Raw genomic sequence first — 72,089 nt, forward strand, 5'->3', positions numbered from 1 at the left:
CAGTCTATCCAATGTCGGGTGAATTTCTAACTCATCTTTCCCTTGTTTTTGATAGAGAGGTCCTGCTCTCTCTTCAGGTGTGGGCTTTTCATTTTATGACTTAGTTGCAATAGTTCTTGTCCCCGGCTAGAGGTCTTGCTCTTCAAATACCTAACTGATGAAGAAGAGATGAGAGAAAACAGCTGTTAAATCTTTCAGAATTCTGTTCTTTCGCATACTTCAAACAGATTAAGAAAGAAGATCCTAGCAGAGTGACTCAAGGAAATACCCCAAACCATATTTCAAAGACAACAACTACGGTAATATAAAAGAATCAAGTTCAAAACAATTCAGTAACAGGAATTCAAGTTTTTCATTCCAAAACATTCAATAGCAGATGAAATAGATCTGTTTTCACAGCTCCCAAAAACTAATATGCTTTCAAAATTCCCCCTGGATAGACATTCCAGACCTCTGAGGCAGCCTTGGAAAAGATGCTCTTTTGCCCAACTAGTGCATTGCCCTCCTTCTACTGATTAGATTTTTTTAGAGCAGGTCCAACCAAGAAATATTTTCTAAGAGACTTGAGAAACTGCCCTTCTATTGAGCTCCAGCTGAGAGTAATATAAGGCCTTCCATCTTCCAGTTTTGTTAGAAACATTTCTAATCAGCCATTCTTTAGTTATGCACAAGGATTTTTTTTCTTTTTACAACCCTGTGTAATCCCTTAATTCAGTCAGGGAGTCAGGGACACTGGGTGCAGCTGAGCATGTGCCAGCCGGATACCCTTTCTGATGCCTATGTGGAGTTTGCAGAGCAGATATTTTCTCTTTGCACTTCAAACACCATCATCATTCACTTCCCCACATTAATGACTGCCACTTTGCTTTGTAGGAGAAAAAAGATAACATCTTCTAGTGAAACTTTAATTTTTGTGACTTAACAAATAAATGATTTTACAAATAGTCCTAGCTTAACAACTGGCTGCTTAGTCACCACTGAAGTTATGACAATCTCTCCTATACTACTTACATTCCTTTTTCAAAGCTTGAATGGCTACACATATACCCTAAAAATCATGGTCATGTAAACTACAGGGTGCTGCAAATATGAGCTGGTTGCCATGTACCCAAACTGCAATCACAAGGTCATGGCTGGATGTGTGTGTGCATGCGTGCATGCGTTCATGCGTGCATGCGTGTATATGTGTAGGGTATTTAACTTTGTTGTACAAGGTGCAATGACAATAAAGTAAATTAAACTAAACTAAACTAAGCACAGTCACACTTTCAATTAGCAACTGCTTTACTTAATGATTGAGTTACTGGTCTCAACTGAAATTGCTAAACAAGGACTACCTGTACTTGGCCAGTTGCCCCCATGGTGCATCCTTCATCTTAATATCCCCTAATTATTTCAGCTTCATTTCTTAAAATCTCCAGATACTATGATCCTATCCACGCTAGTATTTGATTAAAAGAGCCGAAGCTGCATAAAATTGAAATATCCCACTGCAAAAAAGTTTGTCCTAGTGAACAATTTACACCAAATGTGTGGAAAATGGAAAGTCTCTGGCATTCACAAGCTTGCCATTTTTATATATCTGTTCCTATTTTTATGTAGGCTTTTGCAGGGGTGGGATCTGACCGGTGTAACTACCGATTCGGTGATTTTATGCTGTGCACGCATGTATATCATCGTCAGTTAGCTGCCTGGACAGCTGAGCAGCACTGCGCATGGGTGTGTAGCGGTTGAAAAGGCACTTTTTTCCTGCTTTTTGAACCACAGCTGTGTCACACAAAGCAACTGTGGTTGAAAAAGCGGGAATTACAGGTCAGGTAAGAGCCTGGGCGGGCAGGTGGGCCAAAAGAGCAGCAGACCTAGAACCGATTCTATGCATGCTCTCTGTTTGCTGCTCTTCAGAGCAACCAGTTCTACAGAGGGGGCCAGAACCGGTAGAATCCTACCCCTGGCTTTTTGGCCAGAGGATGATGTTACAATGCCACCTAAAATTTCAGTTTGAGCAATAAGTAGACATGTAGTTGCACAATTAAAACACATACTGGAAGAAGCAAAATCTATTAGGCTATTTGACCATCTTCCCTTTTTAAATACTTTCATGTGGGGACATCAAGAAAAATATATTCTAGACTCTTGCCCAAAAAACATAGCTTTCTGGTTTCATATTTATTGGCCTGCCATAAGATAATGCAATTAAACCTAAGATCCATGGTAGAAAAAGAAACACTGTGTGCTGATTAATTTATTTGGTCTGATTTATTTTATTAATTGTCCTCTAGTATAAGGAATTGCATTCCTTCTAATCATGAACAATATTTATGTCATTGGGGGATTCTAAAGAATGTGTGATGAACTCTGAGATAGAATATTGTAGAGCAATATAATCTGTGTGAAGTGGAAATTTTAAATCAGTCTCTGAACTAGATACCTTAAGAGTAATAAAATATTTTGTGATTGTGTTGCTCTGTTAGCATATTTTTCATTTTCTTCCTGTGCAGAAAATAAATATGAAAATCTGTTCTGCTGCAAAGGAGATTGCAGGTTTTAAGTTGGTTTGTGGATTGGTTAGAAATTACATATCATGAATCCCACCTTCTTTTCATGAAAGCTTAGTTGAACTATCGTTGGTTGTTTAACTTTATAAGTAATATCTACTGCCTGAGATTTTTTTAAAAAATCTCTATTTACAGGGAGCTAAGAAAAATTATAGCTTACCTTCCCCCCCACCCAAATAGTGACACCCAATCTTTCTTGAAATTTTAAATGTTACTTACACGAGATACATACTTAAATTCATATTTTTATTGAACTGAGTTTACGGTGCTTACCCCTTTATTGCTTGAAATTCAGAGCAGGAACAATAAACTAAAAATAACACTACCTAAAGTATAGTAAGTTAAAAGTTAAATAGTTAAAAGTAGTTGCTTTGCTTTTTGTAGGAGTAAAACAGAGACTGTGCCTCTGATAATTCTGTTTTTTTGGTCCCTTTAACCAGGGGTGGGATTTAAATAATTTAACAATTGGTTCTGTGGGCATGGCTTAGTTGGTGGGTGTGGCTTGGTGGTAATGTCATTGGCTGGGCGTGGCCAACTCAATATCATTCACATCGAGGCACGCATCTCCTCGCCTGGCCTCTCATGACTGTGGGGATGCTGCAACAGTCGTAAGTGTGAAAAATGGCCATAAGTCACTTTTTAAAGTGCCATTGTAACTTGGAATGGTCACTCCACACAAGCAAAATACCAGCAAAGGAGGGAAAAAGAACTCTAGAGAAGTTCCTGAGAGAGGAAGTCTGCCAAGAACGTAATAAGGGTGAACGGAGAGGCAGTTTCTGTAAGCAACACCAAAATGTTTCCTTCCTGCCTTCCTTACAGGGTTAGGCCAGTAATTTCTTCTAACAACTGGTTCTCCAAACTGCTTAGAATGTTAACAACCAGTTCTAGTGAATAGGTGAGAACTGGTAGAATCCCACCCCTACCTTTAACTATGAGCATCCCTAGAAGTATGTTGGAGATGACCAGGCTGAGCTCAAAAGTCAAATCATCCAACTAGAGCAGGAGTATCAAAATCAAGGCCCATGGGCCGGATTTGCCCATGGGGTATTTAGATCCGGTCTGTGGGGCTGCCCTGGAAACAGTGAAGAACCAGCCCATGGTGCCTCTGCCAGCAAAAATGGGCCACACATGGCTCCTCTGGGCTCAATTTTTGGCCGGAACAGCCTCCTGCAGCCCTCTGCCAGTGAAAATTGAGCTCAAGAGGTCAGCACATGGCTCTCTGTTTTTGCTGGCAAAGGGCTGCAAGAGGATTCCCCGCAGCCCCACCCCAGCCACTACAGATGCCCCCGTGAGTGATGTTGAGCTGGCCATGCCTTCCCTGACCACATCCACCCAGCTCCCCTAGGTCAAACACAACCCCGATGTGGCCCTCAATTAAATTGAGTTTGACACCCCAGGCCTAGAGTCCCTACTGCCTTGGAAGAGACCCCAGTCCAACCCCCTTGAAGTCTCTTGTTCTTAGTTGTCACCAATTTGTCTTGACCCATTAATAGATCAGATTCTTGTGGACAAGTTCCATGGAATAAACACACTGTGCTTTGAACTCTATTTTGTCTCTTGGTTTCCTGCGCCTGACCAAGTGAGAGTCACTGTATTGGAATGGTTCCACTTCACCTGGAGGAGCAGTTTCAGAGAATAGTACCGGGTGACTGCTTTCATGCTCTCTGGCAGCTATGCTGTAAATTATTTTGTCCCTCATCACTGTTTAATGCCTCGAGAAAGCTGCTGGGAATATTCATCAGAATTTCAGCATAAGTTGTCATCAGAGTACTGAAGACAGTCAGCTGTAGTTCTCCATACAGACAGCTTTTAGACACAGATATGGGACTGAGACTGTATTGGTTGCTTCCTTAGATGACCGATGTCAGGACCATGATCGTGGTAGTTCAGCTGTCCTAGACCATGTAGACTCCTGGGCAGCTTTCAATATCATCAACCATGATATCTTGCTGGACCACCTGCAAAGCTCAGAGATTGGAGACGTCATGTGATGTTTTGCAACATTCTCCCCCTTCACGGAGCTGGGGTGGGCATGGCCTGTGTGTGTGTGACGCATCCAGCCCGTGGGCCGCCAGTTTGACACCAGCTTTCAAATCTAACCTCTCTACCTTGATATTGTTTTAATGAAGGAGTAATTTATTTTATTTTCAATGTAAATAGCAATAGCACTTATACTTATATACCGCTTCACAGTGCTTTTACAGCCCTCTCTAAGCATTACCAGAGGGTTAATATAAGTAGTCCTCAATTTACAACAGTTCATTTAATGACCTTTCAAAGTTACAAAGTTAGCAATAACACTTAGACTTCACAAAACTTTAAAGTCCTCTCTAAGCTGTTTACAGAGTCAGCGAATTTCCCCCAACAATTTGGGTCCTCATTTTACCAACCTCAGAAGGATGGTAGGCTTAGTCAACCTTGAATTTGGTGAGATTCGAACTGACAAATTGCTGGCAGTCAGCAGCCAGCAGAAGTAGCCTGCAGTACTGCATTCTAACTACTGTGCCACCACAGTGCAATGGTTAAATATTTATATTTAATCAATAAATGTTATATGTTTTCACTCAAGTCTGAGTAAAGCAAGAACACTGTAATTTGAATAAGACTACTTGTTTGAGTCACCTAGTCACCAGCTAAAGAAAAACCCTTCAGAGATACATAAAATGTCCACTTGCAGACATGTCTGTTATTACAGTTGTTAAATAGAAAATGTAATAGAAAACCTCATGTACTTATAGTGAAGCTGGAAAACTCAATATAATGTTCTGTCAATTAGAATTCTGATCCCAAAAGATTCTGATCCCAAACATTTTACATCAGTCTTATCCAGTTGGGTGACTACTAGCTGGGAGTTCCTGGAATTGAAGTATTCACATCAGGAGAACACCCAACTGCTTGAAGTTGAAATGTACAACACACAACTACAACACTTGCAAATGAAGTCTGGAGAGATAAGAAAGACTTGAGATGAAAGGGATGTTTTACCCTTTATCCACTATTCAGATTTGGCAGAGACATGTAAGGCAGATAATTTTGCCTTTGTGAGTTCCAAACAGTCTGGAAATAAAGCATGAGGAGAGAGGGAGGCAATTTTACTGCTTAATGGGGAAATGAGAAAGAGGGAGATTTGTGCAATATAATTAGGCAATTTTTGTTTCTGTTTTTCTTTCTATGCTAGTTGCTTCCTCCCAAATAATACTTGTAGTTCATCAGGCATCAACCAAGTGTCACCTTAGCTTGCCCTTCAAGAAAATGGCTCACACAGCACAACAGTTGTGTGGCTTCCATCCTGGCACTATTTAAATGAACCTTTAAAACCTGGCTCTTTACCTTAGATCTTTTTGACCTTAGAACCTAGATCAAATAAAATCCTTTAGTGATGTTTTAGGTTTTTGTGAATGGCCTTTTTTCCCGACTTTCACATTTGGATGGTGTAATTCTTTGTTTTTACTACTATTTTGATTTTGTAAGCTACCCAGAAACATAACAGATTGGGGCAATGTATAAATCCAATTAAAAAACAAGTAAACAATTGTACAAGTTTACTCAAAAGCAAAACAAGACAATAGAACTTAATTGCTAATGCAAAGAAATACAGCTGTTTAAGCACAGTCTAATTAATACAAGGCTCTTCAAACTTAGCAAGTTTAAGACTTGTGGACTTCAACTCCCAGAATTCCTGAGTTAACATGACTGGAAGAGGAATTCTGGGAATTGAAATTCACAAGTCTTAAAGCTGTCAAGTTTGAAGACCCCTGGTCTAATAGTTACCATTCTGTCAGGGGAAGGTCCACTGAAGTTGAATAAACCCACAGAAAGCGGTATTCAAATATTTTGAAAATGCTACTGCTGCTACATTCCTAGCTTGTTATATTTTGCAACACCTTTGCTGGAAATCATAATATTAAAAAAAAAAAACAACTCCAAGAGTTGTTTCACTTGAATATTTATTATCTGGAATGCCGAGTGATCTTTGATAGATCAGGGTGATTACAAGCCTGCAGATTTTATAGCCCCTATAAAGTACTGTGCACAATTTTTGCTCAATTTTATGCTGTTAAACTGAACATTTGGTATCATATGGCACTTTGAGTGCTTTGATTTATGTGAAGACAGGAATTGCTCTAGTAATAAACATTCTAAAGTCTGGCCCTAGCTCTAGTCTACTGTATTTATTTGTGTTATAAACACTTATTGGTAAAGCATTTAAGAATCATCTTAGATTTAACTCATATAATACATTAAAGGCATTAGCTTCAGACAGAACAAGGTCATCTCCAAGGTAAAGGCAGCTGTGATGGAAACTATGGCAAAGGTGGAGGGGTAACTATGTTGAAGTCAATTGATAACAGCAAAAATATTTTAGCTTTTCTGGGCTTTTTCTTAAATTACTATTGCATTGAATTGAAAAGTGATACTAAGATTTTAATATAAAGAGAATGTGTATTTGCACTTATATGAACCAAGAATGCATGCTTTCAAATTGGTCATAAATGGCAACAATGTATTTTATTTCAATATTCTGCAACATTTCAATTTTAAAAGTGCATCTATACAATGGATAGATACAAACAATAATTAGTGGTAATTTCCCTTTTCTTGTAGATAGGGAGAACATATCCTTACAAACTCATTCTACCCAGGATTCTTTAGGAGAAACTATTGCCGTGATAGTGAACCTATGGCACGTGTGCCAGAAATGGCATGCAGAGTCATTTCTGCCGGCACGTGAGCTGTCACCCTAGATCAGGTGTACTGGGCATGTGTACATGCCTCCCGCCAGCCAGCTGATTGTCCGGTATCTGCTGTGTATATGCTGAGGTGGGGGGCACGGGCGTGATGTACATGCATACACAGAGGCGCACGTGGTGCAGGGGTTTGCGTGTTGCATGTGGAGATCATGCACACATGCGCAGGGGGCGGGGGGGTCACACAGAGTGCATGATGGGTGCAGGCACACATGCGCATGTATGCACATGCACTTTCACCACCTAAGGACGAAAAGGTTAGCTATCAGTGAGCTATTGCAACATTATCTCTATATAAACTGCTATATTCACGTTATCATAATTCCTCCCCAGAAGGTGAGATAGAATTAAGACAAACTAACAAAAAAACCCACTTGTTTTGTTTGCACCAAAGATGTTACCAAGCCTGGTAACCAGGAGTGGGATTCTACCAGTTTGCACCTATTCGCTAGAACCGGTTGTTAACATTCTAAGCAGTTCAGAGAACTGGTTGTTAGAAGAAATTACTGGCCTAATCCTGTAAAGGGAGGCAGGAAGGAAATATTCTGGTGTTGCTTACAGAAACTGCCTTTCCATTAACCCTTATTACATTCTTGGCTGGACTAGATTTCCTGTCTCAGAAACTTCTCTGGAGTTTTTTTCCCCTTCTTTGCTGGTACTTTGCTTGTGTGGAGTGACCATTCAAAGTTACAATGGCACTGAAAAAAGTGACTTATGACCATTTTTCACACTTGCACACTGTTGCAGCATCCCCACAGTCATGAGAGGCCAGGCGAGGAGATGCATGCCTCGATGTGAGTGATATTGAGTTGGCCACACCCAGCCAATAACATGACCACCAAGCCACGTCCACCCAGTCACATGCCCACCAAGCAACGCTTACCAATTAAGCCATGCCCACAGAACCGGTTATTAAAAAATTTGAATCCCACCCCTGCTGGTAATGAATATCTGCAAGCAAACAAGCAAGCTCAGAGAATACTTGGTCTTCTTTCTTATTTATAGTACGCTGGGAAAACTAAGATGATTACACCATTTCACAGGTTTGAAATTAGAACTGATGGATTATAATTCTACCATTAATTTCAACATGGAAAGATTATTGGGGATTTCATAAATTGTAAGCCAACATACCAGAGATATACAACATTACAGCAGGCTGCCTTAGGAATATGTATACAGTCAGCAAAGAATTGCAAGGACTTTATTTGCAAATTTTCCTTGCTAAGCTACAATTTGGTAAATCATGATAAGCCAGAATTATCTGGAATCGTGCAACATGTTAAGCTATAGAGAACATTGCTTATAGATCAACAATGGCCATATATGGAAAAATAATATTTGTTAATTGGTTAAAGTAATAAAACATTTGTTAACTATCTTGTTATTAATGTAGTATACCTAACAGGTTAATGATTTGTAAACAGATTTAGTGTTTAGTAATTTAAGATTCTTTTGGCCTGTTTTGCAAAGGGTGGGAAACGAACATTGCCCTATTATCAGCACTCAACTAGGGAGGATACTATGTGTATATGTGTTAGTCTTTTTTCCCCTAAAACATGTTTCCTTTTGAATGTCTTGTTTGTTGTGTTTTTTCTTCTTTTTAAAAATATTTTGATGTTTTGTATTTTAACTTTCTTTGAATAAACCAAATATTATATTAAAAAACCAATGGGCATATTTATACAACTTCACAACCATTGTGTGAACTAGTGCAAAAATCTTTATATTTGAAACTGATGTGATATACTTTTCTTTTATTCTTTCCAACTCAATGGAATATGGGGGGGGAAATTATGTGAAAAGCATCAGAGAATCTGTCAGCACAACAACTCTCTAGAGATGGAACAGAAAAGGACCCAATCTGGTGCGGGAGGGAAATCAGCAAAATAAAGATTTAGTTTGAACAGATCAGATCAGGCCAAGGGGTTGCAGAGAAAATATTTAATAATAAAAATCCCCAATGCATCCTTATAATAAAAGTAGCAGGACAGAGGCTCAGATGATTAATTATTCCTTCATTCTAAACCACGGGTGTCAAACTGGTAGCCTGCGGGTGGGATGCGTCATGCATAGGCCACACTCACCCCAGCTCTGCGAATGGGAAAAACATTCCAGAATGTCACGTGATGCCACGAGTTTGACACGCATGTTCTAAACCCCACTCTCAGTTACATTGGCCCAGAGCAGAGCTAAAATAACGGGGGTGGGGGGGTGGGGGATCCATTCTCTCCCTGTTTTCTCTACTGCATTCTGCTGTATCATAAAAGCAACTTATGCTTCTTGTATAATAGATTCTTGAAAAAGGATGACAGTATGAGAACCTTCTGAACCCTTGAGGATATATTATCAGCACTTAAAAAAATTAGGGGCCACCGTCAATTATGAAGGCTATTTGGTGAAGTTATTGGCCAATGCTAGTTTCCTTGAAAGGTATCTACTGCTCTGTCTTGCTTTTCTGGGCACCTGGGCAAATGAGGTGACCTCAGCTAGCCACAAGGATGGAATGGATAATGACAATGAATTGCATTGTCAGGATACAAAGTCTGCCCTTTCATACTTGCAAGGGACCAAGTGCATTGCAGCAATGTTGTGATGCAAATCCTCTCTCTTGCTTCCTTTCCTAAAATCCATGTATTCGGATGCAGCTGCCCACAATTACAGTAGATAAGAATAGCTTTAGAATTTTTATGGGGTCCTGCAGCTTTCTTATAAAAATAATGTATGCTTGATGCTGGTACTTTACAGCATTTCTTCCACCACCCCTAATTTTTATTTAAAGATTTCTAAAAATCAGTTTGAGTAGGGATCCTGGCAAGCACCAAAATAGAATCTAATGGGTATACTGGCACCCTTACATGCCATAACCAATTGCACTCAAGCCATCCACAGAATGGAATATAATATACAAATCAATTAATAATGCCAACAGTGCATTAACTATAGCTATAATTCCCGAACAAATAGACAGGAAAGACTATTTATCCAGCAAGAGGTTGCTAGTTGAGTATTTTAAATTCAGGTGACTAGATTGGATTATCCAGAGGAGATTTAATATTTTTAATATTATAATATTTCATTTACGCATAAACGTGCAGCAGATCTTTCAGGTTTCTTTTAACCAGTTCACTAGTGGATAGCTCTAGAGTGCCACCATGTGCTAAAATCCTCTAATCAAATGAGCTGCAGCTAACAAAACCGTGTTACATACATCTTGGGAGAAAATATGTTAATTGGAAAAGATGGTACCAGATTTCCTGTTTTTTTTTTAACCTCCATCTACTAAAACATTAGTTATCATTTCTCACAAATAGATGATACAAAGCATAATCTACTAAGACAAAGTCTGAAAATCCCCAACCAAAAAAAGCAAAAGCAAAACAACAAAAAACATTCTTCCCATTAAAAATGGCAGATTATTTATGATCTTTCATGCCTATATAAAGGTTGCACTGAAATTTTTGTTAGCCAATCTGTTGTTTCTCTAACCTTTTCTAATATGCATGTTGAACAAATGCCTTTTAATTAATATTATTTTCTGATTCCTAGATAGCCATAGCAATAGCACTGGACTTATATACTGCTTCACAGTCCTTTACAGCCTTCTCTAAGTGGTTTACAGAGTCAGCATATCTGGGTCCTCATTTTACCAACCTCGGAAGGGTGGAAGGCTGGGTCAACCTTGAACAGGTGAGGATCGAAATCTTGGCAGTGAGTTGAATTAGCCTGCAATCCTGCATTCTAACCCCTGCGCCATCAGGGCTCTGTGTGGCTTATCTATTTCATATAAAAGTGAAATACCACTCATGCATCATCACAAAATCTCCAGAACTGTAAAGCCTACAAACTTGAAATTTCGCACATATATTTCTCTTGGCTTCTAGGTGCTCATTAAGAAAGGATTTTTCAAAATGACCATCAGAACATTAGTATTTAGTATATTATTAACATGCTCTGATGCTAAGGAGTTCTACTCCCCCTCCCCACTTGCAAAACACAAGCAGAGGAGTTTCAGTTTCAGTTTCAGAGCACCAAGCAGCTTTAGTACACAACAATTGAGCTAAGCCATGTCCAGGCTCCTTGCTATCTCCTACTTGCTCACAGAGCAAATACTGCTTCAGTTTCCAAACAGCCCTCAACTCTTTCACACACTGACAGGACGCTATCCAGATGATTACTGATGGATGCTTGTAAGCAGAGGCACAATTTTTTCCCCTTATTTTCCTCCCCCAAAACTAAGCCTGATCACATAGTTTCATAGTGAAGCACGGATACAGAGCTAGTATTATGAGACAATAACATGAAGAAAGGAAACATGTACATTTGTATATAGTATTTATTTGATTTGTCAGTTGCTTACAAGATACAGGTATAATTTTGAATACATGAGATAGCTGCTTATAGGAAAAATAAAAAACAATAGGACAGGGACGGTAGGCACGTTGGTGCACTTATGCATGCGCCCTACATGCCTCTTAGGAAGGGGGTGAGGTCAATAGTAGACAGTCTAAGGTTAATTTGGTTAATTAATAATTAATAATAAATAAATAAATAAGGTTAATTTGGGCAAAATAAAACTAACACACCAGAAAAACAGCAACCACAGAGCTTGACACCCACCCTAATCCAAATAAGAATCAGTTTGGTTTAGTACAGGGGCCTCCAAACTTGGCAACTTGAAAACTTGTACCTGAAATCCCTAAGTCTTAAAGTTGCCAAGTTTGGAGCTTCCTGGTCTAGTAGTTAAGGCACCAGGCAAGAAACTAGAAGAAACTAGAAGACTGTTTTAGGCATGGAAGCCACCTGATAACTTTGGGCCCCTCACTCTCTCAGTCCACATCAGGCTCAAGCAAACGATCCGGTTGGTCAATTTCGGCTGCAAGCAATGGACCAACTTTTGGTTAATCCAGAAAAAAAGGCAACCCAGGACTTTCAGGAAAAATGTTATGAAAATATGTATGATAGATAGATAGATAGATAGATAGATAGATAGATAGATAGATAGATAGATAAACAAATGAATGAATAAATAAACAAACAAATTTGCCTAACTATAATAAAAGTTTATAGAATACCCTTGACTTAGGAAAGACATTAAAACAGGAGGCAGATAGGAACTTCCACCAATAAGTAAAAACCATAAATATTTGCAAAGACAGCATTTTTTCCCCATTTTTCTGTAAAAAAATTTAATTTTGCTCTTGCATTTTAAATAAGCAACGCATCACAAGTCGAGGGAGCCCAATGTTGACCGTCCAAACAGGAATTTTAGATACAGATTAGAAGTACAACAAAGGTCTCCAAACTTGGCACCTGTATAAGATTTGCGGACTTCAACTCCCAGAATTCATGGTGGCTGAGGCATTCTGGGCGTTGAAGTCCACAAGTCTTACAGAAGTCAAGTTCGGAGGTCCCTGATCTACAAGAAATCCCCCCTCCTCCGCCTTTGCGATCATAGCCTCGGGCCACATCGCTTGAAATTTTAAGCCACGCCCATCGCCGGGCCTTCCCTTTCTGCTTACCGTGCCGAGACTCACGTGAGGCGTGGTCACGTCATGTGAAGGGGGATCACGTGATCCCTAGTGTTTTGTTGGCGGCGGCGGCGGGGGTGGGGGTTGTCTAAGATGGCGGCGATGGAGGAAGAGGAACGGGCGTTGCTGGATGAGGAATCGCTGCCCAAAGACCATGGTGACCCTGCGCGCAAGCCCTTGCCGGCGTTGTGCGACCCGCAGCGGCTGGCCCACCGGCTGTTGGTGCTGGCGCTCATGTGCTTCCTGGGCTTCGGTCGGTGATCCTTGTCTTCCTGGTTGAATAGGGGCTGTGCGGAATAAAGTTTCTCCTTAAGTCCTTGTGCGAGGGTGTAAAGAAAGTGTGTCACGGATGCACGCCAGACAGTATTGATTTTGCCGCTCCCTTTTTGCTCTTAAATTATTTCAGGGCAGCGCTAGACGTGGGGCGACTCAAATGGGCTGAGCTGTGCTTTGCCTGCGTGGCTGTTTTCCTTCTTCCTGGAAGGGATCAATGAAGACAGAAAACGAAAGGAGCATAATGGGAGAAAGCAAACTTTAGTCATTGATGAGTTTTGGCTAGGAGGAGAGGGCATTCATGGTTATTTTTTATCAATTGCCATGATTGGAAAGTTGCTATTTGCTGTTGATGCTGGGTTTGGAGGTATTGGCATCACTTGGAAATTAACCAGGTCTCCTTTAGCTTTGATTCTCTTTTTTTTCATCCTGGACAAATGAAGAGGGTGGAGTGATATACATTTAATAAATAAATGAATTTTCTCATTTAGTAGGGGATATTTTAATTTTTTTTGTGGATTCCAAATAACCCGCATAGGTTGTTGACACAAGCATTTTCAGAATGTTTTTTTTACACAAGTTGTCTGCTCTTTTCTTCCGTAGGCAGCTATTTTTGCTATGACAACCCAGCAGCTCTGCAGGCTCAAGTTCAGAGGGTGAGTGAAGAGCAAAATATGTTGAATTTCACTACTTTTTCTGCTTAAATCTTGGGATGCGTTGTTTTTTTCCATTATAGCAAGGAATTTTCATAACTTGTTTATGTTTTAACAACCAGAAATGATTTCAAATAAGCACCAGATAATGAAAACTTATTTAAAATATAATGAAATATAATTGTTCTTCTGAAGAATCAGGATATTAATTGTCCCTAAATGACAGATAGATTATACTAGAGATTGTTGCTGAAAGCAGTTAAGCATCAATTATCAGTAATCACAATGGTCTAAGAATACATACCTTTCCTTCAGGAGAAAAAAAACCAAAAATGCAGGCATTTTCTATTTATTTCATCTTAAAGCATAAGAGGAGTACCTTGTCTGTTCAAAATTAATTATAGCGTATGCCATAAAGCAGTGGTTGCCAACCAGTGGGCCGGGGACCACTGGTGGTCCATGAGAAAATTTTGGTGCTCTGCAGAGGAATGTCACCCCAAAGCACCCCCCAAGCAATTAATGTGGAATGTGAAGGATGTGTGTGTTTATTTTCATGGTCATGATGTGCACTGAAGATGGTGTTTGATTTCGTTGTATGAGGTTCAATGACAATAAAGTAAACTAACTAACTAATCCAAGCTGCGTGGAAATCTCACAAGGCTTGTGTCGCTTGTATTGCGAACAACACTTAGTGAGGGGAGGGGGAAAGGGTGGAGGGGGGAACTTGCCCCATTTGTTCTATGCACGTTGTCTGGACACTGGACTGCTTTCCGCTTCTTTCTTCTGCTTTTGGCGGGCACACAAGGAAAGCAGCAAAAGTCTTTCTTTCTCTCCTCCAAACTCTGCCAGAAATGAGTCTTTGGGACCCTGCAAGTCATCCTGCTTCAAGAGGCTGCGCTGGTGCGACAAGTCTCACAAAGACTCATTTCTGGCGGAGTTTGGGGGAGAGAAAGAAAGACTGCTGCTTTCTTTGCATGAAGCCAAGAGTCTCTCTCTCTCTCTCACCCTGAGAACGGAGCTGGAGCTGGTATCCTGTGATCCCAAATAAAGAATGATCAATCGGTGGGAAAAGGGGGTGGGGAATTTTCCTACAGACCTTTTTGGGGGGGATTTTCCCAGGGCCTCTGGTCCTCAGTATTTAAAATTATGAGTTTGGTGATCACTGAGGTCTGAAAGATTGGCGACCCCTGCCATAAATGACCCGGATTACTAGCCATTAGCATCTTTAATGTGAAGAAAAGAAATGAGGAAATTAAAAGTCAGCTGCAAGGCTATTTATTGTAGTTGTTTTGATGATAAATGCATCATCCTCTGAAGCAGGGAGATAATACAAAGCCAAAGTATGCAAGGTTGACAAAAAATATGGATTGTTTTGTACAAGGACCTGGAATAGAATTATCATTTCTTTGCAGAGCCTGAAGAATCCATGTATAGAACACCTTAGTTCCTACCTGATTACTATCTTTTTTAAGCTATATATTTTTTATTTATGCAACAATATTTGCGTATTTTATTTCTGATACCAGTGTTAATCTTTCCCTGCAGCAAGATAGAAATTTTTAGAGGAATGACCTGATATTGCAATGCCATATTGTGTTGGATGGATTATTCTGTAAGAAAGTTTTAAAATTAAAGCAGTGCTTAAATATTGTGTTCTCTTCTATTTAGGATATGAAAATAAACACAGCTGAATTCATGGCATTGTATGCCTGGTATTCCTGGCCTAATGTGTTTCTATGTTTTTTTGGAGGCTTTTTGATAGACAGAATCTTTGGAATAAGGTAATTATGACCATTTTTTCTTGAAGATAACTGCTAGATCCATTTTATATGTTTTTTTTAAATGGCGGCACGAATATGAGCTGTAGTTCATGTTTCTTTTCCGTATGGTTAGTTGACAAATGTTAGCATTTCCTTAGTTGCCTTATCTGCTAGAGTTCAAAAAATCCATTCATTAAAATTAATATGATGCTTAAAGTGGAGTACTCTATCTGCAAAACTCGTGGTTTTAAAAAGGAAGCAGTTGAGAAATGTTGGATCTTTCTTTTTCCCTCCAGACCATGCCAAAACTTTTCAGGTCCGGGTGATCTGATCTGGGATATATAATCCAAACTGTAAATGGATTGGGGCATGTTAGGAAAAGTCTGAAAGTGGCTTGCCTTGTTGAAAACACCATATCCAGAAGCTCTCAACCCATTTCTGGTTTGGATGGTTACTTCCAGAGACTTAGAAAATCAGAACTGCTTACTGCAAAGGGAACTTTGAATCTTCCAGGCATTTCTGGAAGATTCTGTTCTTGAATTTATGCATTTTGTACATTTTGAATTCCGCAATTGCCTGGAAGTGCAAGCTCTTCTTCCTAATAATTTTGCAAGAACTCACAGCTGAATTGTTCACTATTTGAAAGTGGATTTTTATTAAGGCTCTATCATTCTGTTTACCCCCGATTAGTTGGTTGTCCATGAAGTTTCCAAATCATTACCGTTCCTGTTCTATTGTTTTTTATTTTTCCTATAAGTATCTATCTCATGTATTCAAAATTATACCTGTATCTTGTAAGCGATTATTTGGTTGTCCACGAAGTTTCAGAATTGTAACATAAGATTATATCCAAATACATACATTCATGTTACAGCAGAATCTTGGTTTTCTTGTTTGAATTCTATCAATTTAAATTAACATTTTTCTTTGAGGATATCAAGAAATAGCTTACTGTGTTGCTTATTTCAGTTAGATCCTACAATTATCCTCAACATAAACCAAGAGAGGGCTTATCTAGTCAATTAAATGGGTTTTTGTATCTTTTTTTTTCCTTACTTAATTCCCAGCTGGCCTAATTTTCTATTTTTTTCTCCTTAACAGTCAAATCTTCTATTGCCCTTTTTGGATTTTCATGTGGCTCTCCTTCCCGGGCGGGTTCCCCACCCCCCCAAAAAAATTAATGTGTATGAATATGGTGGGATTCAAATTTTTAACCACTGGTTCAGTGGGTGTGGCTTGGTGGTCATGTGACTGGGTGGAGCAAAGGAGAGAAAAAAACTCCAGAGAAGTTCCTGAGACAGGAAGTCTAGTCCTGCCAAGAATGTAATAAGAGTTAATGGAGAGGCAGTTTCTGTAAGCAACACCAGAATGTTTCCTTCCTGCCTTCCTTACAGGATTAGGCCAGTAATTTCTTCTAACAACCGGTTCTCCGAACTGTTTAGAATGTTAACAACCAGTTCTAGTGAATAGGTTGCGAACTGGTAGAATCCCACCCCTAGTATGAATGGAAGAAAATGGAATATACATTTGACATTTGATCTATTTTTATGATTATTGATTGTACTTTTTTAAGGTAAATAAATGATAGTTTTCAGATAATTACATCCAGAAGAGAGAAAAGATTCTTCAATCTAGTCCATTCACTTCTAAAGGAGAATTTTACCTCATTTCTAGTGTCATTTTGTATGGAGGCAGTTCCCAATTACAATGCTGACTTTAAATTATTCAAACTCCTTTCCAGGTGGGGTACAATAATATTCAGCTGTTTCGTCTGTGTGGGACAAGTAAGTGAAACAGATGGCAATTTTTTTTGAAAAAATATTTTTATTTTTAACAAACAGACGAACAAACATAAAACAACAAATAAAGTCTTCTTTCAATTATACAGTGTGTCAGTTGGTACACAATATCTATAGTCTTTTTCTCTTAGGTTTGAATTTACATTCATATTACATTACTTTCCATGTCATATTATATTATTATTACATCATCATTAGACTTTGATTTCAATTCTGCGTTTTCCTTTAGAACAAATCTTAGTACTTACTAATTATAGTTCATATTATAATTCATTCCAGAATAATCAATTATAACATCATTGCTATTGCATTATGCTTCATTTTTGTACTTTTCTATCTAACCATTGGTAAAATAAATCCCATATCTTAAAAGTACTCTTCTTCTTGTTCTCTAATTGCTAATATTAATCTACTCATTTCTGCACATTCCATTATTTTCTTAATCACCCCCTCCTCTATCGGAATTTTCTAATTTTTCCAATTTTGAGCAAATACAATTCTAGCTGCAGTTAAAACATTAATAATGACATATGTCAATTCTCTGTTGTAACCTTCAGGTAAAATTCCCAATAAGAATATCTTTGGTTTTAGATCTATATGCTGTTTCGTCATTTTTTCCAGCCATGTGTGTATTTTAATCCAGTATCTTTTAGCTTCCATGCATGTCCACCACATATGGTAATATGATCCAGGTGTCTGATGGCATTTCCAACACTTTGCTGATGTATCCTTGAACATCCTTGCTATTCTTGTTGGGGGTAAATGCCACCTGTAAAACATCTTATACAAATTATAAGCTGTCGACATTGTTAGTTTATAGTTTCTAGTCGATGGTTTCTGCCATTTTTCCAGATCTATCCCATATCCATATTTTCCCCCAGGCTATATTGTTTCTTTAATTTATTCTTCTAATTTCACTCCTAGTAAATAACCATATAATTTTTTAATCATCCTCTCCTCAGTACCTGTTAACATTTTATCTAATTCAGTAAATTCTCTATAAAACCCTTCTGTCTTACTGTCTTTATCATATCTAGAATTTATTTGCACATGAATACGAATTCATATTTATCTCTTGTTCATCTAATTCTTGCTCTGATTTGAGTTCACCCTTTTCATTTAAAATTTCACTTTATCTAACTGTGTTCCATTTTAACAACAATTGGATATGCAAATGCCTCTAGTTGATAATCAGATTGGTATTTTCATATAATGTTTCCTTATTTTCTGCCATGTTGACAATAAAGCATCTCGAATATAATGTCTCCTAAAATACCCATGTACTTTGCTTTCCTTATACCATAAAAAGGCATGCCACCCCAATTGTAAATCATGGCCTTCCAGTGTTAACAATCTAGTGTTGCTCAAAACAATTCATTCTTTCGCCATATCAGTGTAACTGCCTGGTAATATAATTCACATGGCAATTTTATGCAGAAAAATAAATTCATAATTTCTCCAAAGCTGTGATATCGTATTAATCAGTTTTATGCAAATACAGAGTTGAAATACATGCCTGTGACATAATTTCTGTAATTAACTGAAAAGAGATTCATCTTCCTCTTACAGGTAATTTTTGCTATGGGTGCAATATGTAATGCTTTTTGGCTGATGGAATTTGGCAGATTTGTATTTGGGTAAGTTTGGATATCGTGTCTAAATATTTGCTGTATTTCATTTAAAAATAGAGAATCCAATGAAGGTTTATGTATTTAAAAATCAGAAATAGTTTGCAAAAAGCTTTACATTATTTCAGTTTTATTTTAAAGTTTTTTACAAATCAGCATGGATTGCAAATGGTATAGTTACAGTGTGGGTTTCTTCATGCGTGTAGCTTCAACTATTCATACTCATGAATGTCTTTCATTTAGGATTGGTGGTGAGTCCTTAGCAGTGGCACAGAATACCTATGCTGTAAGTTGGTTTAAAGGAAAAGAATTAAATCTTGTTTTTGGACTGCAACTCAGCATGGCTAGAATTGTAAGTCTAAACACCCAGTTTTGTTTTTAATTTTTTAATTGCTACATTAAATTATTATTTAATATAATTGTTTCCATGTCTGTATATGAGATGAATCTATCAAGTAATAATTCAGGCGTTTTTAAAAAGGCATTTGATTAGTTGAGAATATTGTTTCATTAAGACTTCTAAATGAAATCAGTTAAGCTGAGGATCAGCAGTAAAACTGATTTTGCACTGTCATCTTTTCTCCTTTCCCCTTACATCTGTTTTTTATTGGGTTATAAGATAAAAAGATACAAACTACAAAAGTAAATAGAAAACGGTGGGAAGGAAGAGGGGGAAGAGAAGTGAGGAAGATAAGAAAAAAAAGAAAAAGAAACATAGACTTCCGACTCTATCTATTGCAGTAAAATAAGGCATTAACATCAAATCACAGCTTTTTGTTTTTTCATAATAATATGAACAAGCCATTTCTATAAAGATCTATCAGTCTAACAGGAAAAGACCAAAATCAAAGTTTCATTCTTTTCTACTTCAAGCACAAAGTTCAGAAGCGGTCTCCATGTGGAAACAAAAGTACATATTCTTTTCTTTAATCAAAGTAGTCAATTTTGCCATTTCAGCCAATTCCATCACTTTCTGCAACCATTCATCCATGTTAGAAATCAAAGTGTCCTTTCATTTTTGTATTAAAATATGAATCATAGTCTATTTTTTTTTGCTTTATCACATGTCCACCTTAGATAATAAAAAGTCCCTCCTTTAATTTTTACACTTCCAACATTCATTTGACGTAAAGTCCCCATTGCCCTTACATGGAGGGAATGTGCTGACATTTGGAGACATCAAATGGTAACTGAAAAGTTAGAGTCTGGTTTTTGCAACGATTTTTTTATACCAGGTATGTGTGTACAATCATTGTGTGCACTTAAAGTAATTCCAAATTGTATACGAAGAACATAAACAGTGGTGCATTGTGCCCTGATTGCTAGCGGAGATAGCTGATGGTGACTGAGATTTATGGGTGATAATCCAAATTACTGTGGGAGGGGGAGCAGGTTACATGTTGATGGCCTAGCGGAATATATATTATGGCTGAGTATTCCAAGCATCTGATCAAAATGGGTGTAATTGTACCTGTTCCACTTGAGGACTATGTTCTAATAAGTGTTTTTTCAAAGATTCCCTAAAAATGTGTGCAGTACACACTGTACTAAGACAGCTACAGTACATTTGGAATTTAGATAAGAGAATAATGAATAAAGATGGGAACCAGAACTAGAACGATAGTTAAAATGTTGGACTAGTAATGGAGTGCCAGGTTCAAGTCTATTCATAGCTTTGATAATATTGACCAGCTATACTTTTTCAGCCCAAATTATTCCACAATGTTATTGTAAAAAAAAAAAATATGTACACAGCCTTAAGTTACTGGAATAAGTGTGGGGCATAATTAGATATGTGCTTTGTAGAGCTTAAAGTGAAAAACGTAGAATATAGAACATTACCTGTTGATTGGAAGGAAAAAAAGATACAGAAACCTTTCTGATTACTATATAGAAGATTCAAATTAAAGGCTATTTACAAATTGTGGGCTTGCTGCTTTTTGATACAGTGAAGGAAAATAAATCAATATAGCTTAATTATTATCTCTTCATAGGGGAGCACTGTGAATATGAATATGATGGGATGGGTGTACTGGAAAGTTCAAGATCTGTTTAGTTCTACAGGCCACACAACTCTGGGCATAGCACTCTTGATAGGTTAGTAAATATTTTTATCGTTTAGAAAAATAATTATTTTTTATTTCAGGAATTAAAAATCTGTTGTTAAACTATCAATTTTCAGTTTTATCAAGCTTGTATTTTATCAGATTGCACTATTTCTTAACCTTGGCTGTTTTTAAAGGTGTATAGACTTCAACTCTCAGAATTCCCCAAGCAGCATGCATTGCAGGAGATACCACTTTCATCAATTAGGGATTTCTATTTTGAAGTCTTAGCGTTTGCCTGAAGGCTTCAAAAGCCTTCACTTTAGCTCCGACATCCCCTCCAGATAACCAACCCACCATCAAAACTAGGCCTGCCCACCCCTAACTACCTCAATTCCAACTACAACTGGCCTTAAATGCAAACTACTCAATGCAAGAAGCCTTGTAAATAAAATACCTGAATTTCTCCTCTTACTAAATAAGGCTAAATTCAACATCATATTTGTCTGTGAAACATGGCTCAACGCATCTCTCCCTGACTCCATTACCACAGTAATAGACGATCATATTTACCGATCAGATTGTGAAATCCGTAGAGGAGGTGGTGTTGCTATCTTCTATAAAAAGTTCCTACACCTAAAAAACATCCAAGTTACCCAGGAGCTTGCTCTTCCTGAGAGATCGTCTGTGAACTGTCCTTAAATATCACATTTCGATTCTTATTATGTTACAGAGCGCCTGATTATGACATTGAACATGAAAACAAGCTAAATTCACTACTAACATGGCAACATCATGCCCACATGCTTTTATCTTTCTTGGTAATTTCAATCTACCTCACATTAACTGGACCCTAATTAATTACTTTGGGGGAGTGCTCTGGGGGTGAGATTTCTCTGCAGCCCACCAAAATTTTATCACGGCCCACCAGACCGCTGCTCTACCTGCTCTACCTGACTCTGGTTTCTTCCCCAAACCACAAAAACTTTAACCTTAGGCTGTCTACTATTGACCTCACCCCTTTCCTAAGAGGTCTGTAGGGGGTGTGCATAAGCGCACCAACGTGCCTTCTGTTCCTGTCCTATTGTTGCTTTTTTTCTTATATGTATTCATTTCATGTATTCATAACTATGTTTGTACTTATACCTGTTATCTTATAATCGCTTGACAAAATAAATAAAATGAAATAAATATTGCCACTATATTGTAACACTTCATATAATAAAAGCAGAACATTATTTAAAAAATTGAGATTAAAAGCTTTGCACATTTAATTTAAATGCAATGTCATTCTGATTTGATATTGATTCAAACCACTTCCTTTGCCCCATTGTTTTTTGTACTCTTTCCCCCAACAAGCCACTTAAGACTTAAGTGTGATTCCTGGTGTGAAAAATTATTTGCCATGCAATTTTGTACCTGGTTCTTCATTTTCAATGCCTCATTTGAAATATTGTGGTGACACAATGCTAATGTTTTTAGCAATTGGTTTGATAAAGCTATTTGTAGATACTTTCTACTTCCCACATTCCTTTATACTATCTATATACTGTACTTTATGCACTTTATATTATAATGTGTAGAATTGTAAACCAATTTTATGTTCATTTATGACATAAATCTTAGTTTGCTTTCTGTTCTATTAACTGCAGGTGGTACCACATGTATCTTTTCACTAGTTTGTGCTTTTATTCTTGCTTACCTGGACAAAAGAGCAGAGAAAATTCTTTGCAAAGAACAAGGGAAAACTGGTATGTTGGTCTCCTTCATTGCCCTCCCTCCTCTAAGTATGCGTAAACTGAGAATAGGAGTCAAGTTTTTGAACTAATGGTTGACTTTGCTCATCTTGGCCATAAAGTGTTGTTTAAGTACCAGACTTCACTCTAGTTGGGAAAGTAAGCAATTTTTCTTCCCTTGCTGTGGAGCTTTTTGCTGATAACATGAAGAATCTGTGGCCTGTTTTCTCCAATGAAATATATGTTCATGAATCTTTCTTATCCTGCAACTGTCATAATTATCTAGTGTGCTCATAATTCTTTGAATTTGACTTTTTACATACCTGTCAAGGGATATATCATATTCTTAATGGTGAAACTAGCACCATTAATGGTGCAACTCAGTTCTGTTAGTTTAACAAATGGAGAGTTAAAACATTTATTTGAAGCCATATCTTACTAGACAGTTTTGCATAGCTAACACTGGCATTTTTTTTTTCTCAAGGTGAAGTGATAAAAATAACTGATGTGAAAGACTTCTCATTGTCATTATGGCTCATATTTTTAATCTGTGTTTGTTATTATGTGGCTGTCTTCCCTTTCATTGGACTTGGAAAGTAAGTGCATATTATCAAGAAATCAGATTTATTTGGCTGTTATACTTTATTATATTTCTATTAGACTTTTAAATATGTTTGTGTGTGTACTTAAATGTGGTTTTTGCTTTTTAAAATGTGTTTTCTTTTAATTAAACATCAGAAAAATTCAAAACAATGTAGGAGACAAAAAGGAAATGCTTTTGACTTTGAACCTAAATTATGACTTTGCTTATGATTTTAGAACATTATGTGAATTGAAGTCAAACACCTGGATCTGATTTGATTTTACTTATCCAAATATTTTCTATATAGATATGCCTGCTTTTTGTCCTTTTTACATTGAATGTAACAGTTGATAGTAGAGATGTAGAAAGATAATGCTCTTACCTAATGTGGATAGCAGTTCAAGTAGTCCTCTACTTATGACTGATTTAAGTTATGACCTTCCGGAGAAAGGGGACTTATAATCATATCTGAAATTCCAGCACCTTTCACTGAGGAACTGCTTCACTTAACGACTGAGTTTCCAGGCCCAATTGTGCTTACTAGACAAGGACTATCTGTAATGTGACTGCTTTTTCCACAGTGTTGCTTATATTTATTATACATTCTATCTAGAGTGATAGGGTGGGACTATGATTCCCTGAGTTCCCACTCACTACTCAACAGTCATATATGCTACACATAGTGCTTCTTTCTCTGGAAGACATCAGTGGATGCTTATATACAATGCAGAATAATTTATTAAAGTCAAGAATGTTTTTATGATTTGTCACTAGTTCACGGTAATGTTAATTTGTTGCTAGATATGCAGTTTAATTACAGCCTAAGCGGATACAGAACTACAAAAGTATCATTGATTTTTTTACAGAGTTTTCTTCATTGAGAAATTCAAATTTTCTTCTCAAGCAGCAAGTTTGATTAACAGGTCAGTGATATTAATTTTAAGTTGTTTCGTTGTTGCATTAACGATTACTTCCCTGAGAGCAGTCTACTTCAAGCTTGTGCCTCCAAAGACACTTTAATGTCATCCTTGAAATAAGATCATGAAAGGAAGTGCAAAATTTCCTTATTATTGTGCTGTATGTTCTAAATTAGTTTTAGACTTAAAAATCTTAGAGTTTTGTGAGTTTACTGATAGTAAATTGCATATCTTAATATATCAAGTCATGAATAGTTCAAAGGTTTCTCAGTGGGAAAAAGGATGGTGAAGGAAAGAAGAATTATTCTGTAATGGGAAAATTGATCTCATTGCTTTGACATGACACTTCTGTTTTCCATTTCAGCATTGTGTATGTTATATCAGCCCCAATGTCCCCTATCTTTGGAATTCTGGTAGATAAAGTTGGAAGAAACATCACATGGGTTATATGTGCAGTGGTGGGAACTCTAACTTCTCACCTTATGTTGGCCTTTACTTTCTGGAATCCTTGGATAGCAATGGTAGGTATTTCATTCAGGCTTATTTTTCCAAAATAAAGCCAAAATATGTCCAGTACTTTGCCCTTAAATGCATCCCTATGCCTTTGGACTCCAAACATAAGAACTGTGGTGGTGCAGTGGTTAGAATGCAGGATTACAGGCCCACTGCCTGGAGTTTTAAAGTTGACTCAGCCATTCATCCTTCCAATCTCGGTAAAATGAGAACCCAGATTTTGGGGGGCAGTAGGATGACTCTAAATTGTTTAGAGAGGGCTGTAAAGCACTATGAAGCAGTATATAAGTCTTAAGTGCTATAAGGCTATGCTAGCTGGATGAATAGGCTTCCAGCAAACCTGGGAGGGCACAGTTTAACAATACTGTTCAAAAATTCCAAACTTCTTCCTCCAAAATTTACAATCCAGGTGCCAAGCTTTCTATAGCATTGGGAAAGCATGGTCTTGCAAATGTTGCTGAACTGTCTGTCAACCCTAGGCAACATCATCAGGATGTGATAATGAGAGTTCTGGTCCCTAAGATCTGGAGGGCTTCAGTTCTCCTATACATGTGATACTGCCAATATAGATAATAGTTGTTAATGATAATGATGTATCTAATGATTTGAGATACTATTGGCTGTTGCATTATTTAGGTCGCCAGCTGCACGTAGTTGCTAGTTAACTGCAAAATAAACGAATAAAGCAGCTTTACAACTTAGTAATAGAATAGAAGAATGACATTTATTAACCCCATACAATTTTGTCCCTCAGGAACTTTGGTTAGCTCATTCTTAATGACTTGTATAAATGCTTTATTGTCACCTTACAGTGTTTGCTTGGAGTTGCTTATTCCTTGCTTGCCTGTGCCTTATGGCCAATGGTTGCTTTTGTTGTACCAGAACACCAGCTGGGAACTGCTTACGGATTGTAAGTAACAGATCTTTGGATCTTGTTGCATATCATTTTCAAACTACTGATCATAACTGTTCTATAGTCCCCTGCTATTTTATTAGTAACTCAGTATTTGACTATTCTAGATGCTTAGCAGATTACTATTTGGTTAACCAAACTGTTTGCCTTTTTTTATGCAAATGTTCCAAAGTAAGGGTGCTTCCGTGCTTGGATACAGCTCTGAGTACTGGACATTCTCTTTGATTAAGATATTCTAGGTCTGATTCAAAATCTGTTTGGCTTTTTTTGTGTTTCATTACTGATTGAAAGTGAATTGCTCTCAACATGACCAGATTGAAGTGTAACAGGCCAAAAATAAATGGATTGTACGCAGACACATCTGACCAATGTGTACACATGTCAGATCTTACTCCAAATCCATTCTTTCTTTCCAGTAGACTGCTAAGAATGGTGCTCATTTCTCCAACATTAAATGTCTGACAAGAGACATGAGTGTTGACGTCAAGGGCAGATGTCTGAATATATATCCCCACATATCCCCCTGTGAAAGGCCTCCTTGACCTTTCACAGCTACCAATACATTGTTGCCTGGGATTGTAAAAGTTGTGTTCATGCAAGCTTCAAAAAATGCTTCAGAAGAAGATTGTTTAGGTCTCATAAGAACACAGCATGTTCAGAAGAAGATTGTTTAGGTCTCATAAGAACACAGCATGTCTCTTCCTTTGATTAAACAGCCTATTTTTGTTGACACTCCTGTGAGTCTGAAAAATGGGACTAGTACTTTAGGAAATTGACTAATGTGTGAGTTTTGAAGCTTTTTTTCTAGGATCTGGAAGAAAACTGAAAACAGATGTATCAGATAGGACCTTCCCTAATTTTCATGAAGATAAAGGGAGGGAGGCGGAAACACAGGCAGATTTGTTAGATTTGTTACGCTAACCTTATAATAAAAATAGAATTCATAATTTTGGTTCACCAGTCACCTCTATAGAAGGGCCAACACGAATCTTGCACATTTCAGTCCACCCACCTCCCTTTATCTTTGTGAGAACTAGGGAGGGTCCTCCCTGAGATATTTTCTACCTCAAGCTTAGATTTCTTTTATCTGACCATTATCTTGGTTGCAGCTCTTCTTTATGTTCTACAAGGTGGTTATTAGAATAGAATAGAATAGAATAGAATAGAATAGAATAGAATAGAATAGAATAGAATAGAATAGAATAGAATAGAATAGAATAGAATAGAATAGAATAGAATTCTTTATTGGCCAAGTGTGATTGGACAATTCTCATTACAGCAGGTGAGACTGTATTTTCTGTGAAGATGTGATTTCTTTCTACTTCAGCCTTCCTTTTAAGTGGTAATTATGTATTGGATCTTAATACACAAATACAATTTTTGTTGGCTAGTAAGATATTTTATATCTTACTAGCCAACAAAAATTTTACAGAAAAAACAGAGGTACCTTTCTAAATTTGCTTTTTTGTGCTGGTTGGAAACTAATTGGGGTTATGGAATGTTCTTTCTGTTTTCCAGCATGCAGTCAATCCAGAATTTGGGTCTTGCGATCATTGCCATTGCTGCTGGGGTGATATTGGATTCCCGAGGATATTTCTTCCTAGAAATTTTCTTCAGTTCTTGTTTGTGCTGTAAGTATAAAGCCCTGTGAAAGGCATATACTGATGCTGTATATAGAGGAATTATACAACATCAATAGTTCGTGAAATAGTTTTAGAAATTGCTTGCAGGACAAATTCCGATTTAATGGATGTTTTTCTCATCCTTCTCATTTGTTCAAATAAAAAGGAAGTCCCCTCCCTTTTTTCTTTAAAATAACTTTATTGCATTTTATAAACTGGAATGAAATGCTCTGAGAAAATGTTGTTACAGAACTCTGTCCTTGTTTTGACAAAGATGTAGTTTTCATGTGATTTTGTACTCCTAGTCTCTGTTAGTCATCATGGAAATTGTCAGTACATCTTCAGAGTTTCACATTGCCTCAGTCTCACATATGGGGAAAAAAAAACTTTCCCTTGTAGAAGCCAGCTGCGACATCAAATATTTACACTTTGGTACTCTTCATGTGAAAATTGTGCATATGCTATTTTTGTTTTGCATATTAAGGCTAATTTTCATGATATATTATTTTCCTTTATGTAATTTCTTATTTTTGCCTTGCAGTGGCCCTTATTGCTGTAGTCGCATTATACTTTGTGAATTTATTCAGAGGTAAATATTTTGCTCTCTTGTTTTGACACTTGCATCTTTGAATCAGCAATGTGCAAAAGTGGTAACTCTATCTTGAAATAATATCACATTCTTTTAGAATAAAATACATCAGCTATTCTTTGCTGATGGTTTGAATATAAAAATGTAAAGATTCTGAATCTTGATAGTTCTGTATTTTCTTTTAAATTACAGATAATATACGACAGTTTTTATCTAATATATTGAAATTGCAATTCTATTAATTTTATTAAAAGTTTAATCAGTTTCACTTCAAAGGTCATTATACAGCTGTGTTTACTTGAAAGAAAGACTACAGTTGAGCCCAATTAATAAACTTCAAAATAGTACTAACTTAGGTTGCATTGGAAATAGACAAATGTTTTTTCTGTTTGATCAGCTTTTGGACCGAAGGAAGTACAGTTTCTTTGAGTGTTGACTTCTTTTGATAAATATAATGTATTCATAGGGGAGGGTGTTGACTATAGCATAGAAGGCAATCCTGTATGGGGCCAAGCCATAAGGGCCTTGATACGTTAAAACACTTTGAATTGTATCCCAAAATTTAATTACAACACGTGGCGGGTATGCAATAAGATGAACAATGCATATGTTCATTATAGCAAGGAATCATAGTTATTGAACCAATTGCAGTTTCTAGTGGTTTTGAAAGGTGGTCCTTTGTGGAATGCACTGCAGTGCCATAAATTTGGTGATGTCTTTTGGAGTCGAAACATAATTTCTGAAATTTATTCTATGAGCCTCACCGTGGAGTTGTTCGTTTTATAAAAAAGTTTCCTAAATTTTTATGCCACTAAAGCTGGCCAACATATACTTGTATTATAATACCTGTTTCTTGAGAATTAAAGACAGTAAAGATTTGTAAAAATAATGTCCTGTTAAATTATATGTATATCTTTTCTATCATAGAAGGAGAACTTAACTGGTCTGCAAAGAGGAGAGAAAAATTGCAGAAGCTAGCCATGGCTGAGTAAGTACATAGTAGTGGTCCTACAATATAAGTGATATTAGAAAAATGCTTGGATTGCAAAAGTTGAAATATGTACTATTTTGATTTAATAGGATCAAAATGTTCACTATATCGTGAGATGAATTTGTAAGCCCGAGAAAATGTATTTTGGCAATTGGTTTGAGCTCTGAGCTTGGCAATTTGGTTGCAAGTGTTTCATCATCATTGGAGGAGACATTGTCAGTGCATTTTGAGTTGTGCTCATCTTTTGGAACACAGGTCTTTAAATACCTTTTTATGAGATGCAGATTAGTCTGAATGTTTGTTCACATATTTCTGAGTCGTGATCTGATTTCGGACTATTTAATTGGCTGGTTGTTGTTGCTGGACTATATAGTTAAGTACTGTGTGATGCAGATTAGGATTAGAGTTGTTTATCTGGGTGCTTGAGTCATGGTCTGGTTTTGGCTTGTTTGATAGTTTGAGTGGCTACATCTTGTTACTGAGATGTGATCTGATTTCTTGGCAGCCGACGGGTTAAAATTTTGTTGCTGCGTAGACAGGTGCCTGTTTGTTTGTTTTAAATTTGGTTAATGATTTGATTAGGGCTTGTCGGAACTCTGACACTACCTGTGGGATTGTGGTTGGTGCACTTTTTCATAGAACAAAACAAAATTATATAACAAAATTATAATCTATAGTTTGCAACCAAATTGCTAAGCTTGGAGCTCAAACCAACAGCCTAACTACCAACTCAAGCTACTCATATTCAAACACATTTCAAAATGTACTCCTTTGCGGTTTTTGAAAAGTAAAAAAAGCTTATCCCTAGCTATACGACTTTGTGGAAGACTCTTGACTTTGGAATCACAATAAATAATATCAACAAGACTCCCTGGTAGTCTTCATATATCCATAAAAATATAATTAAAAAATTTGACAATCCTCTCTGCAACCTTGTAGATTGAATACTCTTTGGAACAGGTTGAACTATTTTTGAGAAGGTGATTAAGGAGGACACCAGCTAACTTTCAGAAGGGGGCACTGTTTCACAGGGTGGAACACACAAAAAATACTAATTTCTATCTTTCTCTCCCTGATTGTTACATGGATAGGACACATAAGTTGTATAGTCGTCTCAAAGGTGCTTTTTCAAGAGGAAGCTGGACTTTCTTTGTTTTTCCTTGAAGACATTTTGCTTCTCATCAAAGAAACTTCTTCGGAACTTCATGGAAGGAAGTTGTTCAAGGAAAAACAAAGTCCAGTTGCCCCTTGAAAAAGCACCTTTGGGATAACCATGACCTGTATGACTAAGAATCTCCATAGACATTAAGCTGTATAGTTATTTGTATTTATAGCAGGTGGTCCTGAGGGTATTTCAGTGATTCTAAGTAGGGCTTTATAAAAACCTATACAGGTAGCTTTTGCATCCCAGGAGGAAAGTAGTTATGTTTTGTACTAATTGCAATTTTCATTTAATACTTGAGGGAAGCAACCCTGTGGAAAGTACATTGCACTGGTTTGTTGTTATCTTTTAGAGGAAATTGTGTATCTTTTCTTCTTTAAATATTAATTGGTCTTTAAATCTTCTTTAATTAGTTAAACATTGGGCTTTTTTCACACAGCAGTAGGAAAGGTGAAGTGCTTAAACACTATAAAAAGTTCATTCCAAATGTGCATCCTTCTAAAGTCAGAATGCTTTCCTAGATTTTGAAGATATAACCTGAGGTTCATTGGAAATACTTTGAGAAGAAAATAGTGGATAATTTAAGCTGCATCATAATGAATGAAAACAGGATTGAATAGGGTTAAAACTATTCTCTAATTGTTGGTAGAAATCTATAAAGAGACTGGCAATGTAAAAGACCAAAGAAATGAATGGGGGTGGATTTGTCTGAGCCCTGACACAGACTTCACATATTATCTGACTTGGTTATTCATAGTCCTGGCTCTACGTACTGTGTAACCCTATAGCAGCCATTTCAGTGGAGAGAAATATATTTCAACATGAAATAGCTATTTTTTTTAATAAATAGTAGAACTATGTTCTGGAGTGTGTGTGTGTTTGTGTAATATATTAATATTATACATATATAAAATAGACATCGTTCTCCTTTGTTGCTGGAGTCAGTTTAAGGATCTGAAATAGAGGAAAAAAGGATTATAAATATAATTGACAATTCAAATGCTGTCAATTCAGACCATTTTTTTATATATTAAATTTTGGAGGCAGCAAAAATTCAGGCTTACTCCAAGACAATGAAATTCAGTCTTGTTCCAAGTCATTTCTTCAGTGGTTAACGGAAGTACTGGTCTGGTACATATAGGTATAGAACTGCAGTTTTGTATCTTTGCATTTTAATCTTTCTTCTGAATGCATGAGAATTTGTGTGGAATTGAGAGCATTGGATTTGCTTGCTTTGCTCCCCAAAAATTATTTGTTGTTTGTTTGTTTGTTTATGCCACCTGACTCCCAATTGAAATGTTTTTAGCTTACATACAGTTTTCTAACCAGTTCCCTAACTTGATGTTCTCTAGATGTTTCAATTAAAACTCCCTATCTTATTCTTCAGTACAGCTGATCATCAAAGAAGGTGGGAATTGCATTTGAAAACCCGCTAGAAGCACTTAATGTCAGATCAAGCCAAGACAATTTTCCCATTTTCTTTTTTCTTTTTAGCCTCTTAAAAATTGAGTTCTTAGTCATGAAGATTTACCCATTTACAAAAAGATTACCTATAGTGTAGGAATACTCAGGTGGAATATGGAACTTAAAGGGCATTCATTAGACAACTCTTTAGGGACCAATGGCAACCTCAGCCTTAATAATAATAGTAAAATCCATATAAGTCTAGAGTATGTGACGCAGAATTATTTTAGTCAGCAGAAATTACTATGTTGTTCTGGCAGTTTTAAGTAAAACCCACCCATCACCCCAAAGGTATTGATACTAGGATTTACCTCAGAAGTGTCCTCTTCTCTTTAACTAAAGCAAGGGGGAGCAAATGCTTAACATCTTTTTTATTTCTTTTTCTTTTGTAAGGGGAAGGATTAGAGCCATAATGAGAAACTGATCAAAAATGGGCAAAACTGTATCACATATATGGTTTGCGAAGTTGTTCTTTAAAGTCATGTTAAGCTTATTTTGGAGATGTGTAGAATAATTTTGGGTGGTTCCATTTCAATGTAGCAGGCAACTGTTAACCGATTTCCAGCAGTTGCGACTGGAGAAAATTGAGAACTGAACCCTCTATTCAGAAGAGCAACCTCTCTGTCTGCTAGTTCTTAATACATAAATATTCAGTCCTGCACCGTGGCATTTTTGAGGGACTTATAAGCGCATAGTTACAATAACATGTTTGCTACAATATGTTTTGCAGAAAAGAAATCTGAATAGGAAATTCCTTCCAGAACTGGGCAGCACTTGATCAACAACAATCCCGTTGAAGAGTATTCTAGTACATATACATGTTCAGGTGATAGACCTCAAGTTGCACTCAAAAGTAGTTCACTCAGGAAAACACAGTTACATATGCTGAACATACAGCGTGTCAAACATCTCTCTTTATCGAGGCATCCGGACTGCAAGCAGAGCAGAATTTTTGTATATATGTATACTCCACATCATTGAAGAGACTTACTCCGTTTGAAGTGAAGTCTGCTCCTTCAGCTCACTGAAGTTAATTGGCATGTGAACAGTGATACCTACCATTCTGTTTTGTATAAGGGTGGTTTGTCTGCGAGCTAATGATGTCTTGGTACACGGCAGCTTGTGTTCTGAAAGGATTGTGTTTGTTACAAAATGTAATGATTCTCATTGCAAACCGTGACTTTGTAATATTGTATGTCTTACAGGATCAAAAGAATGTAAATGAAATCCTAGTGTTATGATTTTTTAAAAATATATATCATTGAACAACATCATCCTACTGATTAAAAGCCATGTTAGTTTTAAAAAAGGGCAGCTACTACTTCTCTAAAAGTTGCTGTTTTTATTATTATTATTATTTTGCATTATATCTGTTTCCTGGTGATTTTTTTTTGATTACACGCAGAGATTAAATGTTGTTGACCATGTTGAAACTTGCACTTTGCACTTACAATTTGACCTTTAATAATAAATATTGGACAAGAGGGTATTTGACTTTACTGTCTGTTAACATGTTTGACTTGCTCTCCCCTTCCTTTAGCTAACAGTACATCCATACATTGATGTAAGAATAACATTCACTGAAGATCTAACACACTCATCTTTCTATGTGTTTATTGATAACATTCCCTTTGTTTTTGCAGAGCAAAAAGACGGGAAAAAATCAGACGTCAGAATGAAGATGATTTAGCCAAATTACAACCCAAGAGTGACTTTAGTTTGAGGAATAGGTATCTCTGCAGATTAGGTGCTCAGGTACTGATAACCAAAATAATTTATTTTAAAAATGTTGCAATAAGTGCTGCTCCAGAAAGGACTTTTCTTGCCAAATTAGCACTATCTGAAGACCATTTTTTATTGTTTATAACTTGCATGCAAAATAGTCAACATATCACCCTATCATAAAAAAAAAAAAACCTTCCAACTTTCATGAAGTTCCTTGGGGAAAATAATCCAGTTGGCCAAAATGGTAGAGCTACTTCAACTGTATTTTGAAAATCAGGATTGAGTAGAGAGAGATTCTATCTTATCTGTCTATCTTGCCATCTTATCTATCTAATCTATTTGTCTTATCTACCTGCCTACCTACCTGCCTACCTATGAGTTTTGATAAGGCCACCAATTCCATGAAGATTCTGGATGGCCAAACATTTAAAAATCAGAGGACTGTCTGAACTAAAACACTCCCCAACATGAAAGACTTGATAGGGGCTCCAGACACCCTGATCTCAGGCCTGGAATTAACTTAATCCCAGTGACTAACTTTGGCCCATCTAGGTTGTTTTCTTGGCAACAGTTTAGTAATATTTTGTCACTATTTTCTTCAAATATATTTTTTGAACTTTTTCTGCACTCGTAATCATAGTGAAAATTTGACCATCCACTAAAGATTAATATGCATGCAAAATGTGTTTTTATTGAAATAGTAGTCTAATGTCTTGGTGACATGACATCTAAAGAAAAATATGCTACTTTTATCTTCTACCAAATATAAGAATAATGTTAAGAGAAAACCAAACATAAAAAGGCATTTTACTTTATTTCTGTATACTGTAGTAGGCAAACAGTGCCTTTCAGATTTGCTAGCTACAGTCCCCAGGAGCCTTATCAGAAACATCTAATATATAAGCAGATAATTAGAACATCAAATTTCAGGGAAAATGATGCTAAGTACTTATGGGCCTGTTTGCACATGCAAGTCAACTTCATGCTGAAATTATGGATGTCTTAACCTGACCACTGCTGTTTAATTTGAAAATAATTGCTGATGAGATATCTTGCTCTTTTTTCAGCTGCCAGCCAACTGTGTTTGCCACTTATCTGCACTGGCACACAGAAGTGTGTTGAAATAGCAGAATTGTGTCATGACATGGACAAACAAAATAAGAAATTGTATCAACACAAGACCTCACTCTTCTGTAACAGAGATCAACATATAGAATAACACTATTTAGTAGTTTTCTGGAAATGTTAATAATAGCTGATGTTTTGGAAGACTTTAAAGAGCCTACATTGAACTCTGCTATAGTGGATAGCTAGGGATTTTTAAAAATGATATTCATGGATTTTTATCTGACTGCTGCTTGGCTTAGAATCCACATCTGTTTGTAACATTAAGTTTAAAAGGTAATTCTCATTTGGTGTACAATTATGCAGTATAACTGCATTCCAGATGTACACTGTGCTTGTCTATCCATGCCTCAGAATAACTACACTTTATCTCTGTGTTGGACATTTTATTTGTGTTCTACGTTTCTTTCACTCTAAGAAAGGGAAGTAATAGATATTAACGAAATAGACTGTTTCTATGAAATGCATAGCTTTTATTTTACAGCTTTTTTCACTACAATGAGCATGGTTGAACATAAACATTTAAGATGATACTGCATAAATATTTCAGGCGATAGATTACCTTTAAAGCTCTTATAAAAATACAAATTAACTAAAAGAGCATTAAGGTTAGGTATTTTTATTTTTTTGCACATAGATGCATTACAGAAAATTTCCTGTGGAAATAGTTAATTATTTTTAGTATATTTTCTTAACAAATTGTGGAAAATATGCAGAAGAGAATTGGATAATTAAAATTAACAATTCACTGCAATAATAACATTGATTTTTGTAGCTGTAAGGGTTAACAATCAGCACATTCTCAGGGAAATAAGGTCTAGATGATAGTCAAGATTGAAGTTGTGCCCCTGTTGAATGTACACTGATGTTGCATACACAATGGGGTTGTGCTGGTTTTCAATTCCACGGATTGCCTTTTTTATTTTTTTATGCTTATCCCTAGCAGATACCACTGGTTATAGTTCACTTGGAAATCAACCTTGGTGTTCAAGTTTTACACTGCTACAATAGCAGATCCTTTAGTATGAAATTTGTCTTAGTCATGTAGATCTGGAACTGGACTTGTTTATCAGTTTTCTGATGCTTCTCATAAGTCCTCACCATGGTTGCCATTGTTTTAAGATTATTAGTATGTTGAGTTTGACAGAAAAAGAATCTTGTAATCTAGTTGGATAACACACCAAATGTATGTGTGATTTATGAGAAATATCAATTTATTTTGGCCATATTAAATACCTGTGCTACTTTTGGTAGATAGGAAAAATACCAATAATGTATGTTTGTGTTGCAACTATTATTCACATCTTGCCCTAAATACATTTCCTTTATCTTGAAGCCTTCTGCAGTGCAAATAATAGTTTGCATGGCTGATAATTAAGCTTGAATTTAGGAAACTGCATTTTAATTGATACTTTGTTTGGCCAAGAGTGATTATACACACAAGGAATTTGTCTCTGGTGCATTTAAAAATTTCTTCACAGCTTTTATCATTACAGGTACTTTTTACTCTTCTGTCTGTATTACACTATAAAAGATTGGCTGCAAGTTTGCCTGATAGACACTATTTTGTTTTTATAAAATAGTTTATTTGTTGTAAAACATGGGCATTTGCTGGGGAAGTTAATCCTTTGTGAGGGCTGAATAATTTTCATTAAGCTAGATATATTACAGTAACAGAAGTAGTGTTTGCATGGGCTTAATGGGCTGTTTGACTTGCAACAATTGTGACCCCTGCTCATCTAATACCTATAGCTCATCCTGTTTAGGAACTGCATTAATTAAGAGCTAATTATTAAATCTGGGCTATTGTGCACTGCCAGAAGCAAATTGGAAAACATTCTTCATGATAACAAATCAAAGATTTATTGTTCCATTATTGCTCAGTGAGCAAATATCTTTGAACACTTGATATGAATGGAAAAAACAATATTCAAAGTGATAATCACTTGGTTTCCTTATAAATTTTAATTTTGTACTGTCCTTTGTTGAGGTCCAGAATGTCTTAGGCTACACAATAATTATTAAGATCATTGACCAATTGGCATTACATCACCTTCTTTATTTATGTCTGCCATCACATAGTTAGCATATTTTCTTCCACAGACAACAGATTTACTGTATTGCTCCATGAAGCAGATTAGTATAATCACCCTGTCAAGAACATCTTAAGTTGTTCAGCGCGATTATTTTCTAGTTTGTAAAAACTATACAGTAAGCCTGATCATGATAGGGAAGTTCAGACACAACACAAAATGTTGTTATGGAAAAAAAGTTCTTTTTCTGCAAGATCATTTATTATTTATTATTAAATTACTAAATAATTTAATTACAAATTATAAATAAATTATTAATAGATACTAAAAGTCAGGTATCAAGCCAATATCATTTTATTGTTATAAACTAACAATAACTTTATATCAATTTAGAAAGTTACATAACATCAACAGAATAATTTTGCATAGAAAATCGATGTTTCCTTTTTTAATCCTTAGTATTATAACATGGATTTAATAAAACACTATTGATGTTTCTTGTTCATAGGTTCACATGGTTCATATGGTTTGAGGAAGGAAGGAGGTGCTGTTGGGTGTCTTAAGGTCTTTTGCTTTCAGTCTGCTCATGAATTAATGTTTATTATGTTTCTTTGACTTTCCGACAGGAAAGAAAAACTCTCTTGTTCTTATTGCTTGCACATCTAAAGTGGCATGTTTTGTATTCATTGTTTAGACTGCCTTTGTTATCGTTTACCGACTTCAGTACTTTTGTTGTATTTTGGTCATTTCATTGGCTAGTGTTGCAGCAGCCAGAGCCATGAGGTATATAGATAAAATTAATATCTAAGAATAGTTCTGATGGGAGCTTCTTCAGGATTGAGGCAGAATTGCTGAACATCTTGAGGACTCTCTGTCAGACAGTCCTACAGCAGCCTGGGAATTATATGAAGTGGAAGCTCAACATTTCTGAAACCCAATTTGGGAAAATTGTTGTATCTTAGACTTGATTAATAATCCAGGGTAGTTTCAGGTAGGGAAACATGTCAAATCCGTTTCTAAAAGATGATTAAAATGAACTTAATGAACTGTGATTAAATATTACTATTCATGATGTACATAAATACTAAAGGTGATTTTTGTCTGCTAAAAAACAGTGTAATTCTGACTTGCTTACATAATCTGTTTTCTTTTTTGTCCCCCTCTCTGCCATTAAGAAATGTTCCAGGATACATTTTGCTCTTAAAATAACATTTGATCAATCTGAATCGTATTTTATTAAACTAATTTAAATAGTGTCTGTGTGACTTTTGTTGACTCTTATCCTAAAAATAAAATGAATTGTCAATATGGAAAAAGGTTGAATTAAAAGCATAAATTGCTAATCCTTACAGAGTTTCACAAAAGCAATGGGCTTTTTCCAATTCATTTCATTCTGCTGAGTAACTAAATAAATAAAAGAATTAAAATGTATGCAATTTTGGGGTTCCATTGGTGAACCAAGGAGGAGCGGGGAGAGCTACAGTTATTCATGACAAGGAAACCAGCAACCCAGTATAATTATCCCTTGGAGGGAGGGAGGGAGAATTTTGTCTGTTCAGGGACATCACAACAGGTGTGAAGTTGAAGCAAATGGCTGCCATAACTATGAGAACTTGTTTACATGGACTATGTGACTATGTGAGAGGTTGGGGTTTGGCTTGGAAAAGTTATTTTTGTCCCCTATGGACTGAAGTTTGGGAACCTCAGGGTTAGTTTTCTTCAACATTACTATGCTGTGTATTCAATAAACAGCAGTTTTTGGAAAGAGAATGATCCTGGACTTTTGTTTGTATTCTAGGGTTGGATGTTGACAAATATATTCCACAGTTCTGTTCTACTACTAGTTTTCTACATTAATCTTGAAAGTGTTCATATTTATTTAAACAGTTTTTGTGTTTTAATATCTGGTCCTCTGTAACAGAGATCTCCAACCTTGGCAACTTTAAGACTTGTGGACTTTAACTCCCAGAGCTTTTCTGGCTGAGGAACTCTGGGAGTTGAAGTCCACAAGTCTTAAAGTTGCCAAGGTTGGAGACCCCCCGCTCTATAATGCTGCAGGGAGCAAGAATTCTGATGATTCAGGAAACACACTAATCTGCATCCCACTTCAAAGTATGGTAGTTTTTAAAAGTCTGGCAAAAAGGAACTATAAGGGAAATTGATAATTATAACAAAGATTTCATGCTCTGGATATTGCACATTATCTTAGAACTGCCTATCGGTATCACTGGCTGGGCAGAGGAAGAGTAGTAACGTACCTGATGGATTTTGATACCCCTGGACAGAAATAAAGGCTACATGATGTCTTGGAATTTCTTGGAAATATCCTGGAGATTTCTACTTTGTATCAAGCCAGCTTTTTTTTTTCTTAAGATGATTATATACATTTGTTTATTTTGATTTTTCTGGGTCAGGAAGTGCTGGAAACACTGGGCTGGGTACATTAAAGTCTCACTTGTGGAAAAAGTTTTATGTTTCTATTGTATTCTTCAATCAATCAGAACAAAGCTGGAAGGCACCCTGGAGGTCGTCTAGTCCAGCGGTCGCCAACCAGTGGGTCTTGAGAAAATTTTGATGGGCCGCAGAGAAATCTCACCCCCAGAGCACCCTCCCAAAGCAATTAATCCAGGCTGCGCAGAAACACAAGGCTGTGCAGCCCACATGGCCCGCAGGAACGCTCCCCGCTCACCCCTTATCCGGCAAACTTGCCTGCTAAAATTGCTGTTTTTCCTTTTTCTGATCATCATCTGTTCTGCCATGCCAGGAGATTTAGATTAACTAGGAAGCAGGAAATGGTTGGATTTCTTGCTTTCTAGCTAGTTTTTAGATCTTCGGCTTTGCTTTCCTTAGGACTGAAGGTTTGCTTGCAAGCAAATTCAGTGCAGACTCACGGCAAGCAAATTTGAGAGACTGCGCTAGCCAATGGCAGATAGATAGATTTTTGAATGAATCTGATTCTGTGAGCAACTCAATCTGCCTGCCTGCTTTGCCTGCTTTTGGGTAAAAGTTGCCCTTTTTTATAAAAAATTCAATATTTATATAAATATTTATAATATTTACATACAAGCCATGCCCAGCCAGTCACATGACCACGAAGCCACACCTACAAATTAGGCCACACCCACAGAACCAGTTAGTGGTCCCTGGGATCTAAAATTATGAGTTTGGTGGTCCCTGAGGTCCAAAAGGTTGGCGATCCCTGGTCTAGTCCAATACCCCACTCAAGCAATAGAAGCCCGTTTTTGTGTCAAGAACAAAAGGATTTCTTTGCAAGGAACTCAATTTTTATCACAAAGAAAATTCAAGGTGGCTACCTTGCTAGCGTTTGAAAAGAGCCTAGCATTTGTTACTGCTTTGCATACCATTAAACTCAATGCAGACTCAACCACAGTTTCATCTGGGAAACAGCTTCTTAAGATTCAGACAATGAAAAACCTACTAGGGAATTTCTGGAAGCTTGGCATTCAGACAAATCAGACATAGCAAGATAAAACACATTTGCACACCATTCAAAAGGAGACAATAAAAAATATAGGAGGGAAACAAAGATTAGAAAACATCTCCAGCAGCCAGCACTAGTAAGCAGGGATCAACACCAGACAAACATTTGATGAATAAAATAACCAAGAAAACCACCAAGGAAGAAACTCCACAGCCCTACCACAATGATGTATAAATGATATATAAACCCCACACTCATTTGCACTGATATTACTTCACAGTGAAACAACTGCAAGCAAACAACCAAACTCGAGATCATCAAGACCTTCACAATTCAACCTTATATTTTTTTCTGTTGTTTTCAGAAGACCTCAGCTTTCGCATCACTCACGTAACTGCAGAAAAAGAATTGGTTTGCCAAAAATTTGTTCCACTGCTTTTTTGAAGGTGGTGAAGATTCGACTTATTTTTAGCATGTTTATGATTAGATAATGTGAGTATGGGGTATTATAATTACCCAGGTAAAAAAATAACTTTTCTATATATTTTAGTAAGAGAAGGCAATATAACTAAGAGTGGTTATGCTTTGTTCAATTATGTCCTGTTCCGTTTTAATATTTTTGTGTCTTCGGGCAGCATTTTTGGGAAAAAAGATGTAATGTCCCAACTAGTCTTCCTCAACCTGCTTCCTTTAGACGTGTCAAGCATTAATTCCCCAAATCCCCAGCCAAGATAATTATTAATAGAGTGTTAACCCTCCCTTTCATTGATAAGATTTAAATATATTACTAAGCAAAGGCGAGGCAACTTCAGACATTTGAAATACTTCCGAATTACTATTCCTAGCAGCCTTGGCTAACTTGTCTGACAATGAAGAATGTTGGGAATGCTAAATTCAACATCCTCTGGAATGTCATAGGTTGTTTTTATCCCTGGGCTAAGCAGTGTTTTTTGCTTGGTTTTGGCTTGTGATTATGACCACAACTAAATTAGATTTATTCAATTATAGCATGAACCCAACGAAATTAAGCTTATTCAGTAAATCATAATTTAAAAAGTGTTAGAATTTTGTGTGGTCCATATTCGAGGCTGTTGTTTGTCCACTGTAAGAAATAGTCTGTATCACTCCACTGTGTTTTAAACCATAAGCTGTGATTTTTTAAGGATCTCATATTAAATGTGTTACACGTTATGTTTATCTAATACTTTACATTTTTATAGAAAAGGACTGTCAAAAACAACACTTTACTGGAAGATGCAATCGTGATGATGCTTTAAAACACACATTCTCAAAATGACCTATATAGTACTTACTAATTTGGGAGGGAAAGTAGTGGATTACATAATAGTACAAGGAAAGATAAAATTTTCAGAAGAAAATTTATCTAGAAAACAGCTTAGACATCATGAATTTTCAGTTCATAAAGTCTAAGCAGTTCCATGTAGAAATTTCCCCATTTGATTGTGTGAAATAGATTGTAATATTCCCTTAGTAGGTAAGGGAGTGGGAAATTTGTGGCTATCCAGGTATTGCTAAATTACAACTCCCAACATTCTTGTAATTTGTCCCAAAGGTGCTTTTTCAAGAAGCAACTGGACTTTCTGGTTTTTCTTTGAAGACATTTTGCTTCTCATTCTAGAGGCTTCTTCAGCTCTGACTGGATGATGGGAATTGAAAGGATTTATACTCCTTGCAGACAGCTGGTGATTTTCATTCTTTTAGCAAGTCATTAAGGCGACCAGGAGGTTTATCTATGTCGATGGGTTCACCTGAGTACAAAGAGGTGCAAATGGGTGTGGAGCCTTGAAATTGTTGAAAGGACTGTGTTGTAGATGAAATAGATGATGTCATGGGATTCCCCACCATCCAGTCAGAGCTGAAGAAGCTTCTTGGATGATAAGTGAAACATCTTCAAAGAAAAACCAGAAAGTCCAGTTGCCCTTTGGGACAACTATGACCTGGATGACTGAGAATATCCATAGACATTCCTTGTAACTGTTCAGGCGGGCTGAGTCTTCTAAGAGTTCAGATAATTGGTACAACTCCAAGGGGATTGCAGCTACTTGGCCACCCTGTAGGTTGTTTTAACGGAAGCAGGATAGAAGTTGTAGTTGAAGCAATTCCCATCATAGCTACTTTAAACCGGGGAAATCTTCATGCGCTGCTCAGTGTACAGTTAAAAATACAATAACCCCTAACCTGCGGAAGTGTAATAATTTCTGCAGAAGAAGAGATGGAATTTCTATTAATAGAATGAAGTTCTTGTGTCCTAGTTGTAAGGCAGTAGAGAATGCTATTGCACTTGCTTTCAAAGAACTGTATAGCCTGCTGATTAATAACCTCATAGGTGGCTGCACAATAAAGAGTGTAATGGAAATCAATACCGCATGCTCTACTTATGCACCCTCATGAGAGTTCTCTCAAACTTGTTTCAATAATCCTAGAGACTAGAAGCATATGCATTGTCTCATCTTTTATCTTCTGGATCAATGCTTTCCAGTGGTCACTTCTAAAAGCTTGATTCATCATGGTATACTTTTTCGATACTCACAAAATTCCCTTGAAACCTCTCAACAAAGCACCACTAATGTCTTCTTAAAGAGGGAGACATTCTCTCAGAAGGAGAATATTATCTTTATCTATGCAGTGAACATTTTCCTTATATCTGAGAAATTTTAGGAAGTGTCTAAATTCTTTAGTTGACTCCTACTTTATTTAACATTTTGTTAACAAGCCTTTTGGTCTAACTTCATGGAAGTATATGAACTGCTGCTCTGTGGTGATACAGTATATGACTGTGTAGTCTTGCAAGTGCCACAAAATATGGGTGTACTTGACTGAACAGATTTTAGCATTTAAGATGCTTGTCTTCTGCACAATTAAAAAAAAAAACCTGGATCTTACTAGTTGTGTAACTGCTTTGACAAGTTTACCCTTAATTTATCTCTTACTGAATTGTTTTAATATAATCATATGATGTCATCCTTCAGTAGGGTTTCCTAGAAAAGAATCAATTCATTTAAAATGCACAAGACAAATAACCATCATAAAACACCAGGGGTTCTGTCAGACAACTACATCTCTTGCTAAGTTCCAATATGTAGAAATGTTTTGCTTGTATATGCTGTTCCTTTGACTGTAGACATTAATAAAACTAATTCTCTGACTTCAGGAAGTAACTGAGAAATGTATAAATGTGAAGTCAATGAGCAAGCTTGCAGGAAGTGACCATATGATTGTGGGATTCCTCAACCACATGGGATTCACCCAGTGACATCAACCAAAACTGCCACAACTATCATAATAAATTGGTGCGGTCACATGATGTCATGTGTAGTAAAAGTTGTCCATCTCAATTACATGCAACACACCAATGTTTTAAAATTTCTATGGAAATAAACACATTTTTGCCTAGCACAAAGTCAAGTCAGTGCCAGACATATATTACTAGGAGGGTGTTATAGAGTTGCAGCTACCACTGAAAAGGCCTATACCTGAATAGCCACTTGTTCATTTCAAAGCAAGTCTTCTGAAAATGGCTTTGAAATATAAGCAGTCTTTAAAGTATAAGAAAATGGCTTTAAAATATAAAAGTAATGGTAATAGCACTTGGACTTACATACCACTTCACAGTGGTTTACACTCTTTACAATCTCAACAATCTGGGTCTTCATTTTACTGACCTCTGAAGGATGGAAGACTGAGCCAACATTGAGCTGGTTGGGATCAAAGGAATCAAATTTCAGCAGTGTGAGAAGAGTTATCCTGCAATACTGAATTTTAACCACTGCAACCATGGCTCTAAATTAGTGGGAAGAGCTGTTTTTGCAGATACTGTTGTCTGATGTCCCGAGTGACCTTGAATTGGGATTGGCAATAAATTCAAAGCCAATGATAAAACTGTAGAATTGACAATATTTGTTCAAAATGCCCAATTCTAGTTAATAATTTTGTTACATTTTTTCCCTTTTAACTGAGTGTCTTGGGTGATCATCAAGGGCAATGCCATGTAGGACATTATGAAGTAATCATATTAGAAATTAGATATTGAATATTTCAGCATAGGTATTTGTAGCCAAGCAGGACCATAACTGACACCCCAGTCTAAGTTTGAATTTAGATTCTGGGAGCCCTTTGCCATTGGTGGATATATGAACTGTCATGACAAAGCAAGATCCAGATACCCTCTCTGCCCCAGCTATGAACTTGTTCTTTTATGTGGCTGTAAACTGTAAACTTTATTCACTTAAGCACACATATTATTCGCTTAACAGTATCTTCTTCTTGTCTGGGTTGAGCTTTAGTTCAGTGGATCTCCTAAAGTCACTGATTCAAGATTTAATTGCCCTACCTGGATTTGATAAAAAAAAAAAACCAGAGAAAGCTATGTGTGATAGACATATTGAGGGTACTTTACTTTTGATCTCTGAAAAATCTCAGAGCTCATTCAACTCACCATTGGCAGCTGTCTTCTTCTGCAAACCCAAAAAGCAATGTGTGTCAATGATCAAATGTGCTGTCCATTGACCTGGGCCCCTGAATTTCATTGTAGACAAATCACTCAGGCCAGTTGGTTACTGTTTTCTTGGTTAGTGTTCACTACCCTCCACAGAGATTTTTGTTATGGAAGTACAGGAATAGAACAGTGGAAACTTTAATTGTTTTAAACTTTAACATAAAAAACAGATTCAGTCAGCAAAAGCTTCTGCCACTTTTCTTTTTTATTCTAAGTATCTGGAAAAATGAAAAAAAAATGGTGTTTTCTTTTTCTTTTTTAACCAATTCTGAGAGATTGTGAGGAGAACGAGAAAGTAACAGGAAGAATACTAGATACAACTACTTAACTGAAGTAAAGTTTATTACAAGTTTATCTTATAGCTCAGTCTAGTCTCTCTGAACATTTTGAGTTTCTTCTCAAGCTGAAAAGATTCAGAATGTTCAAAGAGATTCTACGTTAATGAACTCATGGCTAAAAGAGAGCAAGCGTTTCCTATAACACCTTTCTCAATTCTAAATCTTACCTCTAATTTAGCTGCCCCATCTAAATCTGAGCAGGAAATAATCTAATTAAAAATAGCAATTATTATGTAAAATTCTCTTGCCTTGTAGAAAAACAAAAACAGATTTGCAGTTGTCTTACCACATGTATTGAACTACTAAACAAGCTGAGGCTTTGCCATCGAGGTCATGAAATCCTGAAATGCTCCAACAATGACTGTGCCAGTGTGATACCAAATTCCTGATCTCCTTAAAGGTAGAGAAAGATCTGCATAGCAGTGCTGTAAAACTGCCCAGCAGAAGCATGTAAACCTGATCATAAGCAATAATTTACCATTTCTGTTTTGCATTAATATTAAAAGATACACAAGGGAGTTTGAAGATAAACAGTTCCTCATAATTTTGCAAATGTAAACAAAAAAAACCTATCAATAAACAATCAATATCCACCTCCTCCTACAGTTTATATCCCTTGTGCTTTGCTTCAGAGTGAAAACACCAGCAGTTCTGGTAGTGCATCTATGCTATTAATCAGCCACTAGATGCCACCAGTGCCTTATTTAGGTATCTATATACAGTATAAATACACTCTTTTATTTTGACTTTAACTGTATAAAGGCATCTGAAAATATAATAATCATACTAGGTACCCTTATCTAATAAAAAGAAATAGAAATAGTCTGTTAGAGTAACAGAAACAGAAGCAGCTTGGAAGAGTTGCTTTACTCTTTAAAAGCAGGAATCCATATTTGTCTAGTAAAGTATCATCTAAGAGAAACATCTATCCAAAGTCTCAAACAACTGGACAAAGAAGGCCAGTGAAGACTGGGGGTCGTAGGTCTGCAAACACTTGGGGACAAAACAGCATATTCTGGAATTACAGTTGTGAGTATGATTGCGCCATGCCAATGCAAATTAGCTGCCACCCATTTCACCAGAATATTTTGAATGGTGCCTTGAAGAGTCAAATTGCTTCCCTTTGACTGAAGTTGCAGTGAAAAACAGCTTCTTATCAAGGGCTCAGCAGCTCCAATCATATTTCCAGTTGCAAGTCATGCCTTGAATAAATATTTCTGAAATTATGCTACCGAATAATGCAAGGATAAAAAATAGAAGGTTGCCCTAGTACCTCCTTTTCAGTCTTGTAGCATGATACTGTCTGGCACTGGATATTGTCAGCATGATATTGTCCGGCACTGGAAATTTCAGTTTTACCCCTGACTGTGGGATGTCCTCCTCTCATTCTTAGAACATGAATTAAACAGTCTTAAACCATCACTTTCTATATTTGAATAATAGCAACAGCACTTAGACTTACTGTATATATTGCTTCACAGTGTTTTACAGCCCTCTCTAAGCAGTTTACAGAGTCAGCATATTGCCCCCAACAATCTGGTTCCTCATTTTTCCTGATCTCAGAAGGATGGAAAGCTGACTCAGCCTTGAGCCGGTCAACATCAAACTGCTGCCAGTTGGCAGAACTAGCCTGCACTACTGCATTCTAACCACCATGCCACCATGGCACATTTGAAAAATCCCTGTCATTTGTGTAAAATTTGTAATGCTTTGCTGTTGTTTAAGGTAATAGGAGGTGACATGGTATGGATGTGACCATAGCTATATTCTGGAAGTGTTTAAAAATGCAAGCAATCCCTTCTCCTCATTTTCTCCCTGATCACTACTCAGCTTCCAGTGTTTGGCCCTTCCTTTGCTGGTTTGATTTCTGAACTCCTCTCAAACATATCAGCTCCCTATTTTTGAAATCAATTTCAGATCTCCAACTGGACAGAATGAAGAACAAGTTTCTACTATTTTATTTGCAGAAAGGGAGGCAACATAACTGAACAATTCCACATACCATACTCAGAAATAGTGTTAATGTGGACTTCTTTTTCAGAGGAACTGCAGCAATTGAAATTTCTTTACAGAAATATGCTGAAAATAGTGACAGATGTCAATTTTAATCACTCCTCCCCACACCCAGAACAAAGAGAGGTGGTTGGTTGCTCAATGGCTAATCCATTTTAATTAGTTCATTCTATTGGACTTATCTAGTTGCAATCATAGCAGAATCTGTCTTCTAGAAAACTACTTCTGTCCTGGGGATTTTTCCATGTATTTCTTAACTTCACATTATTTTAATCTGGAAGTGGAACAGACAGACCACCCTGGAGAAGCCTACACAGGTAAAGGGCCTTACTGAAGGATATTTTTTTCTGCTGGCTGATATGACAGATAGTACTGAAAGGGACAGCAGCAAAGCCAAAGAAAATTAATCATCTTGCTCACAGTTCTAGTCAAAGGTATCTAAATAGGACTTGTAGATAGAGCTGGTGATTTGCAAAATCTTAATAATTGCCTATGTGCAAATAATGACTGGCCCATCACAAATCAGGACATCACAATTCAATACCAACACAATAGAGGCAGCAGAGAGATTGGCAACAAAGACAGTGATTTTTACAGCAGCATTGTCTTCTGCCATCTCAAAGAAGGGGAAACAGTAGGGAAAAATCTGCATTTTCTAACACAAACCTTTCTACCTTTCCAACTTTCTTTCCAAGTAAAAAACAAAAACAAACTTTTTCACAGTTCTAGTCAAAGGTATCTAAATAGGACTTGTAGATAGAGCTGGTGATTTGCAAAATCTTAATAATTGCCTATGTGCAAACTTTGTTTAACCCGTAACTGATAATGTAAGATTTCTCTGTGGCTATTCATCCTTCCAGCAAATGCTGTAATTTTTTTGTCAATAGTCTTAAAAAGAAGCTTGATCCATTCATCTCCAATAGGTTATCTTTTTTTAAAAAAGCTGGTTGTTAGGAGATCAGCTGAGAGAATATGGTATCAGAAGCCAATGAAGGGATTTCCCCTTCTCCCTTTTAAAGATGCAATCAGTTAGATTTATTTTTTCCTTTGGACAAATGTAGTGTATTTTGGATGAGAGACCCTTATGTAGAAGCTGACATGGAACTGGGAAACATTCAGCAAACCACCAACCACAGTTCTAAATGTCGCCTTTCTGAAAAGGCAGGAACTCTTCATAGAATGCAGAGAATAGTAGAAAATGAACCATTCTGTTCTTTTGCCAGATATTTCTTCTCCAAGAGCTTAGAGTCATTGATATATGGATCACCCTTCATCGTATACTCACAATAACTAATCTGTTGGACCCAAAGTTATGCAGTTTCCATGCCTGATAGTGAACTTAAACCAGAATTTTTCTACTTCTACTCCAACATCTTCACCATCACATATCAAAGTTGCACATCTCTAGAGAACAAATCTAGGTAAGCTGAAAAAGTGATTGGCATAATAGTTAACAAATTCATGCTATCGCTTGAATAATGAGGTGTGTTGGGCTAGTTGCTCCTGTTTACTTTACAGGGTTATTGTGGTGGGTGTAAAATTAAGACCACTCTTGCCAATGCCCTGAATTGCCAGAGAAAATTTGAGACATAAATGCATGAGAAGTCAATCTAGCCATCTCTTTTTTTAATGCTTGAAACTAAATGTTTTCTCAGAAATTAATGCTGACTTTAATACTAATATCATTGATATCTGAAAGGCTAAAAAGCTAATGCTATACTGTTTATGAATTCCCAGGATGTGGTAAAAACATTTTACTAATATGTAATATAAACAACACCTACATTGGTATCAAATGATTTTTGGTATAGGTATCAAATGATATCTATACTGGTATTCTCTAATGATTTTTAAGGGTTTCATAAGGAAGGAAGCCATATATTCCTGGTTTTGATGCAAAGATTTTAATAGGCGTAATCCAGTCTGGAGAGCTATTCCTGGCTGGAATGTTAATCATCATCCTTATATCTGTCTTGTGTCTTCATTTTAAACAGTTTTAGGTCTTAATTTTTATTATTATTTCTTTTTATTTGTAATGATTTAAAACAGCAGCAGCTATTGAGGAAATCCGTTAAGAAGAGAACAAAACTGGGTACCCTTGCTGGGCAAAATGCAGCTGGGGTTATGCTGCACCCCCCCCCCTCTAAAACGACATTTGACCTTTCCTTAGAACTTGATCCGGAAGCCCAGCATGTCTTTTTAGCCAATACTGGCAATAGAAAGTGTGGCAATGCTTTAAATAGCAGAACAAACAGATTTGAGTTTGTGCAGGATGTGATTGCATCAAGTTCTATCAAAGAGAAGACGGCTGATTCCTAAATTAAATTTATTTAATTTTCAGATATGCCTGGAGTTCTGTAAACACAAAGCTGCAATGTGTTCTAAATTAGCGAAACACTATTTTCTCCCAAGACCATAATCATTGCAATTAATTGTGCTGTTTACATGTTTACAAAGCTTGCTCATAAAGCTATTACACAGCAGTTAATATCAGCAGTGAGGAGCTACTTAGTTAAACTTTTGTTTGGGCCCAGTTTGGCCTCTCTGATTTGGCTCTTCCACTGGAATAATTGTGGAGCCCGATAGAAAAAAAGCAGAAAAAAAGTAACAATAAGAGTTGGAAGGAACCGTGGAGGTATTCTAATCCAACCCCCTGTTCAAACAGGAGACCCTAAAGCATTTCAGACAAATGGCTGTCCAATCTCTTCTTAAAATTTTCCAGTGGGGGAGCACTTAAAATTTCTGGAGACAAGCCATTCCACTAATTAATTGTTCTAAACGTCAGGAAATTTGTCCTTGTTCCACGTTGATTCTTTCCTTGATTAGTTTCCATCCACTGCTTCTTGTCTTGCGTTGTTGTCCTTTAGGCATTTAAAAGTCTTCTCTTTATGGACTTTTTTTTTTTTTTGAAGGAGGTAACTAAGAACTTTTCACGTAGAACTGTTATTGTCTTTCTGATATACTTACCAATCTCTGTTATACAGTAAATGCTGCAGGCCATTCGTGTCATCCACATTCTATGTTTCAAAGTTGTGATCTTAAATGGGAAAGTTATGCATTACCATAACAAATGGCTGATGTTGCATTCTCTTTATAAGTAATTTAAAAGTAAAACAAAGATTGCTACCTACTAAAACTACACAACGGTGTTATATTACTAACAAACGAAGGATCTTTATTATATTGACCAAGCTCTTGCAAAGATACCCTGAGCACGTAACCTTGCCAGCATAAGTAATGCCAAGAAAATCAATAAGGCTACTCATTGACTTATTATTATCAGATTGTCCCAGAGCTGCAGTCAATTAGATCAAGATTTAATTGTCTCAGGTACTGGCATGGTTTGGATAAGCTCAGGCCTATTTTCCAGTAGCTCACCAACATAACTAAAATGTATCAGATTATTACATCAGAGAAAGAGATCAATTGGATTTAATATGATATTATATTTGTTCCCCAGGAGACACCTTAAAGGACTTGAAACTAGGAATGTGTGCTATGTCATTTCATGTAAGCACACTCAGCAAGAGTCTTTGGAGATTAACCAATAGATTTGGAAATGCTGAAAACAAGCATAAATAATGGACTATAATCATTGCCTTACCCCAAGCTGATGCAATTCTGGAAAAAAATCCACTTCTCTCCATTCCACACAAAAGGTAAATGTGATAAACTGCTTCTATCCCCCACCCCCATCTCCTGTCCACTCACTTACTTCATGTTGTAGGCCCTGATTTGGTCATGTGAATCAACCAATCAATCAATGAGAGTATTTTCTGTGAGGAAACAAGGTGAAACTCAGGCATGAGTAGGCAAGAGAACCAGCAAGTGGGGAAATGGAATTATTGTTGGTTGCACAGTCAGCCCAATATTTAGATTGGATTTGGCTTTTCTGTTTACCTATAGCAACACCCAATAGCACGTTGAAGTATATACCATTTTGCAGCCCTCTCTAAGCGGTTTACAAAGTCAGCATATGGCCCCCAACAATCTGGGTCCTCATTTTATTGACCTCGAAAGGATGGAAGGCTGAGTCAACCTTGAGCCAGTCAGATGTTATTTAATAATATTAAAATTTTTGTTGCAAGATGCAAACTGTTCCAAGTAAAACTGCCTTTTTCAATTAACTAATGGTAATTTTGTCAATAACAATGGTGTTCAAGTAATACTTCAGATGTTTTGGGATTGCACCTGGGGTGCCTATTACTATTGGTACTTTGCTTTCTTTTGCCATACTGTTCTAATTCTGTTTGCAGATTTTTATATTTTCTGATTTTCTTAAGTTCCTTCCTGCTGTTTCCAGGTACTGCTACCATCCAGACTTTTTAAAGATCTTTCTTATTGACAATTGTTAGGTCGGTGTGTGTGTGTGTGTGTGTGCTACATAGCAGATGCTTGTTTGTTTGAATTCTATTGTCCTTAGGAACTTTAGCTTCCTCATTTTCTATTACTTTATCAATTTTATGGTCCCGCAGTTCTTGCTTATAGGCAAATGGTTTTCCTCGCAGATTTTCCAATGTACCATTGTTGCTACTTTTAATGCCGTTGTGTGTAGTCAGTTTTATGAGATCTTCTTGCAGCAGCTAATTGGGTGGTCTGCTATTTCTTCAGCTTCTTTGCAGAGGCAGCCTTTACTTCTGTTGCTGTCTTTTCAATTCTGGCTTTGTATGCATGTGTTCTTTTTTGTTCTTATCATGGTTCATTCCATGGCCAGCCAGATGTTCAGACTGTATTTGGCATTTTATCCATCTATCATTTTTTCCCAAGGATCTGGGATAGGCAGATCTGGTTGGTGTTACAGTTTTCATCACAGGATATAAGCTGCTCCGAATAAAGCTGCTTTTGGCCACTGATTGATAATGAATGTGTTCAAGTGTTTTGGGATTACACTGAAGGCACCTAATGCTATGGGCTTTCATTTGCCACAGTTGTTCTATTTCTATTTGCACATCTTTGTATTTTGTTATCTTCTCCCATTTTTTCTCTTTTATTCTGCTATCTCTAGGTATTGCCAAGTCCACGATCAAAACTATTGTTGTCTTTCATGCTGACAATTGTTAAGTATGGTATGTTATATAGCAGGTACTATTATATGAGTAACCTAAAATTAGATTCATAGTCAGAAACTGATGAAAACTTAATAACTAAGACCAAATCAAAAACCTCAGAATCATTAAAACTAGCATTTGAGGATATAGGCAGTTCCCAGCAGAGTATTTTTTGTTTTGTTTTGCAAAATTTGGGTATTTAGGTCTAAAATATCCAAATATCAAGGGAATTCTTTATATATTGCTTCAAGGGCTTCAGTCATGGTTGGTGTAACAGCAACATATTTCTTTTTCCATATGCATTCAACTTCAGTGTGCAAGACTTGGTATTATGAGCCATAGTGGCATAGTGGTTAAAATGCAGTACTGCAGGCTATGTCTTCTGACTGCCGGCCAGTAGTTCAGTGGTTTGAATCTCACCGTCTGAAGATTGACTCAGTCTTTCATCCTTTCAAAGTCAGTAAAATGAGGACCCAGATTGTTGGGGCAATATGCTGACACTGTAGACTGCTTAGAGAGGGCTGTAAAGCACTGTGCTATCGTTATTGTAATTTTGCCGTTGTGCGGGGTTGCTTTTCCACAATCCTACCATTACATTCACACACATCAGTGAACCAGGCTTTTTTAAAAATGACTATTTTATCAGACATGTTATAAACATGTCTGATAAACATGTCTGTCTTTTAAAGACCATTTAAAGTTATGATGAAATAAAAATAATTACTTATGATCTTTCCTCAAAAGTTACAAATGTTGCACCATCCCAAAACCCTAACCATCACATGATTCCATTTGGGGCATTTAGCAACTTTATTGCATTTATCAGCAGTTGCAGCGTTTTGTGGTCAAGTGATCACATTTTGTGACAATTTTAACCTTTTTCTGTCCCCTCCCCCCACCAAAATGGCAAAAACTGCCATTTGGATAAGCTGGATTTGAACTTATGACCAGATGATTTGCTTAACAACAGCACTGACTTGCTTGATGACCACTGTAAAAACATTTATAAAATCAAGTCTGGTCACATGTGACCCGACTTACAACTCAATGACTTGCAACTAAAATTTTTGGCTCAATTTTGGTTGAAAGTAAAGGACCATCTATATTATCATTATTTTCTTGTTTTCTTCTCTGAGTTCTCAAATCCCATCTGGGTCTGGTGAACTATTCCTGCTGTACATCTTATAATAGGATTGAGGTATTGATTGCTTTGCTTTGCTGATGTTTTTACCACTTAGCTTTGATTTAAAACAAATTGAACTTGTTTAATATATTTGGCAGAACTACTTTCTTTGACTTGGTTCTATAATAACATACATGATCATACTTCTGTTGGTGTTACCTAGGATTGTATTTGCTTTTTTTGTTTGCTGCTGAATCACACTATTAGTGAATATTTAACTTTTGATCCACATATTCAGATCCTGTTTGCTTCCCATATGGCCTTCCCCATTTTATGCTTATGTCCTTGATTTATCCTACTCAAATGAAAGATCCTTCATTTCTCCCTCTTAAATGTAACTTCCTGATTATAACCTTTGTTCCAGCTTGTCAAGTCATTCCTGGTTCTTGTTATTGTCATTCAAGGCATCTCCTATACCATTTCCAGCCTTGTGACATCTGCAAATCCAATAATCATGTTTTTAACTCCTCGTTCGGGTTATTTATTAATATTTTCATCAGCACAGTGCTTAGAATGAAACCCTGCCGTATGTCAATCCATCCATCCAGCTTAACATGGAAGCATTGTCATACACTCACTGGATAAAATTGTCCAACCAACTCTATAGCTATCTAATGATAGCACAGTTCGGTCACATTTAACCATCTTCTTTGCTAGGATTTCATGGGACAGTTTGTGATAGCCCAGGAACCCTATGCAATTTACATTTGTGTGATCAACTAAACTGGTGACTCTAAAATCAGGTTGGTTTGACATGAGTTGTCCGTAATAATCCATACTTCTGCCTGTCAAGCAATACGTTATTTTCTAAATTCTCACAAACTGTCACATAAACTGTTTCACAATTTTGCCCTGGAATCCATGTCAAACTGTCTGGTCTGTAATATTTAGGTTATAGAAAAAAACTATGAGATGACATTCACAAGCTTCTTCAAGTTGTCGGCTATTACTGATCTGGTTCTGAAGACTTAAAGCTTTTTATTGCTTTTAGGTTCACTTCAAAGCCCAAGTTCTTTTTCTTATTTTCTTTCTGCTGAGCTACAAAGACATATTTAAAAACAATAGTTTTAGTTGATGGTTACAATATGCACTGAAATTATTTGTGCAACCTGTCATTATGTCTGAGAGCAGTGGAGCAAAATATGAACAAGGTGTCTGATATTATTAAGTTGAATTGAAATAAAAGCCTTGTTCTTAAATATTTTATTTTAGCGAGGCATCTCTGTGCCAATATATTCTGACATATATATCACATTGCATAGTTTTTAACACCAATGTCACCATTATTTTTAAGTTGACTTTGAAAAAAAATGCTGCTGCTGATAAACAAAAATGATTATGAAACAGGGTAGAAGATTTTAAAGACACTGAAAAAGTCTGAATTTAATATTTCTTTTTTCACTGATTTTGAAGAGCTTGTAAAATAAGAACTGTATAACTTTCAGTATAACCTTTTCTTGTCTGCTTATTCACTAAAGACTCATTCAATGGTACTGGCAACCTATTTTTCTTGGAAAGGTGAAGCTAAATCTGAAAGCACATCGTAACCGTTTATTGGGGAAAAAAGCCTCAAAAGATTGCATTGAGTGACAACTCGACTCTCAGTTTTCAAATCTGGTCAGGGCCTGCTTTGGTGTTAATTAACTGGTTTGTTTTTCTCCATTGATACCAATCAGCAGTAACTTTATTTCCAAACACTAGAGATCTAGATATTTAATTACTCAGAATTTACTAATTAATTAGGAAGCAAAAGGTCCATTTCTGTTTCTTGTATTCTCCATTTCCAGAGTCTGCATGAGTAACAATTGGATATAAGAGCATAGTAGATATGGATTCCAGCTTGTTTAAATTGTTTTTCCTGAATGCCATCACTCTGCTAACCAACTAATTCCCACAACACTGTCAACTTATTTACTCAGACTGTATTACTATTATTCCTCTACCAGTAGACTATAATACTACTTCCTAGTGCCTATCTCTTCCCACTTATGACTATGACCGTGTTGCTTGTATCTTTACAATTTATATTGTTTTATTTGTTTCCTAGTATGATTTGATTGCTTATTAGTAACCTATGACTATCACTAAATGTTGTATCTTATGATTCTTGATGAATGTATTTTATTTTTTCTTATGTACCCTGAGAGCATATGCATCAAAGTCAAATTCCTTGTGTGTCCAATCACACTTGGCCAATAAAGTATTCTGTTCTGTTCTGTTCTGTTCTGTTCTGTTCTACTCTACTCTATTCTACTCTACTCTGTTCTGTTCTACTCTACTCTACTCTACTCTACTCTATTCTATTCTATTCTATTCTATTCTATTCTATTCTATTCTATTCTATTCTATAATTTATTAAGAAAGGCTAAGCTCCTCTTGATGTCTTCAATGAACCCACTTCCCTAGTTTTCTGAATTGATGTGTCACATTGATACTATCAGATGGAATTGAAACTGGAAACTACTTAAAGCCCAAAAGGTTTACATTGGGGGTTTAAAAGTAAAAGATGATGTTATAGAGCACTATGCTTTATTTAGTTTTCATTAACTTACTCTAACATTTGTTTCCTAGTACATGGGTTGGGCAGGATATCATTCCTAGAATACAATGTGTCTCTAGTATTTCCCTTGCTACTTATCTGGCTGCCTGTCCTGTTTGGATTTCTTTTTAAAGATCGTTTAATTGAAATAAGTAAATAGAAAACTGGCATACCACAATGGAAAACATCAGCCTCTAATATCATATTTACTTTCAGAAAAGTCTTTGAGTCCCTGGTGGTTCAGTGTTATTTAGAGGGCTAAATTTAGTTTCTGATCAAGAGTGCTTTATGACAAACCAGGTCTACTGTGAAAGTTGTTTTGTGAACATGCCTGTCACTCAGGGTAGCCATTTTGTGAGCATAGGCATTCTCAAAATGCCAAATGTCTTCCCAACCCAAAATGGTTGCCTAACCTTTCTTAATTCATGATTTCAAAACAATCCTCAAAGAATCCAGAAAATATCAAAAGACCGCACAAGCAACCAAAGAGGATCCATGCAGAAGTAGAAATTGATCCAAAAGAAGGGATTAAATACAGGAAGCTCTAAGGAGGAGCAAAGAAGACTTAGAGGTCATTTTATTTGGTCCTCCTTTTGCAAACTTGAACCTGGTATTGCTGATTGAAAATCCCAAAACAACTTTTTGGGGTTAGGGGTGGGGGGAAGGGCAAGAAACATGTGGCTTTCCAGATCTTAATAAACTCTCAGCATCTTCCACCACTGCTGACCGTTGCCTGTTGTCATAGCAACATTTGTGGAGCCATTCTTTCTATATCCTTGATCTACAGATGATATTAATTGGCAGGGTACATCCTTGTTCCTTTGCATTTTGAAAGTTAGATAAATTTCTAGTCTATGATGTATATTTTTGTACCTGGAAGGCATTGCACATCCATAAAACAAAATTCTGAAGGGAGAGATGCAGTGCTTATGATAGCATTCTTATGTTGCTAAATCACTTTTAATGGATATACCCTTTATATATTAACTTAAGGGCGGGGGGTAATTCAGTTAACAGTGAAAGTAATACAACAGATAACAAAGGAAGAAAATCAGATTCCTCAGTCCTAATTCTCTGAATATACTATATTCACTTGGGTCTTCGCTTATTCAACACAATGAATATGAGAGAAACTCTTTTATTTGTTTATGGGATTTATATTTCCCTTTTTGCCAATGAATGGCACTCAAATAAGCAAATTAAAACAATATTATTAAAATGCAATTTAAAGCATGAAGCAAACACATTAAAAGCACAACTGTGAAAAACAACAGAAAGGCCTAATGGTCTCCCAAATCAGTCAGAAGTCTACTTAAATTTAAGCATGCATAAATAAAAAATATTTTTTTTTTCTCACCAGCGTAAAGGAGTGTATTATACATTCCCAATACTATTAAACTTTCATTCTTTCCTACTTGGAGATACCCTATTTTCTAATTATCTGATTTCTGAGGAGTATGTAGCCCAAAGGGCATTCATTCATACAGAATAAGAGAGCTCCCTGCATGAGGGGAGTAATCTGATTTATGCAACAATAAGATAAAATCAAATGAAGACACTCCAGCCCACACATTCATAATAGACAGAAGCTGACTACAGATCTGGCTCATTGTACAGTGAAATGATGGTAGCTCTTCCTTAAATAGGGGAGAAAAGGTAGAAATACACTGAAATTTCCTTAACCATTGAAGAAGAAGCCGCTCCTCAGCCTCTTCCCCAAAATAACTATTTTAAGTTAAGATAAGATAAACTTTATTTCATTTTTTCTATGGGCACCTTGGCACCCATTGAAAATGAAAGTCTGTTGCTTGCTTTCAAAAGAAAGTATATATCTACCCATACACATACATAACACACATTATATATACATTATATCTATTTATATCTATTATACATACATATATCTATATCTATATCTATATCTATATCTGCCTATATCTATCTATCTATCTATCTATCTATCTATCTATCTATCTATCTATCTATCTACATATATACACACATATATATGTATGTATGTATATATGTATATGTATATACATACATGCTTTGCTCGCACAAGCAAGAAGCCAAAAGCACCAGCCTGAAGATGGCAAGTGGGACCTTGTCAAAACGTCACCAAGATACTCTCAATCTTACACGGGAAAAGACCCGAACACGCCAAGACCTGCATACATATATGTGTACACACACACACAGACACACACACACACACAGAGAGAGAGTGAGTAATAGCAATAGTACTTAGACTTATATACTGCTTTATAGTGCTTTACAGCTCTCTTTAAGTGGTTTACAGAGTCAGCATATTGCCCTCAACAATTTGGGTCCTCATTTTACCCACCTTAGAAGGATGAAAGGCTGAGTCAACCTTGAGCCTGGTGAGATTCAATCTGCCAAATTGCAGGCAGCTGGCTGCAGCAGAAGTAGCCTGCAGTACAGCACTCTAACCACTGTACCACATAAGTATATATAATCAATCACTGTCCATTTTGAATACATAGTGGAAAGAGAAAACTTGAGAGTTCACAAGGTTCTCAAGTTTTCATGCCTTCCCTTCTTCTAATCAGCTTCCAGGTTTTCGCGGGTATTTGTATGTGGATCTTTGGTTATTCGGGTTTTCTCCCACGTAAAATTGGAAGTATCTAGGCGATGTTTCGATGAAGTCTCATTCATCAACTTCAGGCTTGTGTCTTTGGCTTTGTGCTTCTCGGAGTAATATTTGATCCACAAAAACACACTGAGACATAATGGAGACCTAGAAGATGAACAGACCTATGGAACAGCTGTCCTGCTCTACATAAGAGGTACTACAGACAAAATCAGTAAGATACTACACAGGCATCACATCAAGATTGCCTTCAAAACCGACAGAAAAATAGCAGCCATCCTAAGAAACCCCAAAGATAAAATTGACCTGGAAAACCAAGGCATATATGAAGTCCCCTGTACATCATGCCCGGCCACATACATTGGACAGACCAGTAGAAGAATAAGTACCCGCCTGGATGAACACAAAAATGCAGTCAAAAAGCTGGAACACACTTCCTCACTAGTCCAACACATGAAAGCCACAGCTCATAGCATCAACTTCAGTGGCACCAAAACCCTAGCCACTATAGAAAACCCCAGCCACAGAATTATCAGAGAAGCCATAGAGATTGAAAAAAGACCTGAAAGCATGCATAGAAGAGATGATTCCACCAGACTGTCAATTATTTGGAAGCCTGCACTCACAAACAAACAAAATCTCCACACTACTAGCCAGGCAAACACCTGGGCACAAACAGATCCCCCCTGATACCTCCGGCTCAAACACACCCCAACCAGGCACCCAGATGAAACCTAGCTTCCTAACTAATGATAGCTGTCCACTTACTTGGAGCCAAGCTGCACTAAAAGCCTCCAATACAGGAACACAATGTTGCCAGCCAATCAAGACACAAAAAAAGCCACAAACAGACAGAAGATCTTAGAAACACCAATCAAGCAGAACACAGCAAACTCCAAGACCAATAAACACAGACCAAGACTCCCAACCAATCAGGATGAAGAAAAAACCATTCTGGCACAGCAGTAGGATAGCCCCAAATTTAAAACTAAAACAACTGTAAAAGTCTGACGCACAGACGAACACAATACAGAAGCCTGATGATGGCAGATGAGATTCTGCCAAAACGTTGCTACAACTTTAAAAGCACAACCACAATGACGTGGGAAAATACCCAAACAAAGCTGAATACCATACACACACACACACACACACACACACATTTCCACTCACCATCAATTTTGCTGTGGGAAAAAGCAGCAATTTTAACCCTAATTTTTGGTTAAAAGTCTCTGCACTTTTCTTCACAACTTTTCCAGAAGTAGTTTGCTAGTACTTCCTTTCTAGGGCTGAGTTACGATGAACCTTGAGCTACTTATAACCCAGTTCTCCCCACATCATGTGATCACATTTTGGGCACCTGCAATTGGCCCACTTGTATTACCATTTATATCATCTTGCAGTCATGTGACCATTATTCATGGGGTTGGTTTTTTTTGCCAGAAACTGGCATTTACAAATAGGTTCACTTAACAATAGTCCGTTTGCTTAATGACTGGAACAAAGAAGATTGAAAAAATCAGGCATGGTTGAGTGGTGACCTGCTTAATGATTGGCATGACTTACAATTGTAATGTCCAGGCTTAATTCAGTTGTAAATTGGGGATCACTTGAATTCAGCCTTTGAAGGCTAGAAACAAGGATTTGGTTTTCTCAAGCTCAGGATTGTCCAGCCAGAGGGGCTCATGGAGAAACAGAAAGATGATTTGCTGTTGGATGGTCTCCTATGAAGTCAAATATCAATGAGAACAAAATGGCACAAGCCTATAGCTCATAGTATGCTCTCCCAGGAAATAGAAGATTACATCTTTAATCTTTTTAATTTAGTAGATTTAATTTCATTGTACATTGGAACTGCTAGTTCAGGATTCCCCTAAAAGCAATTTATTTGCCTGTTAATTCCTTAATGGGGCTGATAGTTCCTTCATATTTTTTTTGTGTGTGTGTGTGTGCATTTGTGCACACATGTGTATATATGTGTTATCACTAACAATTGTTAGTAAGCCTAATGCCACTGCGGGAAACATTTAAGTACACTGTTCTTAGTAGTTATTCTTTCAATCAAAAGCTTTTATTAATGGAACATTAGAAGGAGCTGAGGTTTTTTACCTATATAATTTGAAAAATTTCCCATGAGTGATATTATTGAAATGCATGTGGAACTTTTTTTTTAGCAAATAATTGCATCTCATTTGCTTTTACCTATGGCATGTTGTTTTCTTTCTTCTTTAAAATAAACTTCTATAAACAAGATTTTATCATGGTCAAAAAAGAGGTATAAAACTCTCTCTCTCTCTCTCTCTCTCTCTCTCTCTCTCTCTCTCTCTCTCTCTCTCTCCCTCTCCCTCTCCCTCCCTCCCTCCCTCCCTCCCTCCCTCCCTCAATTCCTTTTGCTCTCTCTCTATTTTTTTTTCTATTTTATTCTTAGATGCTGCCTTGCCTTTTCTTGGCAAGGTTTTCCAGAAGAGGTTTGTGATAGTCTCCATCCTAGGGCAGAGAGCAACTCAATAGCTCAAACTCACAGCTGGCTTTGTAGCTAAGGTGGGCCTAGAACTCATGCTCCTCCAGTTTCTAGTCCAATGCCTATGTATAAATTTGTGTGTTCATGTTGGGTGAGATGCCTTCATTCATTGGTATGTTCCATTCAATATATATAATCATACAACTGAGCATGTCTATATTTCATATTACATAAAGACATATGTTTTCATTTTGGATGAACCTTAGTATATGTAGGGGTAAACCACATAAATTATCAAAGAACATAATACTCTAAATATACCTTTGCTACTTGGGGATCAACATATATATTTGCAAAAGATTTTTTTAGAAAAGAAAATTGATGTTTTCAAATCATGGATCCCACTCTGTATAATCACCAGTTAACAGATTTCTGTACTAATCCAGCTAAATTTGCTGACTCTTATGCTGTAAACATGTGAAACTGCACTTCTTTAGTCCTGGGATCAATAAAACATAGCAAATGCTGCTTTACTCTGCACCCAAACAGTGGGTCTTTGGGGGCTGTGATTCAGATTAACTGATCATTAAAGGAATGAATGTTGGATCTAAAACTAGTCTCCTGCTAGGGAGAAAAAACTTCTATTACTGAGCAAGAATAAGTAACTTTTGCTCCATTGCAAACCTTACAAATTTTACATGCAATATTTAGGGGATGGGTTTCAAAAAATACACATTGTACAAATGCCTGTGGTTTCAAAGACTTCAGTTAGATTAAACAAATGAATGTTCCTTCTTTATTAATGGCTTTTGTGAGACTATACACACACACATGTGATTATACTAAGTTTGGGAGCTATGATTTACTCGCCTGATAAATTACTGCCTTCATTGATTAATTGATTGAATAATTGATTGACCCATTTATTCTATTTTAAAGGCCTCCTATTTTCCAAAGTACTTTTAATCCTTTTACCATTAAAAAAAATCACACCAATTAAAGAACCATGCTAAAGGAAAAATGGACTCAGGGAATATGCCCTTTAATGTGTTCACATATCATCCTTGCCCAATGCCTGTGTAAAGATCCAGATCTTTAGGGCCCTCCTAAAAGACTACAGAGTCAGGACTGTACTGACCTGGATCCAGTGGTGGGATTCAAATTTTTTTTACTACCAGTTCTGTGGGTGTGGCTTGGTGGGCCTGGCAGGGGAAGGATAGTGTAAAATCTCCACTCAGAAGTGGTATTTGCTGGTTCACAAAATTTCCACTATTGGTTCTCCAGAACTGGTTAGAAGCTGCTGAATACCACCTCTGCCTGGACCAGATGTTATTTCAAAGATCCAACAAAGTGTGAGAGAAGGTACATCACCTGCATTTCATGAAATGTTGCTGGGAAATCTATGCCTCATAATGAAGATGGGAAAGGTATTGCTAAGGCCACCTAAACTTGCCAAGACTGTAAATCTGTCCACACAGAAGTTGTATTTTCTGCAAGAAAATAAACTAATTACAATGGAAGACAACATCATGAGTAAATGATGATCCATGATGATTTTACAATAAACGCATTATCCAGAAATGCCGCCATCTTGACTTTTTTAGATTGCTTCCCTGTGAAGGCAATCTACCTGGAGAGAGCGGACTGTCTTAAGAATGGGCTGCTTCCTTCATGGGTTCACAAAGTGCTTATATTCTGATAACTGATGAAAAGACTACCTCAGATTGCTCATTGTTTGTTCATTTTGCCAACCAATATTCATTAACAGTTTAATTGCTTCAAGGAAAAAAACTTCTTATTCAATATATGCATTTCCCAGTGAAAGTTATGCTTTTTTAGTACTAATAAAGTAGAGTTCATTTTATGTCCAGAGAAATATCCATCTGAGAAGCCAACTATATGTTACAAGCATAGGATGCAGCTGAATCCCATAATTTTACTAATTGTGAAATGACCACTGGAGGCTCGTTCAGGGTGTGACAAAAGTTGGATGCTGGGAAGAATTAAAGTTTTCTACCCAGCAAGTCAGTTCAAGATCTGCAAGGGAATTATCCAAAGTAAAAAAAAATAATTCTTTGGCATCGAAACAAATTTTAATTTTCAGCACTGATTCTGAGTTTATATGGAAGACCTATCCATTCTCACCCCTTACATGGCTACCCCAGTCTTGATCAGGAGCCCCTTCTTATCCTATAATAAAATTAAGAGGATCAACTACTACATTATTAATATGGGAAATGAAAAGGCACAAGAGAGGATTTCAGCTATATTCTTCTCTCATCAAGGCAATCTTCTATTAATTAATCAGTGGGAGGGACTTCCAGGGAATTTCTGATAGGTTGTTTGGAATGGAAAATCGAGAACAACAGTTTTAGAAGTTCCAAGTAGGGTTTTTATTGCATGTTCACCTTCAGACAAAATCTTGCTGGACTAAAACATACTCTGCATAACTATTTGGTAAATGCTGAGAAGAAATTAAGGAGAATCCCTCCTGGGTTGGCTTCCTGCATAGCAGTGATTCAAGACTGATGGTTCTCTTTATTTCCCCCTCTTATAACTCAGCCCCAGATGCCACCACACATGTGCATCCAACATGTTACTACCTCCATCTAACAATTCTTTTGCCATATAGCACCAGCTATTTCACAAGGGAGGGGAATATATATGTATATATATGTTGAGAGTAAAGACCCAGACACTGTTTTTATAATATAAACTGTAGCATTTTAAAATGCACACAAACATTTTAAATGCAATTAATATGTGCATACAGTGCCATTAGAGTGCTTATTATTTTGCTGTTATACATTAAGATTGAGCCACTGGTAGCTCATAAGCCACTAATTTTCCTCAGAAGGTTTTACTTCAACTTTCATTTACCCCTGAAATTCAGCAGGAGATTTCTTGAAAAGTTTTTCTATTTCTCTGCAAGTTTAGGATTAGGAAAAAAATAAATTGACAAATGAAAACAGCTCAGAATGGCATATATTTATGAATTATAGATGAAGTTCAACTTAATTTCATTTTCAGGAATATTTTGGCGTTGAGTTGTTCTTTTTGAGATGCCCTCCTTAGGGACAACATATCTGACAGTGTATTTTCTTGTCTTTGTTTATAAAAATCTGCTTTGGAATAATTTATCTTCAATTTTAGTATAAAATTGAGCAATGGTACCAATTTATTTATTTATATACTTAGGCTATTATGTAAGAAGGGAACTGAAGGTGTCTGAAGTGATGTTCTTATCCATCCTTCTGATCCACTGAGGAGGACAGACAAAAAAGGAAGACAACTAAAGCAGATAGTGCCTGGCTATTGAGATAGAATAGAATAGAACGGAATAGAATAGAATACCTTTATTGTCACTGCATTCTTCAAATACAATGAAATTTGAAAGCTGCTCCAGCACAGTGTCCCAAACACCACATCACAATCACACTACAGAGTATTTAAAAATTAAAATAATAATTAAAAACCTACTCTAAAACCTATCTAAAACATATAGTAAGTTAGATAGTTTAAAAATGCCACTATATACACAGGGCTAAATCATATTGTCAAAAGATATTGTCAGTGCAAGGGGTTTGATTACTGGGACCATGAGTTAAGCCTTCTGAATGAAGATTCCTGGCAAGAAGTGGGTTGTTGAAAAAATGTGTTGACTGCAGCATGGTGAGATTGATCAGGACGAGTTTAACTGAGACTTGCAGAGACTGGACGGAAAAATCCATACATAGACTTAAGATAATGTATATTCTGCTTGTTCTCTTTGCTCTCACCTACTTCCCCAAGTCAGTACTCCAGACACTTCTAGTTTTACATGAGGCCTTCAGCATCACATGCCTCCCCCAATGACCTGAGGACTCAATAGACATCATGGGGAAATGAGTCAAAAAGATTAATATATGATAAAGGGGTGCTCTATCAGATATGTATTTGTATGTTTGGATTAAAATAGGTCTACTCTGATTAACAATCTGCTTCCCAGTCTCATGAACTTCCTTAATGAACTGTTAAATAATAACCTGTAGGAAAAAGACTAGATCAGATCCAGATCCAGATCCAGACCTAGACAGAAGAAGAATTTTTAAAGGAGAAGGTGCCCAGGGAGTTCCTGTCATTTTTATTTAACTTTTAAAAAGCCTGATGTGCTTTTCCCCTAAAGTTCTGCAATTGTAGAATTCTTGGTGCTTTCTGAGCTTGCTTGTTTGCTTGTGGACATTGCATTACCCAAACGGGTAACATCATTGGTGTGAAAAACTTATAAGTTTTTAATTGATATTATTTAATTGGGCAATGAAACATCTGCAAGCATACTGAGCTAATAAAGCAGCAAGAACTCCACAGTTCAACTCTGAGCTATAGATTTTTTTTTTCCAGAAATTGCCCATGTGGCCATAAGGCATTGGGGAAAAAATCTTTATTCTTCAAAGAAGCGTTGTAGAAAATATTATTTTTGAAAGTTAAAAAAATGGAAAAATATCACAACTCACACATACTTTTTGGAAGATATATATCTACTCTCATCTGCCTCCATTATGGATTTTTTTCTTTGGTTGGACTTCCTTTTCTTGAGTACGTGGCCCCTTGTAGCTTTTCTGAGAGCAAAATACTCAATTTCTCTGCCTGTAGATCAATCCCTATTCTTTTACAGTCAGACAACAAGAATACAAAAAACAAAAACAAAAAAACAGATAAAGCATAAATTAAACCTTGATACCTTTTTCTAAGATCAAAAGCATGCCTTATAACATTGCTATCTTCTATAGATATGTACAATGTGCTGCACAGCAAAATATGAAGTATGTCTCAGTTTCCTTGCACAAAAAAATGGATTACTAGTAGTGATCTAATCTTTCTTTCAATCAGCAAAGCTACCAGTAATTTCAGAATAAAGAAGAATGATTACAAAACTATCCTGACAAAGCACAGATTTACCAATAATATAATACTGCACTTTACAGTACCTTATGGAGGTAATAATATTTATCTAATATTAATGGGCACCTTGATTTATGTATAATCACTGGAGTTACGTCTTAGCAGTTGCCTTGTTTTAGAAGAAGCATCTAAATTAGTAGAAAATTGGATATTATTACATATTACCTTATTCCGTCTGATGTACAGAATTGGTTTTGGCAATAAGAAGTTTGCCACAATATGTTATATGACATTTAATAAGGTTCCCCACTCCTCTAATATTGAGCACTAGGCTGCCATACTTTGAGCCAATGGCAGAGTCTCTATCCAAGCATAATAGGACCTTGTGTCAGCTTAATGGTGACTTATGGAAGGTCACACAGTGTATTTGGGCACAATATCTTTCAGGTGACAAGTAAATAAACAAAGAAAAATACATGTTGCTGTTCAGCAGCAAGAGAAGCTGTCCTTTTACACCAACATGCATACATGTCTTTCTTGTGCATTTCTGAAAATGTAATTATACACTTCTTTCTAGCTTCCAATGCATTTCTGTAGTGAATCGATCTGACTGCTCGTTGAACAATATTTATTTTCAAATGTCACATTGGGGTGGCTTAATTTGTCTCCAAGAGAAAGATTTTCTGCTCCAACTGCAAAATGTAGAACTAAAGTTGCTTGATTGATGCTGATTATCATATTAAATGGTTTAGCTTTGGGGACAAAAATTATAAATTAAAGCCACATTGTAGCTGTGATTGGTGGCCAGAGATCTTTCCAAGTACCAGCAATTTTTTAATGAGATCATACATTTCCAAACCTCTAGTGTATATCACATTTTGAGATTTATTTCTTCAAACAGTACTTAATGCAATACTGTGTCAGCTTTTTGAAAATTCAGATACATTCTTGATTTATTTGGTCAAACATTCAAAGTGTTTAAAATGTAATTAGTGGCTTCGTACAGCATTTATTCAACCTGGCCATAGAGATCATTACTTTGACTGAACATCCTGTTGCATTTTTACCAATGGAAAGGTGCTTTTCCCTATTCATGAATGAGAAAGACCCCATCTTACCCTTTTAATTCTGCGAAAGACAGAAGAATGTTGCATAATATTGCACAATCACATACAAGCTCCACAATGATACCTCTCTGAAGGCTTATTGCCTGAGAAAGTGATTCTTTTTACAATACATATTTGTAAAAGAAACATTCAAATATAAATATCATATTCATATCAATCAGTAGACTGAGGGATAGTGACTGGTCCAAAGTCTCCTTAGCTGCCTTTGTGCCTAGTGTAAGATAAGACTAAACCACACAGTCTCCTGATTTCTGTCATGATGACTTAACCATTACATCAGGGGTGTCAAACTTGTGGCCTGTGGCCCAGATGCATCACACGCTGGCCACGCCCATGCCCAGTTTAGCAAAGGGGGAAAAAGTCATGATACGTCATGTGACGATGATATGACGATTCGAATTTGACACCCCTGCACTACATCAAACTGGATTTCTCAATTCAGAAAATAAAATGCAAGTAATTAACATGGCAGTAGCTATTCCCTTTGTCAACCACTTCTTGTACATATGGTCAGTAAGAATACTTTAGGGATGAGTTATAGTGAGCTTGTTTTTGACTGATTTTATCTTCAGTGCAGATGATCTACTGAGCCTCTAGTGATCTTAATAGCAACTTGCCTTGTAACCCTGATGTCTGATTGGTATTATTGTTCATCTCAATTTTCAATAGTTTCCATTCCATGCACATTTCTTGTCTGGGCAACAAAACACATGCAAGTTGTAATCCTGTGCCAATCTTTTGATAGGCCCCATTGAGCACAGCTGGGTGTATGCTTGGATAAATCAGCATAGGATTTTTTTTGTGGGGGATGTTTTCTCCAACTGCTAATTTAAGATTTACCTTTATATTTTGAGCAAATACATATACTGGAACCATGAAATGATTTCTTGTAGAAAAAGGAGCTGCAAAAAAGCAACACTGGAATTGAAAATTTTAAGTTTGAGAGTATCCTGGAGAAACAACTTCTCAATTATTTGTTCCATCAATGTATGTGTGTGTGTGTGAGGGATGCAAAACACACACATATACATATGCCCACCTACCCACATATAAAATCACTAGAAAAAAAGTTTCAACCCTGACGTTGGCTGAACTGTGGCCATTTTCTTTTTGTAGCTTTTTTTCTAGGGAAGTTTCTCTTCTCACTGCTTCAGGGCTGACACAGCCTGGAGCAAAGAGGCCAGGGAGGGAAGTGTAGAGATAGTTGGGGTGTTGTAGCCAAAATAAAATTCTTTCCCGTGGGAATCAAGGACATTGGTGCAGGTGTTTGAAAGGTGGAGACTGAGGTAACCTAGCAACTGGACTACATGCTGATTGGACCATGTGACTGGTGACTCGTGGAGGGGAGTGACAAAGTTTTACTTTTAACTGAGTGTAAACCAGTGGGAAGTTAGAGAACCGGTTTTACACCAAGAATGTGCCAATTTGATATGTCCCAATAAAATGTTCTTTGAGGAAATTGCCTGCCTCGGAGTTCTTATTGAATGGGATGTATTACTTGGAACCTTGAAATTAAGATTAGTGTAGCAGATAGGGAGTTAAAATAGTGACATCGAGTTAAGAGTATATGGACTGAGTAACTCATTACACCATCAATGGTTTCCTTAAAAATACCATAATTCACATGGATTGCAAAACCCTAAAGAACAGCTTACAATTCACAGTGGCTGGGATCATCCAATACACTAAACCATAATACAACGGCTGCAATTTTGTTTAATGCTATGTATGAACACAGCCAGAAATTGAATATAGGAAGTAATCTCATTTAAATAAAGCATTTGTTTTGTACAGTTTATTAGTTGTGACAACTTAATGGTTGTAAACCCCACTTGAAACAACAAGCAGGAATTCTTTGAGCTGTTTTCAGATCTATCTACCATTTTTGATGCCTCTGATGCCTTCCAGTTATTAAAACTGCAATTGCCTCGAGCCATCTGCTGCTATCTGAATAGTAGAAAGAGAGTATAGTGGCTGACAATGTGGACTTAACTGGAGAAATGTGAATTGTATGTAGTACATTGGGCTATTAACTAGCCAGTTGTTAAGGCATACCTCTCTGTTCATGTAGTGTTGCTCAAATACTTTGGCCTGCCTAAATATGTTGCAATACTTTTAAAATGACTGAAACTAATTATTTCTGGCACTTTCCAGAAAGCAAATACCAGAAGAACCAACTTTTGACTCTATCGACTGTTGAAAAAAAAAACAATAAAATGAATGTTGGTAATTTTGCAAAAATAATAGGAACTGATGGTAATCCTGAACAATATTTATTTGCTAAACTCTTACGCTGTCTTCTCTTTTTATCTGTATTAATTCCCCACATTGTTCCTTTTCCAGCATACTGATGTCAATTTTTTTTTGCAATCACTTCTTGTAGATTCCAAAAGCAAAAATCCTCTCTTGAAGGTCTTTGATTTTTTGCAATGCCTACAATGCACAAAGCTACAGCTGACGTTGTTTCTCTTTATTGCCTTGTTGCGTACCACTTACAAAAACAGAAGTGGCTGCTAAAAGGTTTAGGCTTCAGAAAATATGTGGCATTACAATTTCATTGTCAAGGCTATGTATTTTTGTTGACCTTAGATCAAGGTTATTTGCTGTCGAAAAAATGGCTGTATTGTTACATTGTTCATGCGTTATGAAAGTAGCTTTGCCACATATTATTCCATCACAATTCATGCCTCCAAGATCCACAAGAGTTCTCATTAGAATGATCTTAAAATATTTAGAATGAGAGATATTTTGAGCATAAGAGATTTTGATTCATTGTTCTAGGTAAGATTTCAAGGATTACGCATTTGATTGTGTGCTTCTTGTACAATTGAAATAGTGGATGGAAAATGATTAAAAACAGTGATTATCCCAGGACATTATCTGATATATCACTGTAAGTGTACATTAAGCTGCCTCTTCAAGATGCTGGGGTCATCAATTAGAATGGGTTTCAGTTATTAGTAGGGAGGAAAACTGCCTATTAATGAACCTTTTAAAGGGAGAAACAAATCATTGCTGAGATTACATAATGACTACAACTAAACCAAAGCAGATGGAACAGGGGAGGAAGGAGCAAGCATCTTTGCTTTGAAATTGCTGGTTGGTTCTAGGATGGCAGCTCAATTCCTTAAGGAGATGTATTTCTTGTTGATTTATTTGTTGCTTAACTGATTTAGGATATATTTCATGGTCTGGAGCTTTCTGTTTTAATGTAATCCTTTAGGACAGTTCTAAGATCCACACATGGTTTATGAAGGTGCTTAGTTTCCTTGGTTACATGGAGCTGCAGTGAACTATAAGCTGGTGTGCCTGGAGTGTGTTTGTGGAAGAGAAATGTGAGGATCAGGACAACTCTTACTTTAAATTATCTCCAGGTCTTAAGGTGGCTAGAAATAGTTTCATTTAATACATAGGTCTCTCTGCCTTTATATTTATTTGTTTGTTTGTTTATTTATTTATTTTTGTCAAATGCTTACAAGATAATAGGTATAAGTAAAAACAGTTATGAATACATGGATGCATATAAGAAAAATAAAAAAAGTAAAAGAAACAATAGGACAGGGACAGTAGGCATTATGCATGCCCCCTACAGACCTCTTAGGAAAGGGGTGAGGTCAGTAGTAAACAGTCTAAGCTTAAAGTTTTGGGGGTTTGAGGAAGAAACCACAGAGTCAGGTAGAGTATTCCAGACATTGACCACTATGTTGCTGAAATTGTATTTCCTGCAATCAAGTTTGGTGTGATTAACCTTGAGTTTGTATCTATTGTTTGCTCTTGTGTTATTATAGATAAAGCTGAAGTATTCATTGACAATGTATGATTTTATATACTATACTTAGATCGGACTGAAGGCGGCATAGTTGTAGGTTTTCTAGGTCTAGAACTTCGAGTCTGGTGGCACAAGGTATTCTGCAATGAGTAGAGGAGTGGAGAACTCTTCTTGTGAAATATTTCTGGACTTTCTCAACTGTGTTAATATCAGATACGTAATGTGGGTTCCAGACTAATGAGCTGTATTCGAGTATTGGTCTAGCAAATGTTTTGTATGCTCTCGTTATTAGTGTAATATTACCAGAGAAAAAGCTACATAAGATTAGGTTAACAACTCTTAATGCCTTTTTGGCTATGTAGTTACAGTGGGCTCTAGCACTTAGGTCACTAGAGATGAATACTCCAAGATCCTTGACAGAGTCTGGATCATCAACAAGGTCTTGACTATTCAGCCTGTATTTTATTTTCTGTTTTGTTTTTTTTGCCAATAGGTAGGACAGAGCATTTATTTGTTGAGATTTGAAGTTGCCATTTGCTTGACCATTCTGATACATAATTGAGGTCTTTTTGAAGGGTAGCAGTATTGTCTGTGGTGTTGAATAGCTTTACATCATCAGTGAAGAGAATGCAGTTGCTCTTGATATGATCACAGAGGTCGTTTATGTAGAGTATGAAAAGAGTTGGTCTAGAACACTGCCTTGGGGGACACCACTGTTGACAGATACAGAATTTGATAGGACTCTCCGAATTTTGACCATTTGTTGTCTGTTTGACAGGAATGCTTCTATCCAGTTATGCAGGTGTCCAAAGATACCATAAGATTTTAGTTTTAGGAGTAGTTTGTTGTGTACCACTGAATCAAAGGCTTTACAGAAGTCTATGTAGATTGCATCTATTGCTTTGCCCTGATCAAGTTGTGTAGTCCATATGTTTTTGCAGTGTAAGAGTTGCAGATTACAGGATAGTTTTTTCTGAAACCAAATTGTTTATTAGAGTACTCAGTAGGTTGTTTGTTTCTAAGTGGAGGATGATGGATTGGTTAATAATTGATTCCATGACTTTACAGGTGATACAGCATAAAGAGATTGGTCTGTAATTTTCAACTAGGCTGGGGTCTCCCTTTTTGAAGATGGGGATGACTGTGGCTTGTGACCATAGTTTTGGCAAGGAGCTGATCCTGAAAGATTTTTCAAAGATTATGCTTAGAGGTTCGGCTATGGCAGTGGATAGCTTTTTTAAAAAGTAGGCACATATTCCATCTGGTCCAATAGACAGAGATGGTTTTAGATTGCGTACTGCTTTTTCAACGTTGTTTTCTGTAAAATCGATATGTATTAGATCATTGTAGTTGTCTATGGTTCGATTAGGAAGTGTTAAAGATGTTGGCTTTAATTGTGTCATCGTTGCAGTCTTTACCATTAGGTCCTTTCAGGGGTGGGATGGACCTTGAGTCTTTTAGTTTGCTGTTTACAAAATTGTAGAAACCACGAGTGGAATTGGTACATAGAAGTTTTTCTTTTTGTTTAATGTGATAATTGGTGCATTCAGTTTTTATCTGGTGGCATAAATATTTGTATTGGCTTTTGAAGTTGGCAATGTGACCAGATTTGTTTTTCCGCCAAAGTGATTTCTTTTTGGATTGAAGCTTCCTTATTGTTATGGGTAATTTATTTTTTTTGGTTTTGGGAGTTAATGGTACATATAGTTTGATTACTCTTTTGACTTCAAGTAAAAATATGTTGTAATGGTCTTCTACATTATTGCATCCAGTTAATAGAAATTGCCAGTTAAGAG

General features: G+C 36.6%; 1 protein-coding gene across 2 annotated transcripts; it reads left to right on the top strand.

Annotated features, from left to right (window-relative positions):
• Positions 1–12,907: 12,907 nt before the first annotated feature.
• On the top strand, positions 12,908–36,827 carry MFSD1 (major facilitator superfamily domain containing 1). 2 transcript variants are annotated; one of them, XM_026705842.2, is made up of 17 exons: positions 12,908–13,087; positions 13,711–13,763; positions 15,429–15,541; positions 17,262–17,304; positions 18,889–18,956; positions 19,191–19,299; positions 20,942–21,044; positions 22,645–22,743; positions 23,213–23,324; positions 24,178–24,234; positions 24,593–24,749; positions 25,554–25,651; positions 27,173–27,285; positions 27,818–27,865; positions 28,793–28,853; positions 33,126–33,237; positions 34,275–36,827. In XM_026705842.2, the coding sequence occupies exons 1-17, from the start codon at positions 12,928–12,930 to the stop codon at positions 34,332–34,334; spliced, it is 1,566 nt and encodes a 521-aa protein (XP_026561627.1). In that variant the 5' UTR covers positions 12,908–12,927; the 3' UTR covers positions 34,335–36,827. The 2 variants fall into 2 exon arrangements, with proteins under 2 accessions (XP_026561627.1, XP_026561628.1); XM_026705843.2 differs by lacking the exons at positions 33,126–33,237; positions 34,275–36,827 and adding an exon at positions 32,213–32,966.
• Positions 36,828–72,089: the final 35,262 nt, after the last annotated feature.

The sequence above is a fragment of the Pseudonaja textilis genome, chromosome 4 (genome assembly GCF_049901715.1).
Source record: "Pseudonaja textilis isolate UNSWEBS1 chromosome 4, rPseTex1.2, whole genome shotgun sequence".
Classification (NCBI taxonomy): domain Eukaryota; kingdom Metazoa; phylum Chordata; class Lepidosauria; order Squamata; family Elapidae; genus Pseudonaja; species Pseudonaja textilis.

Excerpts from the sequence above, each read along its gene's own strand:
- MFSD1 (XM_026705842.2), top strand. The coding sequence starts at position 12,928 with ATGGCGGCGATGGAGGAAGAGGAACGGGCGTTGCTGGATGAGGAATCG. Across the intron at positions 21,045-22,644 it reads GGGCATAGCACTCTTGATAG|GTGGTACCACATGTATCTTT; the intron begins GTTAGTAAATAT and ends TATTAACTGCAG. Across the intron at positions 28,854-33,125 it reads CAGAAGCTAGCCATGGCTGA|AGCAAAAAGACGGGAAAAAA; the intron begins GTAAGTACATAG and ends TTGTTTTTGCAG.